Below are 72,089 nucleotides of genomic sequence, written 5' to 3'. Positions count from 1 at the left end.
GGTTTTTTCTCATATGTTTGATGCATGTATTTAAAGAGAGCTAGCTTCTTCTACAGGAAAATTATTGGCATAATGCTTTTAACTTACGATTTTAACATAATAGGAAGCAAGAAATGTAGACCCTTAATTATCTTACGCAAACTGTAAAAGGTCACTCAGAAACGACGCGGAATGGCACGAAATGATATTTACATTCGTTTTTTTATATATTTTTTGTATAGGGGCTGGATGTATTTTTGATAATTCTGTTATTCAACAACTACTTGCACCCAATACAATTTAGACTTTTCAGTTGGGGCGGGATGGAATTTTGGAAATAAGGCAGCAATCAAGATGAGAAGTTTTATTGTATGATTTATGGAATTATTACAATTTTATACATTTATTACTGTTGTTTGTCTAAGAAAGGGAAATAAATACATCTAAACTGAACTGATGCTAAAGGTGATGTTTGATACTCACCACTCCACAAAACAAGTGGTTCTCATCCAAGATCACTAATACATACAGTGGCGTAATGAGCACAAACGTTTTTTTTTTTTTTGGGGGGGGGGGGGGGCTGACAAACAAAAATCCGAATCACCCCACTCTAACATGCAGTCCCCGCTGAACTTTCTCAAAGTGGGGTCTAGGGGCAAAGCCCCGGCGGGGGTCAAGGGGCGGAGCCCCCAAAGCTCAAGGGGTATGGGCATTAGTGGCGGATCCAGGAATATCTTACCGGGGGGGGGGCGGCACAAAATGGCATGGGGGTGAAAATATATGTAAAACGATGAAGCGACATGAACTAGGCTTTAAAGGCAGGGGCTGGGTCTGGGAGGGGGTTCTGGCCCCCTCCCAGAGTAAGAAGCATTTGCAATTTTAGGACCAAATTAGACGCATTTTCAGGCACTTCCTGGAGTAATATGACGTAAAATTGCTTTCTCCTACCCCTTCCAAGATTAGGGATCTTTTGCGATTTGAGAATCACTTCCTGGAAAAAAAGAGGCCTTCTTGAATTCAGACAAGATTAAGAGTAGAGAACAGTACAACGAATCGTCTTCTTTCTCTAATAATTTAATGAAACGGCAAAGCTTCCGCGCTTCGCGCGGGAGGGGATTCGTTAGAAGTTAGAGAAAAGTGATCTGTCACGTCGTGAGACGTTGTATAAATTATGCTTTGATGCCGCACAATGCACAAAGACGGTGGTCCGGTACTTCACCGTAGTACTTGCAAAAATTATCTCGAGTGTATAAAGTGTCGTTATCGGGGGCGCGGCTAGATCTTTTTCAGTGGGGAGGGGGGACGGGGGTGTAGAGGCCACCGATTACTTTAAAAAAAAAAATCAATTAAGTTTATTCATTTCCATAAAAATCACATTACAAAAAACACATTCATATTATAACATGCACAATCTTTCACTAAAATATACATAAGTACATTAAAATATTAAACAATAATGGAAAAAGGGGAGTTATAAAAACCCAAATAAATGAGTTTGCCGAGATATCTCCCCCAAAATAATTAAACAAATTGTGATGAACATAATAAAGATTTAAATTACATAAACTTATTGTGCCCTAAAGAAAACTCGTATAACAACAAAACAAACAACAAAAAACAAAAAAACATACAATCCCTACAAAAACACACATATATATTTATACATATAAAGTGGAAAAGCATTCTACCCAAAATCATATGTTATTAGATGCTGCTTTTATTTACACTCCTTTTAAATCCATTGTAATTCATTATAGATGTTATGTTATTTGGCAAAGTATTCTATATTGTTGGTGCTTTTTGTCTGAAAGAAAATATAAATAAGATTTATCAACAACCCATAGATGGTATTTATTTCTATTCCTTGTATTATAAGTATGAATTGCATTATTGAGTGAAAGCATATTGTTAAGTTACCGACAAAACGAGCCACCAATTACCAACAAATATAAAAATGCCAATGTCCAAATGCCTACAATTTTATCCCTATAAACCCGGGGCCCGGATCAAATTTATTTGTTCAGTTTCCCCCGCCCCCCCCCCCCCTCCCGCGCGAAGATCGGAAGTTTTGACACTTCATTAAATTATTAGAGAAAGAAGACGATCCGTTGTGCCGTTCTCGACTCTTAATTTTGTTTCGCCCCTCCGCGCAAAGCGCGGAAGCTATGACGTTTCATTTAATTATTAAAGAAAGAAGACGATCCATTGTACCGGTCTCGACTCTTAATCCTTGTCTGAAATCATTCCCCCCTCCCACGCGAAGCGCAGAAGCTTTGACGTTTCAATAAATTATTACTCTTAATCCTTGTCTGAATTCACTTTCGCCCATCCCGCGCGAAGCGCTAAAGCTTTCACGTTTTATTAAATTATTAGAGAAAGAAAACGATTCGTTGTATCGTGTTCTTGTCTGAATTCAGTTTCCCATCCCCCCCCCCCTCCCGCGCGAAGCGCGGAAGCCTTTGCACTTCATAAAATTATTAGAAAAAGAAGACGATCCGTTGTACCGTTCTCGATTCTTATTCTTGTTTCGCTTTTCCCGCGCGAAGCGTGGAAGCTATGACGTTTCATTTAATTACTAGAGAAAGAAGACGATCCATTGTACCGGTCTCGACTCTTAATCCTTGTCTGAAATCAGTCCCCCCCCCCCTCCCCTCCCGCGCGAAGCGCACAAGATTTGACGTTTCAAAAAATTATTACTCTTAATCCTTGTCTGAATTCACTTTCGCCCATCCCGCGCGAAGCGCTGAAGCTTTCACGTTTCATTAAATTATTAGAGAAAGAAAACGATTCGTTGTATCGTGTTCTTGTCTGAATTCAGTTTACCCCCCTCCCGCGCGAAGCGCGGAAGCCTTGGTACTTCATAAAATTATTAGAGAAAGAAGACGATCCGTTGTACCGTTCTCGATTCTTAATTCTTGTTTCGCTTTTCCCGCGCGAAGCGTGAAAGCTTTCACGTTTCATTAAATTATTAGAGAAAGAAAACGATTCGTTGTATCGTGTTCTTGTCTGAATTCAGTTCCCCCCCCCCCTCCCGCACTTCATAAAATTATTAGAGAAAGAAGACGATCCGTTGTACCGTTCTCGATTCTTAATTCTTGTTTCGCTTTTCCCGCGCGAAGCGTGAAAGCTATGACGTTTCATTTAATTATTAGAGAAAGAAGACGATCCATTGTACCGGTCTCGACTCTTAATTCTTGTCTGAAATCAGTCCCCCCCCCCCCCCCCCCCCCCCCCGCGCGAAATGCGGAAACTTTGACGTTTCAATAAATTATTACTCTTAACCCTTGTCTGAAATCATTTTCGCCCATCCTGCGCGAAGCGCGGAAGCTTTCACATTTCATTAAATTTATAGAGAAAGAAGACGAATCATTTCATCGTGTCTTTGTCTGAATTCAGTTTTCCCCCTCCCACGCAAAGCGCGGAAGCTTTGTCGTTTCATTTAATAATTATTACTCTTAATCCTTGTCTGAAATCATTTTCGCGTTACATCAAATCATTAGAGAAAGAAGACGGTTCGTTGTACCGTTCTCGACTCTTAATCCTAGTCTGAATTCAATTCCCCCCCCCCCTCCCGCGCGAAGCGCGGAAGCTTTGCCGTTTTATTAAATTATTAGAGAAAGAAGACGATTCGTTGTACCGTTCTCTACTCTTAATCTGGTCTGAATTTAATTTCCCCCACTATGTGCAGTTTTACATGATGTAAGTATGGAACGCTCGTTCGCAAATCTGTGCATGCTCAGCTCGAGTGGTGGGTAGCATTTATCTCCCGGCAGTGCTTTGCACAGTAGCTTCTGGAATTTTTTTTTTTTTACTAGTGTTACTGTTAATGGCCACAATAAGGCCCTTAGTGACTATAAAAAACATATGCTCTTCCTGGCTATTTGGAAATGGGCCAGTTTATTAATGGAGAAACTAGCATTTTGTTGAAAATCATGTGATATCACGAACATTTATACATCACTTGTGAAAATAAGTCATGGTTAAATTTTATTTGGGGGGGGGGGGGGGCTGGCGCCCCCCCCCCCCCCAAGCCCCCCACCAGTACGCCAGTGAATACATACATAAACACAAGCCTACAAATGCTTACAAAATCTCGCTAACCCCATTCACACTAACGAGACCACCGACAGGCCGACAGCAGATCGATCAAACAATTACGTTACACCCATTGGCAACACAGTCAGTCGGTTTGGACTTGGTTTGGCGTTGTGACTGATGTGTCAAAGAGGCATGGTCTGATATAATACACAAGTTAAACGTTCATTTTATGTAGTATTTGAAGAAAAAGGATGAATAAGCGTTATTATCCTATACATTAAGCATCGAGTAATTGAATTATTCAACCGGTGTGTTGGCTTAGTCAGTAGAGCGTCCGCCTCACAACCGGGATGTCGTGGGTTCGAACCTCGGCCGCGTCATACCAAAATACGTTAAAAGACAAAAGACAGGAGTTGCTGCTACCTTGTTTGGCGTTCAACAATAAGGCAAAAAAAAATAATCATTTGGTTGTCCTCGACCGCCCGCTCGTCATTTTCGGGCCGCTCGTATTTTTTTTTTTTTTTTAAACATTTTTTTTTTTTTTTTAACATTTTTAATTTGTTTTTTATTCATTTTTTTAATTTTTTTATTCATTTTTTTTTTTTTTTAATTTTCAATGCCAAACATACCATTTTATGCATTTGCAAGGATCAAAATGCGTCACGTTGCCAGTTTGGTCTTTTCAGTACGCAATTAGGTATTTATTAAACTTGCCAATTTTATTTTTCTACGTCAAAATGCCGTTCATTCAAATCAGGGTCTGAGCATTCTTAAACTCAATTTAAAGCCCATCTGTACTAGTTTACAGGAGGGATTAGACCACCCTGCAAGGTCACTGCACAGGTGGTTATCTCATCAAATCAACTCTCAGTTAATATAAGATAAAGAGGATAATGAGGGACCAATGGTCACCGATAAGGCATTGTTTGCTACATAGAGGGCGCAAGTAGCTATAAGTAGTACAATGGAGATTTAAAGGGAGGCTTTACTACTGCAGCTAGAAGGGATTAGACCACCCAGAGAGCCATCGAGGTCACTGTGACAGGTGGCTATCTCATTAACTCAGCTCTCATTTAACATAAGAAAAAGAGGATCATGGGGGACCAACAGGCACCGATTTGGGAAGTTTTCTATATAGAGGGAGCAAGTAGCTACAAGTAGGACAATGTGCCTTTAAAAGGTGCTGTATTTCAAAGCCCAAAATACTTTCTGTGTTGGTCTTGATATTCATTCTACATTAAACTAGTCTTTTACCATATTAAAGTGTTTGATAGACTTTGTTTGTTTAAATGCTTGACAATCCCAATGATTTTATTTTTTTAATGGAAAAAAAATTATTAAAAAAAAAATTATTAAAAACAAATCAAAAAAAGACACACAAAAAATGAGGTTAAAAAAAAAAAAAAATCAAAAAAAAAAAAAATATTCCGCCCGCCCGCCCCTACTCCAGAATAGCAATCGAGGACAACCAAACAATTTTTTTTTTTTTGGCCTAAGGGATAGAGCAATATCGATCTGGCGCTGCTCAGTGGCTGCCGGGCTCACGATCAATTGGGCAAAAAGAATTTCCATTTTTGGTTTAACTTAATATAATTTGGAGTGGACTTTAAAATATTATTATTATCATTATTATAATTCGGTTTATTTTAGATTTCATTCATCAGCGCTAGACGGCGCTCTTCATATTTATGAGCATGTTGTGTTTCACGGGCTTTGCGGGCTAATAGTCTGTCTTACCCTATCCCCCTAAAATGTACTGTTATTAGGTGGTCTGTCAACGACAGATCAACTATTGATTTCGTTAGAATTTTCTTTCTTTCTTTATTCTTTCTTTATTCTTTATTAGGTGGTCTGTCAACGACAGATCACCTATTGATTTCGTTAGAATTTTCTTTCTTTCTTTATTCTTTCTTTATTCTTTATTTTTATTTCTTCCGTACACTTTTTTGTCCACACGTTTACTCGAAATCGACTTGGTCAATTTCCTTCAAATTTGTGTCAGTCATCAAGCCCTATGATTTCAAGTCTAATTAAATTTTTCAAGTTCATGGGGTCATCGTGACGTCATCCAGGCGCCATTTTGTAAAAATCAGGTCATTATCATATCTCGATAACGAGTCATCAAAAATAAACCATATTTAGTATACATTAACTTCAGGTCAAAGGTCAACTTAAAAAGTCAACAAATTCCGCGCGCGCATTGAAATTTTAAAATGCTCAAATTCGTTCCAAATTAATTTTACATACGTTTCAGGCCATTTTAAGCACTTTGCAAAAAAACGCGCGCACATGCATGCGCGCGCGTTTTCGCGCGTACTTGCATTTTGCAACGTAGAATCGCCAATTTTTTTCTGTCATCATATTTGGCACATTTTTTCAAGCATTTTGATACCATGTTCACCTTTTTCTGACCATTGATAACGGAATGGACGTCCGTTAAGATACGCATCCGTGCGTGCGAGCTCTTGTAATACATAACATACATGTGCAAAAACATGCCTATACAAAATTCATTGTAACTCTTCAGAATGGATAGATACCCCCCAATTTCTTTCATATTTCAATACATTATGAGTTGGAGATATGATTTCATGTCTCATTTGACCCTCAATTAACTCATGACGTCATCATAATGGCCTCCGAACTCAAAATTTCAATTTGCATATTATGACGTCAGAAGATTTTTGGAAAATTGATTGTATCTCTGTAAATATTGATCAATTTTCTTTCAAATTTTGAGATTTTCTACCTGAGAATATTCTCTACAAATGCAGTAACCACGATATTTCATTTTGACAATGGTATCATGGCGTATTTTTGCGATTAAAGGAGGCATGTCAATTTTTCACATTTTGCGTGTATTCTCTATGGGACATGACTTTTTCTCAAAACTGGATTCTACATTCTCGTCTTTCGCGAGCAATATCTCCGTCGTTTTAACTTTGTTTACGCTGAGCTTTGAGTATGTTGTAGCGGAGACAATAAGCTATCACAAGTGTGACATTTATTTTTCGATCAGATGCCGGGATAATGCTTATATTTCACTTACAAAGTGGGATTTGAGAATTCCATTTTCCGTTTACGCGCACGTTTGTGTTCGTAATGGTCGTACAAGCAACCTAGAACCTCCTTTTTCTTGTCTATCATAGTATTGCCCATTTTATTCCGAACAATTTGATACCATGTTTATCTCTTTATGACCATTAATAACGAAATGAGCGTCCGTTCAAGGTAAATTCCGTTCGAACACTCAATTAACTCATGACGTATTTATGATGGCCTCCGTTCAAGGTAAATGTCCGTGCGTGCGAGCTCTTGTAATACATAGCATATATGGGCAAAAACATGCCTATACAAAATTCATTGTAGCTCTTTAGGATGCAAGATGACCCCCAATTTGTGTTCATATCTTGATAAAGTATGAGTCGGAAATATGATTTCATGTCTCATTTGACCCTCAATTAACTCATGACGTCATCATAATGGCCTCCGAACTCAAAATTTCAATTTGCATATCATGACGTCATCATATTTTTAGAAAATTGATTGTATCTCTGTAAATATTGATCAATTTTCATCCAGATTTTGATATGTTTTAGCTGAGACAATTCTCTACAGATGCAGCTACGATGAATTTCATTTTGACGAAAGCATCATGGCGTATTTTTGCGATTAGAGGAGGCATGTCAATTGTTTACATTTTGCGTGTATTCTCTATGGGACATGACTTTTTCTGAAAACTGGATTCTACATTCCCGTCTTTCACGAGCAATATCTCCGTCGTCTTAGCTTTGTTTTCGCTGAGCATCGAGTATGTTGTAGCTGAGACAATAAGCTATCACTAGTGGGACATTTATTTGTCGATCAGATGCCGGGATCATGCTCATATTTCACTCGCAAAGTGAGATTTGAGAATGTTATTTTCCGTTTACGTGTAATCGCTATGGGACATGTTTTGGTATATCGGTAACACACTTGACTTCCAACCTCGAGGTCCCTGGTTCGAGTCCGGGCGTCTCCAACAATATTTTTTTTCTTTTTGACCTTTCACTGTACCATCTCCTTTGACTACTAAAACACGTAGAATCGCAAATCGCGTAATAAACAGCCATATTTACTTTATTATTAACCTATTTTCACTTGATCCATTACTTTTTGCGTGTAATTCCTAAGGGAGATGACTTTTTCTCAAATCTGGAATCTACATTCCTATCTTCTGCGAGCAATATCGACATTATTTCTGCTTGGATTATGTTGATTTTTTAGTATGTTGTATAGCTGAGACTATATGCTATCTAAATGTTCCCCCATTTTTTTCAATCAAATGTCATCATGGTCTGTTGATGATGATCATCAACATCATCATGATCATGATGATGATCATCATCGTCATCACCATTACTATCAAGATCATCATCATCATGATCATCATCATGATCATCATCATGATCATCATTGTTTACATGGCTATATAACTTGAAGGCAGACCACCTTATTCGTCTTCGTGACGATTTAAAATCTAGTTGTATTTTTTTCTTTCTTATTTATCTTTATAATTATTTCCCTCTCTCTCATAAACACAACACAACACACACTCGCATAATCTATACCTCATCCGCTAACACAACACATACACAATTTGTTTTTCTCCCCCCTTCCCTCAATCAATCTTCTCTATCACCAACTCACTATAACTAAATCTCTTTCTCGTATACACACATATGAAGAGCTTGCAACCAAACGGCGCTAAATCCATTACGGTTAATTTCGAGAAAATCAGTGTTTTCTAATTACAAACATTTGTCTCTGTTTATTCATCAAATCTAAACTATGTGCTTTGCTATGCTCTTTGTGTCCTGCTTTCTGATTGGTCAAATGTGCACAAGCTGGCACGATTGGGTCAATCGGACAGAATAAAAAGGTGGATTTAGCGCCTTTTGGTTGAAAGTACACATTTCATATCAGTATTTTCATATTTTCCTAAAGCAATTATGATGGAAAATTTAGTAATTAGATACACATGACAGAGGTCTATTCAAATCGTGTAAAACATGCAATTAGTTTCAAAAAGTGGATTTAGTTCTTTTTGGTTGCAAGCTCTTGATATACACTCACACTCATCCCATCTTTCTCTTACACAAACTCAATTTTTCTGTCTGTCTCTCTCTCTCCCTCTCTTTCTCTCTCTTTCTCTGTTTCTCTCTATCACTCTTTGGACTTATGGACCTACACATGATATAGCCTTAGCCATATCCATGCAGTGCCAGAAGTCAAGGACCAGGCCCCCAGAAGCTCTTCAATTTTAGCCGGCAATGAAGAGTTTCAAGATTTTCGTTTTTCCAGAAATTTTCCTACCTCAGGATACTAGTAATCATATTAATTAACCTAACTTCATTCATCCACAATCTTGGTTCCTTGAAACGTTCCTATTACCGAAAACAAACGGAGTTGGACTGTACCATAAGCCTAGTTACTGCCCAGAGAGGGGTTGGGAGGGGGCACTTTAAAATTGTGTTTTGTTTGGGGGATATGGGGTTTGAACACTTTCGATCGGACGTGGAAGGATTTCGCGTCATGTATACAAAGAGGTAATGCGATCCGAATATGAACCAAACATTTACTATCTTTTTTGTTAGGGGTGGTGGTGGTGGGTAAGGAGGTCTGGTAAGGTCTAGTACACAAAAATTGAAATTAAAAATGCCGTCAGAAATTTTGTTTTTGATTTCATTTTGGGGTGGGATAGCTAACCCTCGTAGCAATTCATAATACGGAATTATTATAATTATTTCGTTAATTTATTTATTCCGATAACAGTGATCCATATAAGATTGTTACAAATGTGATATTTGAGATGTCAGTCATATAGCAATATCATTGCTCGATTCTTCCGAATGATGGGTGATATAAAGGACCTAAATGAAAGTGAAAATCGTTTGCGCAAAGTATCCGAATTCGGATATGACTACAATCATACCGTTTCCGCATGCTTTTTAATTAATAAGGGAGATGATTATTTTTGAAAAACCAAAACCTATAGCTAGCCTATGTTATTCCTCGCGTACAAGATTGCGGCACGCCCTTTTTCTTTATTTGTTCAGTGTTGTTAAATAATTTGTTAAATGTTTGTTTTCAATAAATGTTTTCAAAAAATATTCGGGGACATGTGTCGCCCCCCCCCCTCAATGCTATGCCACAGCCGTGTGGGTGTTTACTTTTTGTTTGTAATGAACAATGACCCTTATTTCGTGTTGTGAATAGCAAACCTCTCCTCGTATTATTTATAGCGACCCTCATTCCGCATTATGAATAGCGACCGTTTTCTCGTATTATGAATAGCAACCCTCTTCGCGTATAATGAATAGCGGCCTGATGAGAAGTGACCTCCAACATGAATTATGAATAGCGCTTCTTCCCCATGTGTATGAATAGCAACCCCGATTTCGTATTATAAAAAGCGGTCCTTATGCGTAATGACCCCCAATGTGAATTATGAATAGTGACTCTCATCTCACATTTTGAATAGCGGTCCTTATGACTAACGGTCTATATGCCTTTATGAATAGTGAACCCCTTTCCGTGTTATGAATAGCGGTCCTCCAGGGATAGGAAGTTCCACGTTATGAATAGCGGTCCTTATGAATAGCGAGATTACCTCCATGCAGCCCGAATGTATCAATTTGCATGAATTATAATACTAAAACGGAATTTAATTCATTCAAAACTTTTAGAAAATGTCCTGGTCCCGGGATATTGGCCCCCGGGAGAATACCCCACCATTCTTATCCTTCGGTCTATTCATATCAGAACAGTTTGGGTCACTGAACAGTGCTTGTTTACTGTTCCAAGAGGTAGGCATATCTTGTGAGGGTAATTCTTACTAATGCCCTCACATCATGCTGTGTATTTATTTGTATTTATAGATCTACCACAAACTGTATAAATGAGGAAAGCCTCCTACAAAAACTAATTTTCTTTTGGTAATCCTCAGGCATTAATTGATGATTTTTTTCTTCCTGTCATTGTATTTATTATTGTATTTCGTTTTCTTGTATTGTTTGCTATTGTTATTCTCCTTTATGTGATTCACGTATGGAAGGTGATGATATGATATCTTAACGAATGACTTAATATGACTTTAATCAAGTTCGATTTTAATCAAACGGTCAGCTAAAGTTATTACAAGATTACCGTTTGTTTGATGTTGTTAAAATACATGTATATTATTGTCTTTCTTTCACGTCTATAGATTCAATTTCCTACAAATTCATTCCCACCCCCTCTCTCTCTGTCTTCCATCGAATCACACACCCTTGTAAATATCTCTCTCCATCCGCCCCGTCCATCATGTTGTGCATGGCGCCGGCGTACACCTCGCCGCCCCCGCCCCCCCCCCTCCCCCAATGCTTGAAGTTGCAGCGGAAATGATCTACGACAATTGTAGTCACGGTAGTAGTTGGTCGGATCTCAGCTGCCTAGAAATGATACGTTCATCACACACACATACACACCCCCCCCCCCCTTTACATACATAACGCTGCTTTCTGTTGGGATGGAGTTGTTAAACGCCCCTAATAATTGGGCTCATGTTTTCCATATAGCACATAAACCCTATTTTGTCCGAAATATAGTTACCCGTATCAGGACAATTACCCCCTGGGCAATCACCCCCCGGAAAATTACCCCCCGGAAAACTACCCCCCACGGACAATTACCCCCTGGAAATTTACCCCCCGGAGAATTACCCCCCAAGGACAATTACCCCCCATGGACAATTACCCCCCGGAAAATTACCCCCCGGAGAATTACCCCCCCGAGGACAATTACCCCCCAAGGACAATTACCCCCCGGAAAATTACCCCCCGGAGAATTACCCCCCGAGGACAATTACCCCCCGAGGACAATTACCCCCCGGGGACAACTACCCCCCGAGGACAATTACCCCCGAGGACAATTACCCCCCGAGGACAACTACCCCCGAGGACAATTACCCCCCGGAAAATTACCCCCCGGAGAATTACCCCCCGAGGACAACTACCCCCCGAGGACAACTACCCCCCGAGGACAATTACCCCCGAGGATTTTAATTTATTTATGACAGAATAGATTTGTTTCATAGAGGGGTTGTGTATAAACATATTTGCAATAGTCATATTTAATTATATTTTATGTGAATGTATGATAAAAATATTGTTAAGGAAGAGTTTTCTAGTACTACAGTGCAAATAGGCGGGGAGCTCACAAGACACGTCACGGAGTTGCATATTTGTGTTTGCACCTTCAACAAATCATAATTTTCTAATTTTTAATTGGTGAAACTTCTTCAAACTCTAGGCCATATGAAAGCTAGAAACATCCACTACCTCCATTCCATCCTTGTGAAGTTTGACTTATTATGCCACATGTATTGAATCAAAGTCAATTGCCAGAAGACGCATGTATCAAATCAAAGTACGGAATTTACATTTCTTAGAAATTTAACAATACATTGCGCGCAGATGAGTACGCGTTACAGCCAGTCTCCCCCAAAATGGCACAACAAAGAAATTAGGATGTAAGATTTCATTATTTATGCATCCTCTGTAACTTTTCTAATCAGCTGATCGTATATTTGTCTTTGTATGTATAATGGGCCCTCATCCATGATCTATTCCAAAATTAAGGTTTTCTTCATGTTTATAGATGTAATGTAATGTATAAATATATATATATATATATATATATATATATATATATTTTCTGTTGTCATGGTAAACTAAAACATGTTTTCTTGTACTGTAATTTTTTTTGAAATAAAAATTGCAGTCAAGTTAAATATATGGTATGCACGGTGCCATATTAAAAGAAAATAAGTATCCGCTCTCTGGTACATTCATCTCAATGATTTTGTAATTCCAGAGCAGCGTTTTTCAACTAGGGTGCCGCAAGAGAATGTTAGTTACATAACAACATTTTTTTGGAAAACGTTGATTTTGTGAGGAAAAAAATATCAGAAACGGTAAGAGTATTTATTTAAGAGAACAAAAATGTAACAAAAATAATAAAATGTCTTTCTTCCTTGCTCGCTGACAATATTTTGCGAATATATATCTTTTATTTCGAAATTAAATTGTTACCAAACTCTCATTATATTTATAAACATGATAAATCAAGGCAACGAGAGGCCCGAATATCCTCATATTCGTGTATCAAGGTCATGACCGAATATATCACTTTATATTCGTGTACATTCGGCGGCGAGGTGCCCGTGTGACCGCGTAGAATGTAACCCGCACCGATCGTCCGCCTATTAGAGATCGATCGAGAGCGGACGATCGGTGCGGATTTTATCCGCGTAGAATGTCCGTGTCGGACATTCCGTGCGCGCCTCAAATGTCTGACGGACAATCTGTGCGGAAGAGGTCTCGCACCAATAGTCCGCCTGCCGCACCGAATGTCCGTACTCTAGTCCACACGTATACATATTCAATACAAGTATAATTATACTTAATGAATGAAACGACTGGATAACCCATATTCAGCTTTGCCAGCTAGCTGGGGATGACACTACAGGTCTTCCCGGCGCGGATCCAGGGGGGAGGGGGGGGGGGCGAGAGGGCCTTGACCCCAACCGCCAACAAAAAGAGAGAGAGAGAGAGAGAAGGTAAAGCGGAGAGTAAGGGAAAGGGAAAGATGAGACAAAGGAAAGGAAGAAGACAAAAGAGGAAAGAAGGAGATCGGGGGGGGGGGCCGAAAGGGCTTTGCCTCCCAGGCTGTTGCCCCCCCCCCCCCCCAGCAAAAAGAAAGAGAGAAGGAAGAGAAGGGAAAGAAAAAAGGGAAAAGAGGAGATAAAGGGAAGGAAAGAAAAGAAGGGGGGATATCAGTTGCAGTTTTCCCGCCAACTTAGCCTATGTACAGGTCAATGAAGACTACTTTTTGAAACTTAAAGGGATTGGGTAACTTTGTCTCAGGTTCTGAAACAAAATCCTGGAATGATAGTTAGGGCTAGTTCTGATCGGAAAACGACCCAAATATCGGAGTATGGCTAGCTGCCCCAGGGCCTTGTTCTATATACGGATCAGGCGAAAAAATACTTAAACAATTTCGGGGGCTACTTTTATGACTTTCGGGGGCTCTTTTTAGCATTTCGGGTAATTCACCCCGAGCCCCCGTGTATTTTTTCCCCTGATACGGATAAGTGAGCGCCCTGATGGGTCCACTTCTAACTCGTGTTTTTAGCCCTTCTTTCTTTACTTTTTTCCTTTCCTTTCTTTTTCTTTCCTTTCCTTTCTTTTTTTTTCAAAGAGGGGGGGGGGGGGTCTGTCGCCCCCGTATATCCGCGCTTGAGTGACACCCACATAAACTAACCTTATTTATTACCGAACAAAAAAATAAAGAAAGAGCTCCTCGACACCATAGGTGTAAGTATTCAGTCAGTTGCTACCCCCCCCCCCCCTCACCAAAATAAACTTTAAAAGTGATTTTTTTCTTTTCTAATTTGATACCAGTGATTTACAGATGTTGCTGAAATGGCCTAATTTTCCGGGATTTTTCCTCACTTTTTAGTAAATTATACTTTTTATGCGTTTGTTGGAGAATGACAAATATCAAAATTTACAGTCAGGCAAGAAATGTGCTTATTTACTATTTAGAGGCCTACATGTCAGGTCCCGCGGAACAGCGGGCTTGGGGGCTCAAGCCCCCCCCCCCCACACAATTTTGAAAAACAATATATAAGAAAATTAAATAGAAAGAAACAGAAAAGAAAGTATGCTCATGTGACCGTAATTAAATGCCCATACCCCTGAGCTTCCGGGGGCTCTGCCCCCTGGACCCCACCTTAGGACCTAAGGCTGGCCCCTGGATGGTAATCTGACCTTAATTTGAATGCCTAAAACCCCTGCGCTTCCGGGGACTCCGCCCCTTGGACCATACGCCAATTAGTGACCTGCCAGTTTCATGAATAAGGTATTAGAATATGCTCATCTGACGGTAATTAAATGCCCCTACCCCCTGAGCATCCGCCAATTTGTGCTACGCTCTACCTTATCTTAAATACTCTAGCCTCCCCCACTCAATTTCAACCCCATTTTTAATCATTTTTATTTCCCATTTAACTCCTACATTAACCCTCGAAACGCCCCCAAATACTTGGGGCGGGGCTTGATGTTGTTTTTGTTGCGATTAATGGCGTTTCCATCGTCATTCGATGATTTATACATTCTTCGTAGAAAACAGCAACTACCAGGTGTTGAATACATTATAGTTAAAGGAAAATGGGGGGTTATTGTCCTCGGGGGTAGTTTTCCGGGGGGTAATTGTCCTTGGGGGGTAATTGTCCTCGGGGGTAGTTGTCCTCAGGGGGTAATTTTCCGGGGGGTAGTTTTCCGGGGGGTAATTGTCCTTGGGGGGTAATTGTCCTTGGGGGGTAATTCTCCGGGGGGTAATTTTCCGGGGGGTAATTGTCCTTAGGGGGTTATTGTCCTCGGGGGGTAATTCTCCGGGGGGTAATTTTCCGGGGGGTAATTGTCCTTGGGGGGTAGTTTTCCGGGGGGTAATTTTCCGGGGGGTGATTGCCCAGGGGGTAATTGTCCTAGAACCATAGTTACCTACCTAGAAAATATCTGGCTGTAAAGAAAATGCATTTGTTTCGTTTATCTGTAATGACTTCATATTGATGGATTCACATTCGGGGAAATTATCGTTTGTACATGCTACATCGTCCCGGAACATTAACTTATTAATGACCTTATAAAAGGGGCACAGCGACTTATATTGTGTCAAGAACAGTTAATATACCTGAAAGTTCTAATCGACCAAAAATATATAGTATTATTACTAAAATCAATGTTTATAAAGTTTTAATTCAACAAAAAAGAGCTAGAAACCCTTACTATATGAATAATGGCTCCTATAATAATGTGATTTTTGTTTTTGTTCTATTTACACAAGATTTCTCTTTTTTACCATTTGGCTTTACTCCTATCCTTGCTCTCTCAGGTAATGCATTATGTAATTATTGATAAGTTTATTATTATCTATGTACAATGCACAGGAGCGGCGGAACGTCTTTAAAAGTGGGGAGAGAGCACCAACAAAAAGGGTCACCTTGGGGAAAATAGGCACATACCTAGGGTAATCTCGAAGTGGAAAATATGAAATGGGACATTGATATTATATTTTAAACATTTATATCTATTCCTAGTTAGCGTAACGAGGTAACTTTAGGAAAAGTCTAGAAAAATGCCCTCAGTTACTTTGAAGTAAAAGGACGTACGTAGGTTATGATAAATATTTTTGTTTTCGTGAGAGGAGCATAGCAAAACAACTTGGCTTGGAACGAATTGTGTTTTTGTCTCCTTTTAAGCGATTTACATATCCCGCGAAGTTGCCTTGATTTGTAAAAGCACTCACTGATTACACCTTTACGTTCTTAAACAAAGTGGAAAACGATTACCTTGCCATTCTTTTAGTTTAAAAAGGGTATAAGAATTAAAGGACGATAATTCATAGGTTGGAAGACGTTTAAAGGGGCTTACGTTTGAGCGTTAAAAGAGCATATATATATTGGTGACCCGACACATGCTCCAGCGATATTTGCTCCGCGACATTTGCTCCGACGTCAAATGCTCCGCCGACATTTGCTGCGCCGATATTTTCTCCTCCGACAATTGCTCCGCCAATATTTGCTCCTCCGACATTTTCTCCTCCGACAATTGCTCCTCCGACATTTGCTCCTACGACAATAATCGTTTCTCCCCAAAAGTACACCGTTGAATTAATGCTCTGCTGACGTCTCAGACTATCAGGAATGCCCCGTAAAAGACGAATGCTTCCTTTTGGAGCGAAAACAAAAGAGAAAAGAAAAGGGTAAAGTCAAGGGAAAAAACAAAACAAAATAGACTATAGGAAGATTTATTTTCCATATTTTTGCATTGGCCTATATTAAACTTTGTGTCAAAAACGTTATCGGTATAATAAATGTCGGTAAATTGTGCCGGCGTCGCGACACGTCGGGGAAAGTGAGAAATAAAAGGAGAAATAAAATGGAGTATGAAATGTAAGCCTAAATGCTCATGCAATAATCATTGATTAAGAAAAGGGGTGGTAGGCAGGCAGATAGTTGTTCAGTTATTATATGAAAAGGATGAAAATTCGCTTGCTCGCTACACTAGCTTATGTTCGTAATGTTCGTAATACGTTTTGTACATCCGTGATTAATAAGTGATGCTAGGCACGCAGATGATTTTCAATATGAAATGGCAAGCCAAAGAATTTCGACCATTCGCTAGGCTCGCTCGCCAACAAGGAATAAACAATAACCCTGAAATAATACTTGCCCATTTAACTAAAAAGGGGCGTAATGTAGGAAGATTCCATTCAATATTATAACCTTTGATTTTTACCTTCCTTGTTAGTCAAAAAACAAACAAACAGTGTCCCCTTAAATGTGTTTGTGCCCTCCCTTTCACGGGGCAAGAGGACATAGTTACTTAATGGGGAAAAAATACCTATACTCATTTATTAAAAGAGAAGTGTTAACAAATCGCTCACTTGCTACGCTCACTCGCGATTATAAATTTAAACATTTTCATTTGACGAAGAAGGGCGGAAGGCAGGTAAATGCTATATACAATATAAAATAATCTTACAACCGCTCGTTGAAATGAAGATGACATCGCCTTAAAGTTAAAGACCAGTTATGGTCATGCGATTGCATTGCGAAAGAAACGTTGTGAAATCGATCAGAAAAGGTTGATCATCTAGCATAGATGTACTGCAAGGTTCTGGAATCATCAACATGATAAGAAATTTGGCCCAGTCTTCATAAAGTTACAAGCACTGTACACATAAATATGTATATGGGACTACGCACACGTGCGCGACACGTGCGTTTTTATCTCTCACATCCCAATAGATAATCTAATTTACCAAATATATCAATTAGTAGGCGATTTCCCGGCAAAATTGTTATCATCATGTATTATTCAAAACATATTCTTTCACATGATTGGTAATAAGAGCTTCCATTCCATTTTTTGAAATTTGGGCGTTTCCAATACTGGTCTTTACCTTTAACTATGTATGTACCCGACCCGTCCCGCAGCAAGAAAAATCTGTTTGATACTCATTATTGTTGAAAATAATTATTTCGTTTAAATCGCTCGCTCCCCAGATTATGGTATAAACATTTAATTAAGGAGGGAAATTAAGCAGGAAGATGCTATTCAATGTTAATATTAAGTCTACATTTGAGCTCTCTCTATCTCTATCTCGCTATAAACCATCGCTTACCAAAACGGAATAAATATTACCTTAAATATAATTGTGCCCAAGAAAGAAAACAAAAAATGTGTTAAAAGAAGGTCGACTCAAGGTTGAGAAAATTTTATCGATTAATCCCTAAAAGCTTCTGCACCTTCTCCCCCCCCCCCCCCCCAAAAAAAGAAGGATTGCGTCTTTCGCAAACGTTTATCACTTTTTTCCATCTGTGTCTCCTTATTGGGGAATTAAAACGCATCCCCTTTCTCACAATGCTGGCTACGGCCCTGAATAACAACAACAAAAGAAGTCAAATAAAAAAATAAATAAAAAATAACCCATGAAAGAAATATTGTCACCGAAGCATTCGTCGTAGGAACATTTGTTATCCACGGGGCAATTTTCTTTTTTTGAGGACCTATTGACGGCAGAGCAAATGTCGGAGGAGCAATTGTCGGCGGAGCAAATGTCGGAGGAGCAATTGTCGTAGGAGCAAATGTCGGCGGAGAAATTGTCGGAGGAGCAATTGTCAGAGGAGCAAATGTCGGAGCAAATGCCACGGAGCAATAGTGCCGAGTAACTGTCGGGGGAGCAATCGTCGGCGGAGCATGTGTCATGGATTCTACGTATTAAGTTACAGTGACTTATCAATAGAAGGGGAACTTTATATCAATGGAAACAAGCACGATCATTTTGTTAAATGAGGATCAATTCATTCATGCTCATAATAAGTTTCTTAATCTTTACTTTTGTTTATTTTCCCCATAGGTATGGCGGTTCATGGAGGTATTTCCGATGATCTTCTCTTCAAGTTGGCTGAAGACATCGAGACGGGTGAGCAGATGGAGGCCTTAGGACGAACACTCGGATTCAAGGTCGCAGAAATAAATAGATACACAGAGACCAACAGGATAGAAGGACTAGTGACTTGCAAGGGAACACGTGCGATGCTGTTTGACTGGAGACAGACCGTGAAGCCTTGCGACCAGCATCATATACTGGAACAAGCTCTCATTGACGCTAAGCTAGTAATGCTTGCTGATACACATCTCAGGGTGACACCAAATAAGGGGATATTAGGTGATCCAGGTAAAATTTATGACAACATCAATTTGTCCTTTGGGAAGCGAGGGTCCGGGAACTGACGAGACACTGGTACCAAATTTGAAGATGGTATATGAAAGGATAGCATTATTTCATATTCCTTCACCCCGTTTATCTCTGCCCTTTAATTTTTGTTTGAAAAAGATCTTTAAAAAAAAAAGGAGAAAATAAATCCATTATTTTCAATACCGATTTGGAGAAAGTTTTCCTGACTGATCTATACAGTCGAATCAAAGATAACAGCAGCGTTACGTGCGTTTCTAGGCCTTTGCTTCATGGAAAAGAGGCAAATCGTAGTTTCAACGAGAATCTAAAAAAAAGAAATTGCGAAGGGGTTTATAGATCATGGGAGTATAATAATATTCGGTTTTATATATGATTGTATCATTCCAGATATCTACAGTAAGAAGATCTCGGCATCATTGACTGTTCAGCGATGTCGCGAAAAGTTGGAGAATAAGTACAGAAATCAATTGTGCAAAATTCAAATGAAACCGTGGGATCAAACTGATTATGCTGAGTTCAAAGATATGCATACTGTTGTCACGATGGTGCAGAAGGACGCTCGTGGACAAGACACGAAAAAGAAGGAAATACTCCAGGGTTCTGTTGCTGAAATATTTTCAACGAAAGTAAACGGAGAACTGCCAGCTCGAATCCTCATTTCGGCCCCCGCTGGAAGAGGAAAGACCACGGCTGTCGCTAAGATGGCTTACGACTGGGTTCACAGGGAAAAGGGGACAGCATTAGAACTACTGCCACTTCTGTTTGTTGTGAAATTCCGAAACACAAGTCAGCTTACATCGATCGGAGAAGCTATCAAATCCCAGCTTTTGAGTGATGTTAATGATCTCACACCAGAAGGTCTGGAGAGTTTCATTAGAGAGAATCAGGGAATCTGTCACATCATACTAGACGGGCTAGATGAGTATGCCGGTATTTCTTCTTCAAACCGGAGCTTAGGGAGCAACATTGTCAGTGTAATCAGCTGGGAGGAATTTCCAGAGTGCCGGGTCCTTGTAACAACGCGCCCTCACCTAGAGAATTTCTTCAATCAAGCGGAACTTCCAAGGGTATACACAAAGATGTGGATCGAAGGATTCTCGCAAGAGAGCTCACGAGAGTACATCGACAAGTTCTTTGCTTCGACTTCGAATCCTTGTGGTGGACATGGACATGGTCTGAAGGTTTACCTTGATGACCAACCACTGATTAATGAACTTGTTAAAACACCTTTATTTTGTCTCATGGTGTGTCACCTATGGAGCGAGGGGAGTTTGAACACTGAAATTGCAACTCAAACAGAATTATTAGATAGCGTGAATGATTTTCTGATGCACCATGCCAATGCCCGAGCAACATCAACATACAACATAACAGAAGAAGAACTAATCGAAATAATTTGTAAGCTGGGTAAGGTTGCTTTAGCTGGTCTACTCGATGACTCTAAAAAAATTGTTTTTACGCACCATGAATTCCGAAGAGTTCCCGCTATCCTTGAGAGGGCATGTGAGCTTGGGATATTATCCAAGACGACGATTCCAAAGACAAGGCTCCCACGATCCCACAAGGCCACATCCACGACCATTGAGTTTTATCATAAACTCGTTCAGGAACACTCTGCTGGGAAATACCTTGCTGCTAAAACGAAGAAATATATGTTACGACTGAAGATTTCTAAGTTGGACAGACTGCTACGAAACATCAAAGCAAACATCGGTGACTATGAGAATCTCATCCGATTTGCTGCTGGCACAGATAACAGCCTTTGCATACGAATAATGGAGGCGCTCCTTTCCAACTGCTTTTTGGATGAGAGCGAGCGATATCGCATTCTCCTTGACTGCTCATCAGAGACCAAGGGTACTCAACAAAATGTGTCTTCGTTGGTTCAAAGATGTGTGAATGCAGAGAGTATTGTTCTAAAGTCACCGACTGTCTACACCGTCGTTGGGATGCAAAATCTTCCAAAGCAACTTAAACGTCAGGTATGCACATTTTCATTTGACAAAATGTGTTTACAATAATAATTTCATAAAGATTGATTAAGTTTCCATCCCTCCGCTATAACTATAAGTCAAAGGGGTAAGATTGTTTTAATAGATTATTGATTGATTGACGGCATCTTCATAAATAATAATGCATGATAAAATGATCAAGACGTATGATTCATTATCATAATTATTCTATCTTTGCCCAATTACGGCCTTGATCAAGGTACTGCATTCAAGAAACGAGAAAAATAATGCAAACAAATACTACTAGGTCCTGGGCCTATTCCTATAGGGAAAATGATGAGACTCAGTCATTAAAAGCAAGTAGCTTATGTAAAACAAAGGAACTCTATATTTAACATGGAAGAGAATACATCTTTAACTTATGAATGTAAAGGAGTAGGGAAGGGAGCTTTCATTACTTTAGCGAATAATATTTTCAGATAGGGTCAGGCTGCAATCTCGTTTGCTTTAATGATTACCACCAAAACAAGACATTAGATAGTTCAGAATCTATGACGTGATCTCTGGACTTCTACCCCAGGCTAAAAGGCATGGTGTACTAGTTCGTTGATAACGCCATCTTGGGCGGCTCGAAGTAAGTGCAGAGAATATTATAGAGATGAAATATAAGAACAGGCCAGATTATGGACTAGAGATGAAATAGATATTTTCATCAACTGTTCTGACTATTTGTCTCTATCTCTCTTTCTCTTCACCGCCCCCCGCCTCTCTCCCATTATCTCTCTCTCTCTCTCTCTCTCTGTCTGAACACCAGGTTAGAACAGTAAAGTTCGAGGGGTCTACTCTAACTACCGACGTGACGAGTGGACTATGGTCCTGCCTCAAAGACTTTTTGATGTTTGATACTCTCGTCATCTCAGACTCGTCTCTCAGTTTCCCTCCATCTCCTCCGGAGCTTCTAACCGTCACACATCTATCAGCCGAGAGAGTGACGTCACAATGCTACGAAGGAGTGCTTCCATCGATACCGGGAGTGAGAGATATCGATGTCTATATCGATGTTGCAGAGACGAGCAACACTTTTGAGATCACCACCGCATCCAGGCCTATGAATCAGACTAGGGCTATGGATGAACAGTTCTTTGTTCATATCAGACTACACACCTTGACAGCACGCACCACAGAAAGGAAAATTGAACCAGGAGAGACAATTGGAGGGATTAGTCTTCTATTTGAAAACCAAACCAAAAACCAACAACGGCTGCATGTGTCCGGTGTGAGGGGCAGAGACGAAGAAGCCTTGGTGGACCTGTTTGTCAACACTAAACAACTAACGTACTTAAACTCGGGGTAGGTACTACTAGTACTAGGCCTAGACCTACTACTAGTACTAGACCTAGTACTACTACTGGGCCTAGGCCAGGGCCTATTATTAGATCTAGCTCTACATCATCTAGGTCTAGATCTTTATTGATGTATGGTGGTGTGACCATAGTTCGGTAAGATTTCGAAAGTCTAATATCACTAATGGAAAGAGAAACCTAAAATTACCGAGAGACGAAATTGTGTAGGCCTATGGTAGTATGGAATTGAAGGTGAAATTAGTAAAATATTGACAAAAGATCGGCAAATTTTGTAGTCTTTTGCGTCCGTTCCGAAAAAAAACATGAACTTGCCGACAAGGGTTTGTAAATCTTTATTTTGAGAGCAAATGTCATCAAAATTTTAAATAAAAAGTGGTACCAACCAGGGGCGGCGGGTTTTTTTTCATGACCGAGGCGACAAAGTGCGAGGGAGCATAGGCCCTAGACTATATCTAGAATCTAGTGAACGCAGGATTTTTTAAAGGGGGGGGGGGGGTTTAACATTTATAAATCAGGCCGAAAATTTCGCAACGGCTCAGCCGACCGCTGAATAAGGGGGGGGGGGGGATAAGAGACACCTTCTTTTTTTTTTTTTTTGGTCTCGAAATTTGAAAATTTGACATTTTGCTCCGTTGGGGGGGGGGGGAAGGTCACCTATTTTAGGTTAGCCATGGGAGTCATTTTTTTTTTTTAATTATAAAAAAAAGGAGGGGGTTATAGGAGGGTTTTGGGGGATTTACACACATAAAAATACCAAGGGGGGGGGGTTAACCCCCCAACCCAACCCCCCCCCCCCCTGCGTACGCGCCTGAGTGTACGAGAGGGATGAAGGTGACGGAAGTGACTAGAAGTCTAGATCTATCCCCTTACACTTTCACATGTTTTTGAAGTTTTGTTGTATTAAAACATTACAGTATTATAGTATACAAACAAGCAATATGCTTTTTTTCACAATTCACTTTTACATTGCCGGTAATTAGTGTGCAGTCTGAGGCGAAGGGTTTCTAGATCTAGATCTAGGTACCTTTTAGTAAACTTTAATTAGACTCTAGTCTGTCAAGATCTAGGTCTAGATCTAGTCATGTAATGAAGGACCTTGAGTTTGACTTAATAATACTATTTTTTAGAAAGATGTACACCATTTCCCTTTAAAAAGTCAGGCGACAATATTTGGAAAACCAGGTTGGAAGGGACTCCTAAAAAATAAAACTTAATAAAATGAGCGAGCGGAATATTAATTTTGTTAGCACTGATCTATTTCTAAATTCTAGGTCTAGACCCCTATAACTCTTAATCTTGTAAACTTACAGTGTGAACTGTGAACTGTGCTTACGTGATACCAACGAAATACAAATTTTCCGCAATATTTACTTCTAAATTTTGAAGGACATATGCGAGGGATTGTAGCTAGTGACCGAGCGAGAAGATTTTTGCATTGTTATTAGAATCTAGACCTAGATTTCTAGGCCTAGTCCAAACACTGCACTCCGTCTTAGCCCTCCAGAGCCTAACAAAGAAAAAGTTTTGCCGTCTGTAGCCTAGTCAGCATTTGCCAAACATTTTTGTGTGTGCACTTTTTCAAATTTTCCAGGGGGGGGGGGGGGACGATCCCTTCCCCCTAAACATTGCCGCCCCTGGTAGTAACTGATTGTATGATATTTTTCCTTGCAAAATATCCAATTATCTTACATTTTAACGATTGAATTTTTAGATAAATCAGATGTAAACCTCCGTGCACAAAGTATTAAGGTCTCGTTGTTTGTATGACCATTTCGCGAGTTGCAGCGGGCACGCCAATCCGACATCGAATTTTAGATCGCGATATCTCCGGAATCCTTTGACGACTTTTTGTTTGTAGTAGCACCAATTAGTAGTTAAAAACTTTGCCGCCCATTTGCTAATAATTGAAATAAATAAATTTGTGTAAAATATGGGAAATCATGGATCAAATATCAAATGTTCTAATATTTTCAAAAAACTCTGCGAACTTGTGTCACTGCAGATCTTTGTGTTCATGTCGCTTTTTTATTTTAAGACGGCATGAACACCAACTAATGTATTGAAATGGTATGTTATGGATTTTCTTATTAGTATTGATATCATTATCATGATTATATTTGTTACTATTATTACTATTATTATATATTATATTACTATATATATTACCATATAATATGATTATTATCATTATTGTTATTGTTAGTATTGTTGCTTTCATTTACCTCTGTAAAGAGGGGATGCATAATTCACTTGCATTCTTTATTAATGTAATATCATTTCACAAGATTTGCTTTCAAGAATCACATTATTTCCCTCATTCCTTTTCAAATATTCTTTGTAGGAGTGGAGGTGGTACACTATTAAAAAAGAACAACGTCCAGGTGAGTGACTTTTGCTATACGGGTGCATGCATTTCACTTTGAAATATTCAACAAAGGGATATCATCTGAATTTTGTTATTAAGGGAATTGCAAAACAGTTGCATTTTTGTTGTTGAAATAACTCAATTAATTCTCGGAATACGAATGTAATACTTGTAATTTCAGCTTCACTGACGTGGGATTCGGTATGTGCACATGCTTATTCTCAATATTTAAATCGATGTAAATAAAAGTGACAAGTTTGTATGTTTATATTTATTGCAGAAAACTAGGCTTGAGATAGAGCAATGCCAGCTGTCTACTGAGATGACCACAAAGTTGTGGTCCTGTCTCGGATCCTTCACCTCACTGAACCATCTCACCATCTCAGACTCCTCTCTCAGTTTCCCTTCATCTCCTCCTGAGCTTACATACGTCACAGAGCTATTAGCTGAGAGTGTGACGTCACAAAGCTATGCAGGTCTGCTCTCATCGCTTCCTGGCTTGAGAGATATCGATATCACTATCGATGATGCAGAGAGAGACATACCTCAGATCACGGCTTGTCTTCGTCGAACCGGAGGACAGCAGCTCCCACAAATCACCATTAGAGCACCGGACCCACTCCCATCAGAGAAGAGGAGTGTATCAAGAGAGACGCTGAGAGGATTGGGTCTTTTGATCAGAGAACAAACCAAGAACCTACAGTGGCTTTGTCTATCCAGAGTAAAGGGCACTGACGAGGAAGACTTGGTTGAACTTGTGGAGTGTTGCATACATGTTAAGACGATGAATCATCTAATGTGAGTTTATTGTACAAATCTTTAGTCAGTCAATAATATTATATTAAATTATAATAATCATAATGTTGGTAGCCCCAGAAATAATAATGATAATTGATAACAATACATATAAAATTAACAATAATAGTTATAATACCTGCAATAACCATTGATGATAACCTAACTTTAATGCTAACAGTATCAAACATCTTGAACTTCAGATGGTGTTTTTGCTTTAGTTTACAATTGGCAATTGACACATAGCCTCTAACTAAAGGCGCTTAATTTGTACTTTTGTTGTGAATTTATTTTAAATATACCTGTTTTATTGGATGTTTACTATCGGATTTAATAACTTCGTTCATGGTTTCAAGAATAGAAAGTAGCAAATTCGCCAACCTCTTCATGACATCGTATACATGACGATTACATGAATTTCTGAAATCTAGCAAGGGGGCTGAATGCTATCATGTTTAGTACAAACATGTATGTGTATCATTTTCACGAACAAAATTGGCTGGAAATATACCGAACAAAATTCTTAACGATCATCTTGCATGTCTTGCATCTTGCGTCTTGCATGTGTTCAGCTGGTTTGTTTTGTTTCTGTTCATCACATAATGCCCTATACTCTTTGTTCTGATCTATTTAAATGACCTACTAAATTCCTCCATAAATTTATTGTGTGCAGCTGAATTGACCACTCTTTTCCACTTGAAAAATCTTGTCTTGATTTAGTAGAAATAACTGAGAATATCACATTTAATCACTGGTATGATGCCAATAATATAATTGTCAACATTAAGAAAAAATAAATTTATTAGTATGAAGCCAAATGTATGTTAATGTCGAAGGTCAGTCTATATGAACGAATATATTTTTGAAAGAAGTGCATGTTTCCTCGTGCGTTGGGAAGAAGTATTCATATGCATTTCACTTCGGTCAATCATGTCAACTCTGCGTGTATTGTACCCCGCGTAGAAGTAGTTCTTCTTAGAACGGAAAGAGCACTTGTTAGAAAGGAAAAGGGAAATGTGCCATAGTAACAGGGGCACTTATCGCACTTGAAAAGTGGCATTTATTACTGAAGAAAATGGGCATTTCGTAAAAGCAAAAGGGTCACCTATCAGATTAGAATAGGAATACTTATCAGAGGGATAAGAGCATTTATGAGAAGAGGAAAGGGGCACTTTTGAAGTACTCGAAGAAAAGGGGCACCATGGCCCCTCCCCTCCTTTCCGGCTGGAGTGCCGCCTCTGTTTACTGTTGCAATACAATTTTAAGAAGCATATTAATTATAAGAGTGACACCTCGTGGTCAAGGGTGTCGATTTGTATCCGTGGTTGGGGGGGATGATAGGTGCCAAAATATTTTCGGTAATGGATCAAAGCAACCAAGAGGTAGAAGCGTGTGGCAGGTTGCACTCCCTCCCTTCCAAGTTATTAACTTGTTCAAATCACCCTCAATAAAGATAACATTTCAGAGAATATGGGAACCATTTGGATCCCACATGGGCTTACTACCTGGGTTATTATCCTCTCAAGCGCTTAGCCAGGATTCTATTTTAGGGGGGGGGGGGTAGTGAAGCGTGCGAAGCGCGCTCCCTAGGGGGTTGGTGCAGGGAGGGGAAAACCCCCCCCCCCCCCACCCCCTCCCGCGCGAAGCGCGGCAACTTTGACTTTGACTTTGACTTTTCATTAAAATATTAGAGAAAGAAGACGATTCGCGTACCGTTCTCGACTCTTAATCCTTGTTTGAATCAAGTTCCCCTTCCTCCGCTCGTAGCGCGGAAGCTCTGACCTTTCATTAAATTATTAAAGAAAGAAGACGATTCGTTGTACCATTCTCGAATCTTAATCCTTGTCTGAATTCAGTTCCACCCCCCCCCCCTCCCTTCCCGTGCGAAGCGCGGAAGCTTTGACGTTTCATTAAATTATGAAAGAAGACGATTCGTTGTACCGTTCTCCACTCTTAATCCCTTTTCTTCCTACGTCCTCTTCCTTTCTTCTTTCTCTCTCCCTCTCTTTTTTTTTGGGGGGGGGGGGCGACCGTCCCCACAGCCCCCTGGCTACGCGCCTGTATCCTCTCTGTCTCTCATTATCTCTCTCTCCCACTCGATCTCTACTTCTTTTTTTTGCACTTTTGCACTTTTGCGCTTAACATTTAGTTCGTTGCTTTTTAACGCTGCGGCTTTACATTTGGCGCACTGCATTTCTACATGTATGATGCTGTTGATTGAATAAATTGGATAAATTGATCAATTCCTGATGAAGCCGTATGAGCGAGAATTCCATTTACTCTTGTCTCATATACGGTTGTCTCATTTACTTCGTTTTCTATGTATATGTATGCATTATGAAAATGAGATAGCAAAATGTGTATATTGATGGTCATCTTGCGAGTAATAACCATTAACTACTCTCATCGGGCTCTCATCTTTAATTTTTCTCTTCATTTTTTTGTTTGGATGGTGAATTATTGGGGGGGATGATTGTACAGGCCATCCCCCACCTGAAATATTGGGGGATATCCCCCCCCCCCCCATCCCCCCGGGATCGACACCCATGCTCGTGGTAGACTTTCGACGCACCCGTTTGTGCACCCGGGCGCGCATGGAACCGAAGACCGAATTCGGTTCCGTGCGCGCCCTATTTACGTTGTCATTTATTTCTTCATACTTCATACCGTTAACCCAAACAATGCCAGGTCAATTATTTTCGGGTCGATTTTATTCATTCTAGCGGTACACAAATAATATTCAGGTAATCAGTACACTTTCCGTACATGCACTCAACTACAAATGGGTGCAATTAACATCTTCTTTTCATTTCTCTTTTTTTACGCAATTTACACTTCATTTATATGTTGCAGGCTTCTTGGCTGTGGTACAAACACAGGCGGTAGACTAAGCCTTCACATCACTGGTCTTAACAAGTCAGAAAAGTCACTTAGGGTGATTGCCTTGCATGTAAGTTAAATACCAACTAAGTATATCGATTGCTACATGAATGCAAGTATATCATTTGACAGTGTATCATGTGTATACCGTGCATGTTTGTAAAAATAACGTGGCATCCTTTTTGTTGTTATATTATATTGAATGTAGGTGCTGCATGTACATGTTAATTTAAAGATTATAAGATTGTGCCTCCGATGACCCTACATTTTCTAAATATTGAAAATAAAATTAAAATTAATATTAAAACAAACCGCAAATGACCGGTATGTTCGGGGGGGGGGGGGGTGGGGGGGGGGGGGGGGTAGTGAGCACATTTTTTTTTTTGGTCCTCGAAAATTTGAGCGCCAGGGGGGGGGGGGGCCCAACCCCCCAAAAAGGTAAAAATCACGTGATTTTACACGATTTTTTTCTCAAGGGGATCCGCCACTGTAAACGTTGGCCCCGCAATTGGACGCGCATTTGGTGCGTTTACAGTGCGAAAAAGCCGGGCCAGGCCGCGGCTGGCCCTGCGTGCGTTTACAGTGAGAAAAGGCCGGGCCAGGCCGCGGCCGAGACTACTTCCAAACCAGGGCCAAATGCGCGGCCAACTTGGCCTCGCATTCGGCCTTATGCGCGTTTACAGTGCCTGGCCCGGCCTTTTGCTCACTGTAACAGGGGTCTAGGACGGCAGCCATGTAGACAGGGGTTCCACCGCCGACCGATTGATAACATAAGAAAGACATAATATTATAATTACAAAATTGGAAAGTGTCACTAATTTTTTTAGCATATAGTATGATCAAAACATACAGTCGGTAAATTATTAAATTGTCCAGTTACTGATTACAGCCGTTGAAAGCAAAATGAGGTAATACACAGGAGAATGTTAAATGGGGATAGATTAAGGGAGAGCAAAGAAAGCTGGTAAAGATAGAGCAAGAAAGGAGAGAGAAACAGAGGAAGAAGGAGGGGGGGGATAACAATGGAGAACGTTGGTATTACAGGAAACGTGAGTCAGCAAACATTGTTACCCGTAGAAAAAGTGTACATGTACGCTACAGAATATGCGGGAAAATGGGAGAGAGGTAGAAAAGAGAGAGGAGGAGAAGGAGGAGGGAAGTGAGAGAGAGAGAGAGAGAGAGAAAGCGAGAGAAAGGCAGAGAGACAGAGAAAACCCTTTATCCCTGTACATGAGTTTATATAGTAATCCTTTACGCGGCAATGTCTCCAGATAATTAATTGGGGGCCGCCACTTAATTCCTCTTAAATGTTAATTCACATTGTGGCAATAATGGATTTCCGTACGTAACAATGGAATCACTTAAATGCCGAGCACAGATTACTCCCATCACTCAAATGTTTTAAAGCAACTTTTGTATGGTTTTAGGACAAATTACCCCCGAGGACGACCACCCCTAGGACAATTACCCCCCCGGAATATTACCCCCGATGAAAATAACCCCCCCCCCCTGAAAATTTCCCCCGCGGACAAACACATCCCCCCCCCCCCCCCGAGGTCATTTACCCTCCGAAAAAAAAATCTGCTTTTTATTAAAACCAACTTGTTATCAGGGTGGACTCCCCTTTAATTGTTTTGTCTTGTTTTGTCCTGTCATGTCTTGTTTATCTTGTCCTGTTATTAATTGTTTTGTCATGTCCTGTATTATCTTATTATGTCAGTTTCAAGTCTTTTGTGTCCCTTTTTGTAATTCTGTTCTTTTGTATATTTCGATTGTTTGGACACTTTAAAAGGGTTTATGAAAATAATGTTCATGTTATATTACAATTATATCGACTGCTACGAGAGGACTAGCTGTTTTTATACGCTCAAGGGATTCAACTTTTCCGCGAGCCAGTATAGAAACAGCTAGTCCTCGAGTATTAAAGCAGTCGATATGACGTTTATATGCCGAATTAAAACAAAAATCTACCATGAATTCTTACCTTAGCATTTTATTAAGTACAAATTTGTTAAAACATCACAGAAAATCTGAAACACTGTCTGTTAATCTTCGCTGGAAAAATGACTGAAAGTTTCAATCATTTGGGAATCGCAGAGAAAAAGCACTGTATGGCGTCCGCGCTCGCACAAAGACAATTTTAACACGTAAACCAATTTCGACCAATCAGATGGCTAGATTTCTAAAGTGAGGTATATAATTATTCTTGGGAACCTACAAAAACAAGCTATGCTTCCCAGGAGGTTCTTGTTTCATTTCATAATTTTGTACTTTAACTTTGTCAACTATGTTATTTATTGTGCAAACAATTGATATGAAATAGAATAAATTTGAATCAATCAATCAATCAATCAATCAATTAACAGGGGGAATTTTCGGGGGGGGGGGGGTTGTCCTAGGGGTTAAGTTTCAAGGGTGGGGGGGGGGTGAATATCCTAGGTTTTTTTTTTTTTGTTGGTGGGGGGGGGGTAATTATCCTCGTGGGGTGGTTGTCTTTGGGGGTAATTTTACGGGGGGGGGGTAATTTTTTGTCCTGGTGGCCGCCAATTAGTTCCTCTTTAATTTTAATTCACTTGGTGGCACTAATGGGATTCCGTAGTTGTGATCCTAAATACTGAAAAGTTCGTTTAATGTTTATCCTGTATAAAGTGGATCTGAATTTATTTTTAATTTGTTTAAGTTTTCTATAACCCTGGAGCTACTTGTTATAGAATAACTGACAGGGCTCTCAATAAGAATAGATATTTTGTTACAGAAAGATACATTCAGGGAGAAATGGTTTTGTGAAGTAGAGAGTATGCGTATGGTGGAGGAAGGGACGAAGAGGTAGAGAGAGAGAGAGGGGGGTGTTACACCCACGAATGTAATAACTCCCACAAATGTAATAACGCCCACAAATGTAATAACACTTTACCCACAAATGTAACAACTCCCACAAATGTAATAACACTTTACCCACAAATGTAATAATTTCACCCACAAATGTAATAACCACTTTACCCACACATGTAATAAATTTGGAGTGATATTTTGAATCACCCACAAATGTAATAATGACTTTACCCACAAATGTAATAAATTTGAAGGGATATTTTGTCGAATTTAAAACTAAAACCCTGTAATAAAGCATGGGTATAGCGCGCAGTCTTTGCTCCAGACCCGGTTATTTAAAAAAAAATAAAAAAATCTTCAAAACTAAGACCCCACCATCTTCCAAACTAAGACCCGCTAATAGAGCATGGGTTTAGAGCGTAGTTTTTCTTCCAGACCCGGTTATTTCAAAACTTTTTAAAAATCTTCAAAACTAAGACCCCATCATCTTATTCCTGTGGAAGAACATAAGTATTAAGCGTAGTCTTTCCTCCAGATCCGGTTTTTCAAAAGTTAAAAAAAAAAAAAAAAAAAAAAAAACATAACAAAACAAAACAACAACAAAACCTTTTAAACTAAGACCCCTCCATCTTCCAAATTAAGACCCGGTAATAAAGCATGGGATGGGAACGTAGTCTTTACTTCAGACTCGGTTATTTAAAAAAAAAAAACCTTCAAACTAAGACCTCACCATCTCATTCCTGTGGAATAACATGGGTATAGAGCGTAGTCTTTCCTCCAGACCCGGTTATTTCAAAGGAAATAGAAATTTAAACAAATCTTCGAAACTAAGACCCACCATCTTATTCCTCTTTTTTTCATTTAAAAATAAATTACATTATTACATATGTGGATACAACACGTCACAAATAAATGATTGGACGGCGGTCACACGAACTGACGAATCAGTCACAATGGTCCAGGGACCGATTCGATGGTTCGTTGACCGTCGACGATTTCTTAATCATGTAAATATTCTAACGCCCACAAATATCCTGAAATTCAATGTTCGTAGAAAAAAAAGTAATTGAATAAGTGACCTTAAATGTATTTAAATATTGACGCTGATTGTTTTATGCATGTGATTATGAAATATGTTCACGATATGTAACATATATTTATATATATATATATATATATATGTACGCTATTAGTGACATTAAAACGTAGGATTGCGATGTTATATTTTCATGAGTGCGTGAATGAATTACCTTTCTTCATGTGATGAACATATCAATTACTTATACTGAAGACTACCAATTGGTACGCGGTACACGGTGTGAATTCATGAGAACGAAATTTATTCAAAGGCAAATACAAACAAAACACATTTATGTTACAGTTTTCCCTACTTCTGAAACACTCAAGCAGCTATATAAACAAGAACAAGTCTGAAATGATAATCGGTTAACAAGCAAATAACAACGCATACTTTCATATAACAAATCATAAATAGCTGTATAACGAAATCGCGCGAAACATATTTGCATGTTTTGAATGAACGATTGCAGAACCCTTTGACTGATCAAATATCTATATACTCTCTCAATCAATGTGAGTAAATTGCAGAGGTTATGGTTTTATAGTATTAAATGCAATGATGGATACATAGATTTTGTAAGATAGAAAGTATTTTATTCCAAACGAATGAAGAGGTTGTTTCATTAATATACAGACGGTAACAGAACCAAAATAATTGTTACGTATAAACAGGTGGAGTAACTCACATGTCTTTTACAAGCAAACAAGGTTATAATTTGGGCAATATTGAACCTGATAACATCAACTGAACTTGATATAAAATGCAAACAACCTAACACGTGACAATTCTTCTAAGCTAGGAAAAACAAGAGAACAAGATGCCGAAATACTAAAATACCTGGCTTTCTGTAACTTAGTATTCGTCCATATAAAACTACTTAACATGTACAACTCCAAAAGTTGTTCAGTAATACTTTTCAGATGCTTTAAGAGTAGACGGAGTTGAAATGAAGTATGACTGATCAAAAGGAAATAATTATTTTAATTATACAATGAGATACAGAATATTAACAACCTTTACCTGATCTCTGTTGAAGAGTTTGGCGTTTGCCACTTTTGAGCCATTTTTCAACCTTAAACAGAAATCTGATTAAAGACATAAATGCAAAACAAACCATACACTTGTATAAGGATTATAAATACATGAATATGTATAGTGATTTTAATAAGCAATAGAGGCATGTAGTTTCCAGATATTTGCTTTAACACTGAGATAACATATTTTATGATATATAGTTCACTCATATGACACATACATTTTCTTTACAACGGTTTATACACTTATAGTGTAGACAAAAAATCACACATGATTGGTATGTAATATACTACGTGAGGATTAACCCGTTTAATGCATAATTGTTAGTTTGTTTTTGGTTGTGCGATCTTTTTCTAAGAAGATCTTCTAAACACAGCAAAAACTAAAGTTTATCCTAATCAAAATAACTTTGTTGTAACTTTAGTGTTCTGACACTGCTCATTACCATGGAGCTACAACCACGAGAGAGAGGACTCCCCCGAAAGAAATGTCAGACATAATCTCTAATCGAGAATCTGGGACACCTACCCCCCCCCCTGCCAACTACCCCCAACTAACTACCCCCTAGAATGATAACCCCCCCCCCAGCTAACTACCCCTGGACATCTACCCCGGACAATACCCCCCCGGACATCTACCCCAAGTCAAGTACCCCCCGGACATCTATCCCCGGGCAACTACCCCCAGACATCTACCCCCCCGTCAAATACCCCCGGACATTTCCCCCCCCCCAATCCAACTATCCCCTTCCAACTACCCCCAGCCAACTACCCCCACCCTGAAAACTACACCCGGACATCTACCCCCATCCAACTACCCCGGGCAACTACCCGCAACTACCTTAATTTGCTTGGGGGTAGATGTCCGGGGGGGGGGTAGTTGGAGGGGGAGTTAGTTGTCCAGGGGGAGGGGTAGTTGGATGGGGTAAGATGTCCGGGAGTAGATGTCCGGGGAGGGGGTAGTTGACTGGGGGTAGATGTCCGGGGGTAGTTAGCTAGGTGGTAGTTAGCTATACCCATGCTTTATTTAATACAGGGTTTTAGTTTTGAACCAATTCGACAAAATATCACTTCAAATTAATTACATTTGTGGGTAAAGTCATTATTACATTTGTGGGTGATTCAAAATATCACTTCAAATTTATTACATTTGTGGGTAAAGTCATTATTACATTTGTGGGTGATTCAAAATTATTACATTTGTGGGTGATTCAAAATTATTACATTTGTGGGTAAAGTGGTTATTACATTTGTGGGTGAAATTATTACATTTGTGGGTAAAGTGTTATTACATTTGTGGGTGTTGTTACATTTGTGGGTAAAGTGTTATTACATTTGTGGGTAAAGTGTTATTACATTTGTGGGCGTTATTACATTTGTGGGAGTTATTACATTTGTGGGTGTAACAGGGGGGGGGGGGTGATTAATTATTAATATGTGTGCACTTTGTTCTACTGACGAGTTGTACCATCATCTTCAGTATATTTTTCTACACATTCGAGGATATTTTCAAGGGGATGGGTCACAAAACACAAAAACTAAGGCACTTTTGAGTGTTCGCCCGGCGGTCTATAATGTAAAGAGTCCATGCACTTATTGTGCGCCCTGTTCAGCGCGTGTGAGAACGCTCGGTTTGTATGGTCGATGTCGCTTTACTTATTATGTGACTATTAAACTTGTGTATACATAGATTTCTTCAGACTGTAAATTTATCAATCGCAATGATTAAACTAGCGGGCAAGCGTTAACTAAAAATATTCTACGGTGTAGAAGTGTGTTTAATGTGTTTAGTATGTACGTCAGGATCGAGATCTGACATAAGGATTCAAAGGGGTGAATGAATAAGGACTAAATTGAAGAAATTATGAACAAAATACGATCCGTTTTTTGAAGGAGGTGGGTGGGGGGTAGGTGGGCAGTGTTTTTTTTTTTTTTAAGGTACATCCATATTTTAAGAGAATATAAATAAGAAGATTTTTTTTTTTTGCTTCTGAATTATAATGTCAAATTTATATAGCAAGGTGCCTTTCCTTAAATTCTACCCATTTCCAATATTGTTGTTTATTATAATTATGGCTAACATATTAATTTTCTTTCTTAATTCAGGATGATGGTCAACTCCTCGTAGAGAAATGCCAGCTATCTACTGAGATGACCGAAAAGTTGTGGTCCTGCCTCAAATCTTTCACCTCACTGAACCATCTCACCATCTCAGACTCCTCTCTCAGTTTCACGTCATCTCCTCCTGAGCTTTCATCCGTCACAAAGCTATCAGCCGAGAGAGTGACGTCACAAAGCTATGGAGGTCTGCTCTCATCGCTTCCTGGTTTGAGAGATATCGATATCACTATCGATGATGCAGAGAGAGACATACCTCAGATCACGGCTGGTCTTCGTCGGACCGGAGGACAGCAGCTCACACACATCAAGCTTACAGCACCGTCATCACTCCCATTACAGAAGAAGAGTGTATCGAGAGAGACGATCAGTGGACTGGGTCTTCTGATCAGAGAACAAACCAAGAACCTGCAGTGGCTTTGTCTATCCAGAGTGAAGGGCACGGACGAGGGAGACTTGGTTGAACTCGTCGAGTGTTGCAAACATGTGAAGACGATGAATCATCTAATGTGAGTTTATTGTACACATTTTTAGTCAGTGGATAATATTAATAATAACAATAATAATAATGTTGCTAGCCCTCCAAAAAATGATTATTGATAACAATGATGATATAATTAACATTAATAGTTTTAATACCTATTAAACCATTGATGAAAATGTCATTTTAATGCTAAAAGTATCAAACATCTTGAACTTCAGATGGTGTTTTTCGCTTTAGTTTACAATGGGCAATTGACACATAGCCTCTAACTAAAGGCGCTTAATTCGTATTTTGTTGTGAATTCATTTTAAATATACCTCTTTTATTGCATGTTTACTATTGATTTAATAACTTCGTTCATGGTTCAAAGAATAGATTGAGAGTCTGTCAGCTGGAAAGTAGCAAATTCACCAACCAGGTGACGTGAATTTCTCGAAGCTAGCAAGGGGTGTGAATGCCATTATGTTCAGTACAAAACATATATGTGTATCATTATCCGGAACAAATAGGTTAGAAATATACCGAAACAAATTATTAACGATCATCTTGCTGTCTTGCATGTAACTGTTCAGCGGTTTTATTTTGTTTCTGTTATCACATAAGGCCCTACTCTTTGTTATGATGTATTTAAATGACCTATACATGTACTAAATTCCTCAATTAAAGATTGTTTGCAGCTGAATTGACCACTTTTTTCCACCTGGAAAATCTTGTTTTGATTTAGTAGTAATAACTGAGAATATCACATTTTATCAGTGGTGTGATGCCAATAATATAATTGTCAACCTTAAGACAAAATAAATTGATTAGTATGAAGCAAAAACGCGTGTCTTTAATGTCGAAGGTCAGTCTATATGAACGATCATATTTTTGAAAGAAGTGTATGTTTCCTCGTGCGTTGGGATTCGTATTCATAATATGCATTTCACTTCGGTCGATCATGTCAACTCTTCGTGTATTGTACTCCGCATAGAAGTAGGAAAAATGTACAGAGTGCGATATTTTGTTCTGATCAGGCTACTTATGTTACTACATCATTCATTTATTAAAACATACATGTCTAAAACCACATGGTCTTTGAGTGTATGAATGAACATTTTGTTACAAGCATAAATCATGTGTTATGCAAACACACAACGAATTAGAAAGGAAAATAGGCATCTGTCAAAGTAAAATGATCACTTATCAGATCTCAAAATGGGTATTTCTCATACCTAGAAATCGGCACTCATTACGGATGATAAGGGGCACTTTATAGAAAGGAAAGGGACACGTGCCATAGTATATAACAGGGACACTTTATATCGCACTAGAAAGTGGCATTTATTACTAAGGAAAATGGGTATTTCGTCAAAGCAAAAGGGTCAACTATCAGATTAGAATAGGGATACTTATCACATGTGATAAGAGCATTTATGCGAACGGGAACGGGGCACTTATTGGAAAGAAAACTGGGGAATTGTCTGTATAAAAAGTGCAAAAGAAAGGGCACTTACACAAAATAAGGGGGGCTCTTTTAAGGTACTCGAAGAAAAGGGACACCGGCTGGAGTGCCGCCTCTGTTGCCTGTTTAAAAAAACAATTTAAACAACCAATGCAAAGCGTTGCATCCCCTCGCCAGGTACAATGGCCTATATACGTCAGAGCAAGTTACCTCCATTATACAATACTATATTTACTGCAGCTTTTTCTCATGTACATAATTATCCCTTTTTGCATATTTAATGAGCTGTGACATTTGGCCTTTGACGTACATATGTAAACAAATCTTTCAATGAACGATTGTTACTTACCACTAGTAGAACTGGAGGTTACTTGTAGATGCCAAAAAGCAGGAGTAGTCTACTAGTGGAAACATTGTAGGTTGACTGGACAAATAAAACTCGACACTTCTACTAAAGTAGGGTAGCTCAGCTAAAGTGTTCGAAAATGCAGTAATGTCCCCCTGCAATTATGTACACAAATGCTATCAGAAATCCTAATTAACTAGATGACTTGAACTAACGAAAGGAGAATAACTTACACGTAAGTTGCTCGTAAGTATCCGTGACAACTCGTGACAAATCGTGGAACTTTGCCTTAATACATCGCGATAACTCGTAACAACTCTTAAATCGATCGTAATGTAGACCTACATAGTGGCCAAATCTCAAGGATCCGTGAAAGATCCGTGAATTTGTGCGACCCGTAATTATTCGTAAGAAACATCCGTGTATGTGAAGGGGATGTAAGTTATATCTCGTGGTTGCAGAAGAATAGGGCACGCATGGAACTGAAGACCGAATTCGGTCTCGTGCGCGGCCTATTTATGTTGCCACCTATTTCTTCATAATTCATACCGTTAACCCAAATAATGCCAGGTCATTTATTTTCGTGTTGATTTTATACATTCTAGCTGCACACAAATAATATTCAGATGATCGGTACACTTCAACCGTACATGCACTCATCTACAAATGGGTGCAATTAACATCTTCTTTCCATTCCTCTTTTTATACGCAATTTACACTTCATTTATATGTTGCAGGTTTCTTGGCTGTGGGACAAACCCAGACGGTAGACTAAGACATCACATCACTGGTCTTAACAAGTCAGAAAAGTCACTCAGGGTGATTGCCTTGCATGTAAGTTACCTACTAAGTTTATCGATTGCTACATGAATGCAAGGGTTCTAGGACAATTACCACCTGGACAATCACCCACCTCCTCCCCTGGCCAATTACCAACGGGACAATTACCCCACCCTGAAAATTACCCCCTTGAACAATCACACCTCTCCCACTCAGAGGACAATTCCCACCTGAAAATTACCCTTTTGGACAATCACCCCCCCCCCCCCCGAAACGAAATAAAAACCGAATTATTATCAGGATGAACTTCCCATTTAATGAACAGGGGGTAATTTTCCGGGGGGGGGGGAATTGTCCCCAGGGGTGGTTATCCTTTGTTGTCCTCGGGGGGGGGGGGATAATTGTCCTAGAGGGTAATTTTCGGGGGTAATTGTCCTCGGGGGTGGTTGTCCTTGGAGGGTAATTTTCCGGGGGTGGTTGTCCTTGGGGGTAATTGTCCTGTTAAGGAATTCAAGTATATCATTAGACAGTGTAACATAAATTTATTTAAATGTATATCATGCGTATAGCGTGTTTGTAAAAATATAGTGGCATCCTGTTTATTGTTATATTATATTGGATGTAGGTGCTGCATGTACATGTGAACTACAAGATTATAAGATTATGCTTCCGATGACCCTACATTTACAAAAGCTTGAAAATAAAATTGAAATTAACATTAACACAAACCGTGAATGACTGGTATGTTTGGAGCCATTCACCAACCCACCGGTCCGTCATATCATGCAATGACAGGTTGACTGTCTAAATGAAAATCAGCCATTCGTAGATCAGATTCACATCTATGCAAAACAAAGTGATTGATTTATTGGCCATATATATATATATATATATTCTGTACCGTTTTATTTAAAGCAGGCTTACCTCTTCAGTTAACAAACTGCTATCACTGAGCGCCCTGCATACTAAAAACAACGTATATACAATATGGATTTGATAAGTACATAATTATTGAACTCACCGCGGCACTAATGTCCTTTGGCAAGACATTGATCTACATTTGCCACTCTCCACCCAGGTGTTAAATGGATACCCGGTAGGATGCGAAAGCTAATGTGCTTAGATTAGCAAGTGTGCGCTTGTAAAAATGACGCCTGGCTGGAATGCTCCCCAGGGAGTGGAAAATGTGCATACATTGTGTGCGGGTAAGCCTGAATCCGATGACCGGGGTAATAATATATTATATATCTGTAAAGCGCTTTGAGAGGGCCTTCGGTCCTGAAAAGCGCTGTATAAGAACTAGCTATTATTATTATTATTATTATTATTATTATTATTATTATTATTATTATTATTATTGCATAACAAACAAAGATATGTAAAACAAAGGTTAATAACATTAGAGAGACACAATATAAATATAAAATTGTAAAGTGTTACTAATTTTCAGCATATATAGTATGATCAAAACATACAGTTGATAAATTATCTAATTGTCCAAATACTAATTACAGCCGTTGAAAGCAAAATGAGGTAATATACTGGATAATGTTAAATGGAGATAGATTTAGTGAGAGCAAATACAGCTAGTAAAGTATAGGGCAATAGAGGAGGAGAAAAAAAGAGGAAGAGGGGGAGGGAGAACAATGGAGTTCCAGGGTATTACATGAGACATGAGTCGGCTGAAATTGTTCCGCTTAGAAAAGTGTACAAAAAAAGTCATGTAAGCTACAGAATACAGGGCAAAAATGGGAGAGAGGTAGAAAAGGAAGAGAATGAGAAGAGAGGATGAAAGTGAGAAGGAGAGAGAGAGAGAGAGAGAGAGAGAGGCAGAGGCAGGCAGACAGAAAAAGACAGAGAGAGAGAGAGAGAGAGAGAAATCGTATATTACTGGACATGTATTGATAAAGTAATCATTTACGTTGCAATGTCTCCAGATAATTATGTGGGAGCCGCCACTTAATTCCTCTTAAATTTGAATTCACATTGTGGTACTAATGGATTTCCGTACGTAACAATGGAATCACTTAAATGCCGAGCACAGATTACTCCAATCACTCAAATGTTTTAAACAACTGTTGTATGGGTGTAGGACAAATTACGCCCGAGAACAACCACCCCCTGAAAATTACCCTCTGTGTTTAGTATGTATGTAAGGATCGAGATCTGGCATTAGGATTCAAAGGGGTGAATGGATTAGGAAAACATTGAAGAAATTACAAAAAGACGACCCGTTTCTTGAAAAGAAAGAAAGAGAGAAAGGGGGGGGGGGGGGCAGTGATATTGTTTCTTGACAGGTACAGCAATATTTTAAGAGAATATAAATAATACAAATGTTTCTGTTTTTGCTTCTAAATTATAATGTCAACTTCATAAAGCACGGTGCCTTCCCTTAAATTCTACCCATTTCCAATATTTGTTGTTTATTATATGGCTAACATATCAAATTACTTTCTAATTCCAGGATAATGGTCAACTCCTCGTAAAGAAATGCCAGCTATCTACCGAGATGACTGCCAGATTGTGGTCCTGTCTCAGATCCTTCACCTCATTGAACCATCTCACCATCTCAGACTCCTCTCTCGGTTTCCCTTCATCTCCTCCTGAGCTTCCATCCGTCACAGAGCTATTAATCGTGAGCGTGACGTCACAAAGCTATGAAGGTCTGCTCTCATCGCTTCCTGGCTTGAGAGTGATCGATATCACTATCGATGATGCAGAGAGAGACATAGCTCAGATCACGGCTGGTCTTCGTCGGACCGGAGGACAGCAGCTCATAAACATCAAGCTTAGAACACTGTACACACTCCCATCAGAGAAGAAGAGTGTATCGAGAGAGACGATCAGAGGAATGGGTCTTCTGATCAGAGAACAAACCAAGAACCTGCAGCGGCTTTGGCTGTATGGAGTCGAGTGCACAGACGAGAAAGACTTGGTTTACCTCCTCGAGTGCTGCAGACATGTGAAGACGATGTCAGAGCTGTGGTAGGTTCTTGTTTAAATCTTGTATAAAATAGATTACAATCCTACTAGACGATCCTGTTTAGTTAGTCTGCCGTGAGAAAGCATAATGATACGAATGCGTGAAGGGATGCAAATGTTAAAACGTGGGTGTTACCTCCACGTTAGGATGGGTTTTGTTTTATTATTGCTCTCAATTGTTATTTAAGAATTTCCAATGTACAGTCGCAATGAATAGAATTTGAATACCTGTATTGAAAAAAAATTGGTATACAGTTGCATGTATTATTATGAATCGTCGGAAGGTAAAAATATGTAAGTCCTTTTTTACTTAAAAAAAATCATATCCTGATAAAATTAGTTATCATTATCATAAATGTTCGTTATTATTATTATTTATTATTATTATTGTTATTTTGCCACTACTATCATCATTATCATCATTTATTATTAGTGCGTTTACTACTGTTAATATCATCATCATGTTATTATTGTCACTATCTTATTAATTATCATCGGTATCAATATTTCGGGTTACAAGTAGACCTACGTGTTTTATTTTTAAGCAGAATGGCGAATCACTGAATACCGGCAGCGAATCCAAAAGTGTTGCGCTCTAGCTGCAATGAACCGTTAAATTAACCTTTTGAAAATTATTCTACATTGTTTTTCGGATGCATCGTCTAAAGAACATCAATTTCCATGAGTTGGCATGGCATGTACACTGCAGCCCCCCCCCCCCTCCCCTGGCCATCGTCAGCTCTACTCTTCGACTCAGAATTTGTGAATTTTCGAAGCTTAAGCAATGTCAAGCTAGGGGAATGACTAATTTCCCCTTTTCTCCCCCTGGAGGATGTTTCATCAAATAAAATTAATTTCGATTTTAAAACATCTTTTTTTTTAAGGCCGATTCACTTTTGACTTTAAACTGATGCTCGTGAGCTGTTTCATCGAATCAAATTTAAGCTAGAATTGATTTTGATAAATTTTTGGTTAAATTATGTAAAAGGGCTTTGTAATCAAGGCTAGTCGATTTTGGGTCAATCAACCACAAAATTGCGTCTCTAAACTACTGCAAGTATCGAAGTGAGGTCCTCGAAAAGTAAGTAAATTCCGTTCTGTTGATACACAAATTGTTATTTTGGTAGAAGGAAAGTATTCCTCTCATTTTTAACCGAACGATATTTGAAATAAATATCAACTAAAAGCATTCCCCAACTGAGCTAAACTTATTAAGTTAACTCTTCGAATTGCACCGGTTCATGCATTTCCGTCCCATTCATATAGCATACATTCATGCAATGTTTAAGTTACTGTACTTGTCTGACGATGTTAAATATTTGGTTTAGGACATGTAAGAAATATAGTTTATTCTTGCATTTGATAACAAAATAAGTCTAGGCCTACCACGGCTTTAGGAATCATCGCGTTTTATGGTTTTGCCGATAAGTACTCTAGAGAAAAGGTCTAGAGGTCTAGGCTAGATCTAGTGCTTATAATTGTACATTTGTAGATTTAGATCTAGGCTTAGGCCTAGATTCTGAATCTACATGTAGGCCTAGATCTAGGCCTAGGCCCTACTTTGTTTTTTGCCGGAACGCAGTGCGGTAGCCCTTGTTTCGTGTTAATAATAACAATCAACGAGATCATTGCTTTAACGTTAACATTTTATGCAAGACAATTGGACTCCACAGTGTCAGACCCACGACCAAGTTAGATCTTGATAAAGATCTTGATGTATCATGTAGATTTAGTCTAGCCTACATAGATCTAGGGTAGATTTAGACTACACTGCATCCTTTGTGCAGGACTAGCTTGTATAAGTTGGAAGTTACAGTTAGTCCCTGGCCTTAGTCCTAGATCTTGACTAGATTCTACTTTTATTGTTGTGACATCTGAATTAACATGAGTTAGATCTAGTCTAGAGAGGTCTACATCTCACAGTACAAATTTAGATTTTAGACTAGATGTAGAATGTTATGTACGTCTAGTAGGCTCATATATTATCTGGCCTTATATTTTGTTTTTCTTTCAGAGTCAGAGATGGAGTGGACCTGGACATTTGAGTCATATCCAAGAAATAGACCTCTAGTCTAAGACTTCTCTCTCACCGTATCTTCAACGTCTTGGTCTAACTTCTCATCCTACCTCGGGGAAAGGGTTTGGATCTGCATATTGTAATCCAGTTCAAGGTGTACTGCAGGTCCTACCGTGCTAAGTGGCCTTTTGATGTGATTTTCTTAGCAAAGTTTGAAAACCGACATTAAAATAAGGGTGAGTTTTTTTGTTCTTCTTCTTCTAGACCTAGGCTACATAGAAATGGATTAATAACATGTTGTTAAGTTTATAGTCTTGATGTTCATTTATGATAAACGGTTAAGATACCGGATATGGGATTTTACAATAACAAAACTGACAATTCTGTATTCTTAATTTAAGAGGAAGCCAACCATGACAGGTCAAAAACATAGATAAACTACTGGATCAGTCAGATTTTGATCAACATTGTACATAGCATATATATGGCAGCAAAAGTATACAGATGTGGTTGAACAAGCTCTAATAAGCATATGCATGATGTAAGCTTCAACCTGTTTGTTATATACCAGTTTAAAAAGGTATCTCTTTCCCTTCTATTCACCAGAGGGTTACTTTTATCAAATCTTTGTACAATAGGGTTTTGTTCAAGATCAGATTATCCAAGATTGGGATTACAGTGCTGTAGAGTCAGATTACAAATGAAAGCCCAAGTTCAAGATCAACACATTCAAGATCAACATTTTAAAGAAATGTTTGGGATCAAGATCAAAATCAAGATGAGTTCAAAATATGTATTATAAAAAAGAGGTTCCACGTTCCATAGTCCAATTGATACAGTTATCACACTTTCTAAAACTTTCAATGTTGTTTAATAGTGACATAGTGGTTTGACCCAAATACATTTAAATTACAAATAGAATCACTGATGAAATTGTACTTTTGTCCAGTTGAACACATTAGATTAGGTAAATTGACAACTATTTTTGAAATATATTTGCTCTCTTTATGGTATATGTATATCTCTGTTTAATACTTACCAAATGGTTATGAAAAGATTTTTTTTTTCCCAAAGCCTAAAAATTAATTATGTATTTTTTTTTCTAACTAAAACTGATTTCGTATCGATATTTTTTGAGAATATTTTGTATCCTTCTACTTTATTTATTTTACAATCAAAGAAATTGACATGACCAGAAATACAAAAATTGAAAAATTACACTAGTATTAATTAGTTTTTTTATTACATAACTTCCAATTCCAAATTCAAGACTGCAGAGCCTGAATCCCCTGCAATATTATGCTTCATATGGAACATCAGCCAGCCTACAGATACAAGCTTCCTTTTCCAGCTCTAAGCAAGAGGGACGACAATGCTAAACAGATCGTGGACTCGTCGCTTTCTCATTTAACTACGACTTCCAGTGAAACAGATTTTCAAATATACTCATCTGAAGATTTTGAAAGTGCTCCAGTCTGTGTACTAAAATTTGCCATCGAGTATGAGATTATTGGTTTAATAAGATTCCATCAAGTAATGTTTTAAAGGAAGTAAACAAATTAATGATACTTCCAAGAATTCTATTCTTTTAAATAGAATTGTAGAATCTTGGAGAAGGAAAAAGAAAACAACTAATTACAGTTGAAAGATAAAACTAAAGTAATAATCCATATTAAGTTTAATAGCTCTGCAATTTAAGCCTGCACTTTCGAGAGATATCTTGCTAAGTGTTGTTGCTAATTTAAAAATCTATGATTCTGTCATGGAGGCTGTTGTTTCTAAACTTACATGCCATAGATGAATCTGTTCTTGTAGATAAATCTTAAAATATCAAATTGGAAATTTTAAAGTAGCAATTCATCTGAGCAGCAGTCGACCAATTTGAGGCCCCATTTGGAACTCGTGGTAGAGTTTCTGTTGGCATGGATATGTGTCGATAATTAAGAGTTGATACCTGAATTGGATATTCTTAGCAATTGCACAAGAACAAATACAAAAGAAATAACCGAACATTGTAATTGCAGTGAAAACAGATTTGTCCGGCAGGAAATAATATATCAACTCGGATTCATGTTGTCCTTAAACAAAAATCAAAGCTGACAGAAAAAAAAAAGATAATCAAGTTCGTATAGACAAACTGTAGTATCAAGAAAAACACATTTTCATCAACTGCATGACCTTACATGACAAAGTGTATTACCCGTAGATTAACAACCATATTAGTTACAGCAATCCCTACTACAAACGTTACTCTTTTAATCTCTACCAATGTACCTCGACTACACAGTGGCAGATATTTGCTGCAATAGTTTTAACAACCGGTTGTCACTTTAAAAGCAGTACTTTCATTTGTGTCATTGAAAATGTTATTATTGTATCCCTTGAAATAAATTGCTATTGCTCATCATTTATATAATGTAGATTTTCATGCATTAAAGCATAAGAATAGCTATAAGAATTTAAAGCTTGACAAATTTATGTTAATGTTATTTTGTATTTGAGCAATGTATTGTTTGTCATTTAATAAGAACAAAATGGGTTATGCAAAAATTGAATGGATGAGATTGTGCGCTAACACATAAATAGTAATAATGAAATGATGATAAAGGGCAATGATATGTGATTCAATGATGGTGTGTCTGTTTGAGTGATCAGATAACCTAGCAATGCTTTTGTTACAAGCCAGTGGTTATCATTTGTATTGTTTAACTTAATGTATGTATTTATTATTATTATTATAATTATTATTATAACTGTTTTGTTGTTGGAGGGGGGGGGGGGTGTGAAAGAACAAAACAATCACTTTGAAAGGGACAGAAAGCAAAGAGTTGCGATAGCAGTGTGGTTGTGTGTTAATGAGAGAGAGAGAGAGAGAGAGAGTATGCGAATGGAATAAGGGCACAAATTGATAAACAAATAGATAATTAATGGCCCAAAATTTGCCTTTCATTTTGTACAAAATTCTCCATTCTCCAATACATAACAAAATTGTTAGTCTTCATTTTCGCCTTTTAAGCAAATCAATGCTTGAAGATATCGGATTAATAATGGGATGATTTTTGTTTTAATTCGTTTTAATTAAAGAGGGTTACTCTCTCAGTATTCTCAGTTTCCTTGGAAACCCTATACAAATACACTGAGAGGAAATTGCACACAGTTTAAATACATATCAAATATCATATCATGGATTCTTCTTTTTTGTTTTTGTTTTTAAATTGTATACACCAGATATTTGACCAGTTTATAAAATGAAATATACTTCCCTACTAATCGAAAATTAAAGCAGGAAAGCTGAAATACTCGTTTGGTTTCTTTATTACCGAAATAAACAGTCTCTGGGAAAAAAAAAAAAAAAAAGAAGAAGATAAAATTGATCTTAAAATTTATATGGATCACTTTTTAAGTTAAAATTATTGATAATTTTTTGTTGGGGGGGGGGGGGGGGATGAAACGGCCTAAAATCGAAATCAATTTTAGGCCCTTAAAGTTTATCTGATCATTTTAAATATTAACTGTAATGCTAGATGAAACACCCCCTTATCATCCCCCTTCCCGGCACTTGTAACTTTTGTCGCTAAGCAAATTAAATAAGGCCTACAAAATCAAATCGTTCATGGGAGAAAACAAATCTGATATAAAGATCTAAATCCGAACATGAAAATACTAAGAGTATCATATTTTACGCATTCTCTGTCTGTTTCTCTTTCTTAACTTCTCTGTTCTTTGTATGTCTCTCTATTATATATTCCTCTCTCTTTCTATATAATTATATTCTCTCTTTTCGTTATATCCCCCCCCCCCTCTTATCGTGATCTCTCTCTCTCCCTCTACCTGTACTTCTTTCTCTTTACTCTAACATGCAACGCACCTTACCTCCATCACTCTGTTTTCTGAACATAGGTTACACTGGTGTGGAACTGGAGAGGGCGGCAGACTGGAATCTCATCTCAAAGGTCTTCAAGCATCATCAAGCGGCAACCTCTCCGTGATGCTTCGTCATGTAAGTAACGCTCCACGTTATGTGCACCGTACACTTTCACTATTTCTCATATTCATCTGTATAATGACCGCTATGATGATAATATTGTTTTGTATATTGTTTTTAATATTCAATTTCTAAATTTTCTTTCCATTTTTGGCCCATTTTCTTTGTTAACGTTTCCTGAGTGTTATTTTTTTTCTTGTAAAATAATCCCCTTCTGCTTCGTAAGTTTTTCAAACTGTTTTATATTTAGAGTTTTCGTATCATACTATTTTGTCTCTGTCCCGGGTCCTGGCTTTATTGCTGTTGATAATTGTTATCCCATTTCTTAGTTACCAAATGCTCAACAGAATATCGAAACTTAGCTAAATGAAATGTTTGTATATTTATTATATCCCATGTGTTCCTATTACGTTTTAACACGTACTTCACTTTGTTCCTCTGTCTGGATTTGCACTTCAACATTCTATCAAATATGTCATCAAATATTATCTTTGTTTTCGGAGTTGTTTCGATGGTACGGGGGGGGGGGGGGGGGGGGGGGGGGGGGGGGGGGGGGGGGGGGGTAAGCATACATTTTTTTTTTTTTTTGGTCTTGAAATTTGAAAATTGACATTTTTCTTCGTTGGGGGGGGGGTAAGGTCACCTTTTTTAGGTTAGCCGTGGGCATATTTTATTTTATTTTATTTTTTATTTTTTATAATAAAAAAAAAAAAAAAAAAAAAAAAAAAAAAAAACCAAAGGGGGGGGGGGGGGGGGGGGGGGGGGGGTTTAGGTTTTTTTAGGGGGGTTTACACACATAAAAATACCCCCCCCCCCCCCCTGCGTACGCCCCTGGGTTGAGATTATTCCATGATCTTAATCATACAAGTAAATTGACATGAATAACAATAACAATCATGCACTTGTTTAAAACAAAATATATGCAAATTGTCAAAAAGATATATATAGACCATGTCAATTTTTCAATATTAATGAGAAAGAGAAGAAGCGACATGCAGAGGAGAGAAGAGATTAGTAGAAGAGTAGAGAACAAAGCTAAACAGACCGACCGAGGAAGAAAAAAGGTATGAGAGCCAGAGAGGTAGGAGAGGGTTGATAGGAGAGGGTAGACACACCGTACGTTAATACATTGACCATAGCTCTTATAAATCACACATCTTTCTTTATTTACACGGAATATATTAAAAAGGTATGTTACAGGTGCAACTCTTCTTGAACACTAAATAGGAAAGAAATTTACATAATAGGGTAAAGGAAGAACAGGAATGATAGAAGCGGAAAGAGGGAAACTGGCAAAGGAAGAGAATAAGACCAAGAAGAAAGCGACGAGGGAGATAAATCTAAAGAGAGAGAGAGAGAGAGAATTTGTAGGTAAGAATTAATGGTATAGGAATAAATAGTTCGCTATGTTATTATTCATTCATAATTTTGTTACATACAAAGAATAATAAAAAAAATATATATTAATTTGTTGACGTAATGTAACATTGAATTATATTTAAATTAATAGATGGGTAGGAGAGGAGAGAAACAAAGAAAGTGGAGAGAGGAGGAAAAAACTAGCAAAGGAATATGAAGAGATTTAGAAGGATACAGAGGGAGAGTGAGAAGTATAGAAAGGAGAGGGAAAGAGAGGTGGAAGAGGAAAGTTAAAAGTAAGAAAGATTGGGGACATGATGGATCTCTACGATGCGATTCGACTGCAACTAATTATTTCCTTTTACAGACAATATTGAGCAACTGTTGCAATTTTTTTTTTTTAATCCTCTGCAACGACTGTGCAACTGTCTGGAAATCACTAAAAACCCGTAAATGAATTAAAATCGGATGAGTATTTTTCTAAACATTATCTTCAGCTATATATTTTGCGACCATGACAGTACATAGGATCATCGAAGTTCACGAATCTTCCATGCGGAGAGAGAGAGAGGGGGGGAGAAAGATAAATAGAGAGAGAGAGAGGAGGGGTGTAGTAGTCTTGTTTTCACGGCAACAGACTTTGGATCGGTTCGAGTCCCGCTGCCGCAGTAATCTACATTTGTCACTCTCCACCGAGGTGTTAAATGGGTACACGGTCATGTACGTATAAAGCGAATGTGAATGTGGTTGTAGCTTGTGTGAGCTTGTAAAAAGGCGCCTGAGCTGGAATTATCCCCATGGAGCGGAGCGTGTGCACTTTCATGTGCGGATTAGCAATTGAATACAATAGCGGGCTAATAATAAGTACAGTGTAAATTATAAATGTTTTATAAATGCGATTATAAATGTTATATTATGCGCTACAAGTGTGACTTTTATTATCATTATCATAAATATTATTATTATTATTATTTTCATTATCCTTGTTATTAAAAACACAGAGGGTGAGATATAGATAGATGGTAATTTAAGAATATGTATCAAATACAATCGTATCCATTTTTATCGAAATTAAATGAGATTTGTTTCGCAGGGTATATGTAAATGCTGCTAACAATAATTGTTACATCAATTACGATATATCGATCTCATCAAATACGGTAGGACACTACTGCTGAATCTTTCCTTTCTACACTTAAGACTCTCTTAGCCTATTGTTGTGTCGGAGCAGGCGCGAATGCAGGGGATGGGTCGAGCGGGCCTTGGACCCAAAGACGGGCCCCTACCCCTGGCAAAAACAAAAATAAAAGAAAAAGATGGTTACCACAAATTTACCTTTCGTTTGATGCTCAAGGGGGGGGGGGGGGGGTGTTGAGTTTTTAAAAAGTATTCACTACCCCTCCCCCCCCCCCCTAGCGAAATATAGGACGGCGCGATTTTCAAATCTCCGGGGGCAAAAAAAAAAAAAAGGAACACAAATTAGTGCTCACTATTCAATTTTTTCTTCCCATGATCATTCGTTATGTTAAGTTATTGGGGCCACTAGGGCACGAACGTACCACCATCGCATGGTGAACAATTAGAAAGAGAGAGAGAGAGAGAGAGAAAGAAAGAAAGAGATACATGTATAAGGCGATATAAAGAAATAAGAGTGAACAGGAGGAGAAAGAGGATAAAGACGAAGATAAAGATGATGATGATGATGAAAAAGAAGAACATTCCCTTTCCTGCCCTTTACAAAATTGTCTTTGTTAATTTGCATTTTATCCACCTAGTGAGAGTGGTGTCAGCCCTCCCCCCCCCCATAATGCCACTATCAGTACCTAGACCCATGCTACGTCATTGGAGTGAGGCCCTATGTTTTCATATAATACTAACTAATACTAAACATATTATAGATCTGTCTTTTTTAACAATTATCATTATGAAATAAGGGACTTGAAATAGTAAATTTGCTATTTTGTTGATGTAATGATGTCTGGGAATTGATTTCTTTCTTTTCAGAATGATTTTACTAAGGTTTATTAGTTAAGCTTCACGTTGTATGCTGATAAGAAAATTAGGGTTCCACATAGCTAATAAGTCATTTTCTGCTTTCTGTTACAGGACTCCTACTATCGGCCCATTATGACTCAGGTCCAGCAAATGAAAATGTCATGATAACCTGGAAAGGAGGTTACTCATTACACTCTTTTCCGTTTCATCTTTATTCAACAGTCCCCAGCTAGTGGATAATTGAATTCGATGATGCATTTGGGGAAGATTTTACAATAATATACATCTTTACCTAGACACGAATAGGAAACAGAATCAGGAATTCTTTAATAACACTATCATGTATCAGGGCGGTCAGTGGAAGAACCATCAGTATAAAGACACTTAAACTGTTGGTATTATCATAACCCTTAGGTAAAAAGAATATTTCATAATTGATATGTAAAATCCAATGAATATGTAAACATTGCACTTCTACGTCGTTGAATATTATTCCTCTTATCGTAATTTCATTATGTTTTCTCGTTCAGGACAATTCCTATAAGCGTCATAAGTACCGCATTACCCACACTGATTGAGCCACAGTGCAGCTGCAGCTGACAGAGTGCATTGCCTTGTACCTGACATCATCATTGTTCTCACATTTGATGAGTTCCAGTGATGACTACACACTACCCGGTCAAGTTGACATGCTGCATTGTCTCATACCTGATATATACCTGATCTACTTCCTGGTATTCGTTAACCCATTTCCTACTGGAACCGGGTTATTTTTGTATTAAAGCTATGGGGAATATGTTACATCAGTAGTCAACATGTTAACTTCCAGGAGAAATGAAGTTCAATTTATTTCATCTTCATGTTTAGATAATGTAGGCCCCTGCTTACCAGCTTTATGCATTGTCATTGGTAATTATGTTATTGAATGTAACTCATGCCTCATTTCCATCATCGAACTTGGAATAATTTCACTCCTTATTACAGTTTTTTTCAAATTATCTAAGCAGCAGGTTGTTTTTACATTTAGATATAGAAACACTTATGTACAAATGTGTTGTTTGCACTTTTTATGAATCAAATAATCGACGATGTAGATTCATAAAAAACCCAGCTGTTTGGGAATTTTTTGGAAACATACGAATTAGGGATTATTCATCATCTTTAACAAAATGTGTTTTTCCTATTCCTATTTGTTAATGGCCTTGTATTACGTTTGGCATTATTCATTATATTTTCGGAGCATTTATATCAAAAGAATGCAATTTATGTCAGTACTTGACATCACCATTTAAATGTGAGACATATACCCAATGAGTCCCATGGGATGCATGAAGCTAATTAATGTTCTTGTTGTAAAATTGTGCATATCTTTATTATGAACCAACTTTTGTATTATATGTACTTTATATGTATTATATGCATATACGTACACACATTTTATCATTCATTATTTCGACAACTACACCTTGGATTGCTACTAGAATATCACTGTTTATTGTATTGCAAATAGGTTTGTGTGACGAAAGAATTCACGAAGTTTACATAGTTTATCTTTAATAGAGGTGGTTTAAAGGAAATTTGTTATGAATACAAATGTGTATGTGTTCGAAAAAGGGAAATCGAAAACAAAAATAGCAAAGACATAAAATACAATGCATATAGTAATCATTGGTTTTATTACAACTCTACGACAGTTAAATATGATATCTGTTCAAGAAGATGTATATAAACATTGAGTTATCAGGTTGTGGCAAGTGATCTATCTGGATCTTGATTCCTGAAATTATGGTAAAAGCAAACATAAATGTTATCACAGATGTCCAAACAATTGAAGACTTTTTCATTATGAAGGGATGCGTTGTTCTAGCGCCACCTTGTGACTGCTTTAGTAATAAACCACATGAAAAACTGTGCAGTCAATACCCAGGAGACAACGTGTAACTGGTGCATTTCTTATCGTCCCTAAGGTATCACAGCTATACAATTTTGAAAGTTGTAATCACTACACTTAAGGGAAATTCAAATTGGCAACACCGGTAATGTCACTGTGATGTAGTGGTGAACTATTTTCCCATTTGTTCCAAAACTAAAAAAATACGACCATTTCATTTATTTTTTAAATGGATGACTCGGAGGAATCTTGAACTTTCAGAGGACTTGTAATAATAGGCTACCTACGATGCATGTTTAGTAGTGCCCCAAGGGAGAGGGAATATGCGAGAAAGATAGGCAAATAATATATTTTGTACACGACAAACGGGACAGTTGTCCTTAACTACGTCACAATCCACTGACAAAAGTGCTGACGTAAGAATTGCATATATCATATTTCAAACCTGCATAACTCTTTCATTATGGATTAGATTTATTTCAAACTTTCGCCATTTATATTGGTTTATTTTTCTACTGTCATACAAATGAGGATTGGATTCCCCCCCCCCCCTTGACCATATTGGAGGGATGATGTAATAAATACAGTTTATCCAGTGTGATGGGGGACATGTCTAGTCCGTAGATACTATCTGCGCATGGATATAAAAATGTTTTTAGTACCAAACGCAATGAGATGACAACTGATATGTGGGCATGAAAGTTATGTAATCATTATTCATAGAGGTCAGGAGTGGATCTAGAAGAATAGATATATTGGGATGGGATGGGGGGGGGGGATTGAAGAAACTGATTATTCGGAAGTGCACAAAGGGGGACTCCTCAATGCTTAAAAGATCATTTGAAAGGATCAAAACCATCTTTACACAGAGTTTGGCCAACTTGGTTTTAGTAGGTCACGACATGGCGTATATTCTTTTATTTTGTGCTAGCCCGGCCAGTAAAACAGTATTCGTCATTATTCGGCCCAACTCAATCCGGGTCGGCTAAACTGTCCTACAGTCAAGGGCACTAACAAGGGATCTTTGTCGAGCGCCCTCTTACTATGTTTCTCGCTATAGCAAGATTAGGCTCCGATTAGGTTTTCAACAAGAAAAGACATGTGACCAGGCTCTACACAACCACAAAAATGACACATGGTGATATTTGAAGCTAGAAATCATTTAAGATATGTGTTGTTAGCGTGGTCAAGTTTCAGTTCTTAGCTCTTCCTGAAGAATTATACTTTCTTCAATATTATTTCAAAATTTTGAAGCTGCATACACCTACAAAATGGTACCCTTACAGTGTTCTGTATAGGCTATGTTTGTTTGATCTTGGATTTGTTATACTAGTTTTAATTTCTTTATGACCCTGTCAAAGAGAGAAAAAAAAGAGGGAGAGAGAGAGTGGGAGAGTGAGAGCGAGGGGAGAGGGAGAGAGCGGGTACGGAACGGAGAGAGGGTAGGGAAGAGAAAGAGAGGAGAGAGAAGAGAGACGAGATAGAGAGAGAGGAGAGAGAAAAGAGAGAGTGAGTGAGTGAGAGAAGGGAGCAGAGAGAGAGAGAGAGAGAGAGAAGAGTTAGAGACTAGAAAGTGAGAGAGAGTGACGGGAAGGGTATAGAGCAGAGACACAGGGGGGAGGGGGGGGGGGTTTAGGTCAGCAATTGTTGTATTATTTTTGTTTGTCTCCGAAACCAAAAATTGAAGAAAAGAATTAACCACCACCCCCCCCCCCCTGGGCGCCAGGGGAGGGGGCCCATCTTCTTTTCCTTCTTATTTTACAAAAAAGGGTGTTTTTACCTGTGTGTTTTTTCTATAAAAGGGGACCCGGGCCCCCGGCCGCCCACCCCCACCCCCCCCCCCCCCCTGGATCCGCCACTGCACCCCCCCTCCCCCCTTAGATCATATTCGCGGCATTGGAAAAAAAAAATCAACAAATTGTAAGTCGACTACACTTCATCGATATGGGATAGGCCTACTTCCTTCCAACATTACTATATGCATCATAAACTCAGCATAATATTTGCATGTACGGATCATAATTATATTCGCCTCAACTCCAGCTGTTGATGGGGTTATATAAGGTTAGGATATACAGTGGAGGTTCTCTATATAATATATACAGTGGCTTATAGTTGAATGAGGGGGGGGGGGGGGGTCCTGCAGGTCTTACTCGGAAAATGAATTGATATTTACAAGGCTACTGATTACGTTTGTAGGACAGAATATAGCTATAGTGGGTCACATGGCGGGCGGGGGGCTAGGCGGCCCTCTCAATTTGCAATCCTTAACAAACAAAGAAAAACAAAAGAAGATGACATTTGCCCGAGTATGATTTACGTGTTTTTCAAAAATCCTTCTAAAAATGTACGCTTGTTTCATTACATTAACTTTCACTTCTCTTTGTAACCCCCCCCCCCCACCCCCTCTTCCTATACCCCCATACAAATGAACGGTTGTTTCAATACATTAACTTTCACTTTTCTTTGTAACCCCCCCCCCCCCCCCCCCCCCCCCCCTCCCCCCTCTTTCTACCTCCCCCATACAAATGTATAGAGATGAAATGGAAGGTAGTATGAAGGTAATCTGGAGGCTGAGTGGTCAACAGAGCTCTTCTGGTCGGTTGCAAATTACCGTACCTTACAGCAGAGCTGCAACGGTATGAACGTGTTACAAGTGTCCGACCTTTCTTTAAAGCTTATCTGCCGTAGTTTACAGGAGGGATTAGACTGCCCTGCAAGTTCACTGGACAGGTGGTTATCTCATTAACTCTGCTCTCAGTTAACATAAGAAAAAGAGGATTATGGGGGACCAATGGTCACCGATTAGGCATTGTTTGTTATATAGAGGGCGCAAGTAGCTACAAGTAGTGAAGTGGGCCTTTAAGTTACTTGAATAATATTATTCATCCAGTAACGTGAACATCAATAACCCTTTTATAAATCAACTACTGAAAGTACTTTATATACTATTAGTCCGTGGGCCAGAGGGGGCTACCGTGCACCCCCCCCCCCCCTATGATCCTACTTTTTGGGTGTCATTTTGTTCATTGGGATCCATAATATCAGAAAAAAGACGTTCCCAAGAAAAAAACTCATTTGGACACTGTTTCTTTGCTCCTTATTTGAAGATATGTAAAAATGTCAGTTTTTCGTGTTTTGCACACTTTCTTAGGGTTTGTGCATTATGTGCTTACATTTTACCCTGTTTCTCAGCAGATATAACTCTAATCTCCACCAAATGTATAAACAATCTTCGTAACCTATACAACAATAGGTAGACACAATTATTTTATTTTATTTTATTGTCTTCAATTATTAATGACGTCATAAATTTGCATATATTTTGACATGCAAATTTCTGTCTCAAAACCTGTCAAAATCACCTGAAAGTTGTATTTTGTCTGCTATTATTATGAAATAAGTTTTTAAACCCCCTAATTTCGTGTAAAATTATTCATTGATATGTCATCTGATGTTTCCTGCAAAAAAAATTCAGTCAACTCATGTAGACATTGTTTTTTCCCCATTAGTTTGTATGTAAACATATCAGTTTTCCGTGTATTGTACATTTTCTTAGGGTTTGTGAATTATGTGCTTACACTTTACCCTGTTTCTCAGCAGATATAAGTCTAACCTCCATCAAATTAATAAACAATCTTTGTAAATTATACAACAACAGGTAGACAAAATTATTTTAACTTATTTATTGTCTTCAATTATTAATGACGTCATAAATTTGCATATATTTAATATGCAAATTTCTGTCTCAAAACCTGTCAAAATCACCTGAAAGTTGTATTTTGTCTGCTATTATCATGAAATAAGTTTTCTAGCCCCCTAATTTGGTGTAATATTATTCATTGATATGTTATCTGGTTATCTGATGTTTCCCGCAAATTTTGTTCCCCCCCCCCCCACATATTACGATTAATACAGTCTGTATATATAATGTATATTCAATTAAAGTTCCTGTTTAAAAAAACAAAAGCTCAACAAGCAGTATTTCAATTACTATTGGGGCTAGCCTGTTAACATCAAACTAAATCAAATACAGTATATTATCACATAAAACATTGTTTCCTTTTATAGTACAGCCTGAAGACGGGGGATCAGACAAAGCCAACTTATTCAGCAGTTGGTCATTAATCCCATTATATGCTATAATATAGTTTTGTTGTTTATACAAATGAATGATCAAACGTATACGGGGTACAATTTCACGAATTTCAACTAACTTGACACAATTAGCATTGGAAGAAGTATGCATCGTCATTCTTAAAGACATTTCAGATGTGCACGGTTATCATCGGGAGTGCTACCAACTTTTTACCAAGAATCTCAATCGACTGTCAGAGATCTTATCTGATGCCACAGAACCTTCAACATCCCGTCCACCCAGATCGTCAATTGATGAAGTCATCTTCAATCCTGATTGTTTCTCTTGTAAAAAGGAAGGCCCAAAATCAATCAAAGTGAAAAGCTCTTGGACAACAGAAAGTCACCAATGTTAGATTTTGGTGGGTGGCAACGTGTTGTATATGTTGCGAAGAGAGTTGGTGATGAAGACCTACTTTTGAGAATCATGGAAGTTGATCTGTTTGCTGCAGAAGCAAAATATCACAAGAACTGTCTGAAGAAATATGTGGCGAACTAAGAACCAGATTAATGGAGAAGTGACAAGTACGATGAAGTATACTAGCTAAACAGAGAACAATGGAAGTAGCCCACAAGAAAGCATTTGCCAGCATATGTAGATTAAATTGTAGATGATGAAATACCTTGCCCTCAACCGCAGAAGCCATTGCCTGTATAGATGACCAGATTCCCACTGAGCTAGAGAAGTTTCTGAACCATTTGTTGAGTGGAAATCCATCTCGACCATCACAAAGAGTGACTAGATTTGTCATATCTCTTGGGCAAGATATAATTATGTAGGGCAGCCACAAATGGAAAGTGGAAAATGTCCAAGCATATTCTGATATGGATGACTCTTGAGACATCTCTTACGCAGTGCTCAATTGATTACATTCATGAATCGCCTTGTTCTTTCAGAAAGTTATTCATTTTCACTTGAGCTTGAATCTGCCATAGCACAAGCGCTACAGTAGACTTTCGGTATTCTATCTAGACAGGTAGTCCGCCATCCCGTGGAGCCATCAGTCTTCCATTCAGACGTTGACGATTTCGACCAATACATTTCAATCTTAAGTGGTTCTGGCTCTGTCCACACAGCCCATGGGATTATGCTGCAGGAGATTTCTAACAATGAGACAGTTGAATCTTCAAATAGCACAGTACCCTCAGAAGCACGTACATGAACCAAAGAACGTTCCTTGACTATTGAACATGAAGGTCCTCTTCCATCTTGCTATGTCAACCGATATAAAGCATTCAAACAATGTGCCAGAAATGATATTGCGTGGATGCTTGTCCGAAAAAGTAGTGGAGAGACAGGTCAAGAGCTTCCAGTTTGGGCTGGATTTGTCTCAGTAACATGGGAGGTGCTTTTAAATGTGACGACCATAGATTACTATCCTGTTATAAAATATCCCATAACAGAATTCGATACAATCCAAGAGTGCCCGAGAGCTGCAGAAGAAGCAAGCCGCGAGGTTGGCCAAGACTATGTCATAACAGCATTTGACTTGGGCGTGTGCATGAAGGCATATCCTCTCATTTGGAGTCATTCATAAAATTACAAGAAACACATTTTGTTGATTGGCACTTTCCATTTGATTTGTGCATACTCCAAGATGCTTGGAAAGAAAATGGAAGGATCCGGGCTTGAAGATATCCTCTTCTTCTTCTTCTTCCAGTATAGTACAGTCTGCCGTTGGCGTATTATCGTACCTTGTGCTTGTCAAGTGCCGAGTGTACAGTGCAAGTAAAAAGGCTCTACAAGAATTCTATGTGCAGCTAAAAAACAGTTTGAAGCTCAACGGAGCTTGATGTGTTGCACCTTCTGCTTGAAAAGTTCCAAAGAGGTGCAAAGCTGGAAGCTGGTCTCATGTCTTCTGCGTCTATGAAAGACGTCATAACAGGAAAGAACTGTGACAGGAGTCTTCATTGTCACAAGACAATGGTGGAGTGCTTAGAAAGGCTCCTTTTTTATGAGTTCCTGTCAATGACTGGAAAAAATGATGCACTTGTTGGTATAGCTGAGGAATCAAAGAATATCTTCAAAGAGCTAATTCGATCACCAACAAAAGAGAGGCTTGCTGAGGTTGTGGCTAATGCAGATCTGATGGCGTTGATAGAGTCATATGAGAGCTTCAAAGCTTTTCCTTATGCCTGATCTGGACACAATTACTCCCGATATCTGACCTACCTTGATGTATTCTTGGTAAACATTGAAGATTCACATCCTGGTGCCATGACATTGCTCGAAAGAGGTGCAATAAGTGTTGCCAGGTCGCTCAATTCAGGGAACCGATGTGCTGTCGACAAGACAATTGAGGAGATAATCCTGAAGCATGGCAAATCTCGCGGTGGGGGTGGTAGTGGTGTCGGTGTCTCTGGCATAATTGAGAACTACAGTGTATATCAGAGGTGGGCCCGAACATATGCAGATATGACATTTGATGCTCACCGTGGAAATAAACACAGAGATCAACAACCAACTCAGATGAGGAAAAGTGAGGGATGTGTAATAATAAAAAAGGCCATAGATGATGTAAAAAGTTTGCTCAATCATGTTGATGTTGAAGACAAGAATGGATTGTATGTTTTTTCTTCCGGTGCCCGCGTTCCAGCTGAGGTTGAGAAAGATGTCATGCATGCAATTACCACGGGAAAGACCAGAAAGAGATGTTCCTCAAAGAGCGATTAGAGAAAAAGACATCGTTCTCTGACCCCATCAAGAAACTGAAGCTCAAACCATGGCAGAGACAAAAAAGAAATTCAAGCTTAAAACATCCCAACGAACAGTAAAAGAGTACAAGCAACAAGGGGACATTGCTATCCAGCTGATGGTAAAGGCACAAAGTTCAGGCAGCCAACTTGATCTACGGGAATTCTTTGATCCCTGTTCTCTACTCAATTGGAACATTGGAACAACTTCTTTGCTAAGACAGATACAGTTAAGGGCCTACATTATCTCCGGAAGGATGTAGAGAACTCACAACCTCCAACCACTGGCAATTCCTTGGTAGTGGAAGATGTTAATGCTGTTTTCTACTACCTAAAAGAGATGCCTGCATACTTCCACGATATTTGCATCAAAATTCACAATGGAGTGTTGTCCAAATGCGATGTCATCTTCAGCACAGACATGTACAAGCCAGACTCTGGGAAGTCAAGTGAACGGACACGGCGTGGATGTGCAGAGAAGATGATGATTAAAGGAGGCAAGGCCAAAAGATCATCTGACTGGAAGCAGTTCCTAACGAATGATGAGAATAAGAAACAACTTATTCAAGTTCTTCTGGATGTCTGGAGTATATATGAGCACGACACGGCTAAGAACCGGGCTAAGAGGCTGTATGGGAACAGATGATATTCATCAAAGAAGGAGAAGCCCAACTGCTCACTTCTCAGAATGGGAGAGAGACACTGAGTTCTGAGATTCCATCTCTCAACTCAACCCAAGAAGAAACAGATTCACGCGTGATCCTTTACTGCCAATACGGTAAAGGAGAAAGGTTGTGATCATGTGCAGACCAAAAGCCCAAACAGCGATATATTTTGTTATATTGCTTCATTACGCTCATCTCACTTCAGACATTTACTCTTCCATACAGGGAGAGGCAACAAGCAGCGGCTCAAAGATGTCACTAATTTTGCCCAGCACTCCTTGGACTACATGCTTTCTCAGGCTGTGACTCCACAAGCGCCTTTAAAGGAACCGGCAAAGTCAAGCCAATCAAACTGTTGCAGCAACGCAACAAATTTGTCAAACCTCTGGCAGGACTTGGTGATTCGTGGACTGTACCAGAGGAGTTGCTATCCAACCTGGATTAAATGTACATTATATATACAGAATGTACTAGTTGTAATAAGCGGGGGGGGGGGGGGGGGGGATGCGCATACGAGTTGACTGATACTGAATTTTTGGCGGAAAACATCAGATAACATATCAATGAATAATATTACACCAAATTAGGGGGCTAGAAAACTTATTTCATGATAATAGCAGACAAAATACTACTTTCAGGTGATTTTGACAGGTTTTGATACAGAAATTTGCATATTAAATATATGCAAATTGATGACGTCATTAATAATTGAAGACAATAAAATAAATTAGAATAATTTTGTCTACCTATTTTTGTATGATTTACAAAGATCGTTTATTAATTTGATGGAGGTTAGACTTACATCTAATGAGAAACAGGGTAAAGTGTAAGCACATAATTCACAAACCCTAAGAAAATGTACAATACACGGAAAACTGATATGTTTACATACAAAATAATGGGGAAAAAACAATGTCTACATAAGTTGACTGAATTTTGTTTGCAGGAAACATCAGATAACATATCAATGAATAATTTTACACCAAATAAGGGGGGTTTGAAAACTTATTTCATGATAATAGCAGACAGAATACAACTTTCAGGTGATTTTGACAGGTTTTGAGACAGAAATTTGCATGTCAAAATATATGCAAATTTATGACGTCATTAATAATTGAAGACAATAAAATAAAATAAAATAATTTTGTCTACCTATTGTTGTATAGTTTAGAAAGATTGTTGATACATTTGGTGGAGATTAGAGTTTTATCTGCTGAGAAACAGGGTAAAATGTAAGCACATAATTCACAAACCCTAAGAAAGTGTGCAAAACACGAAAAACTGACATTTTTACATATCTTCAAATAAGGAGCAAAAAAACAGTGTCCAAATGAGTTTTTTTTCTTGGGAACGTCTTTTTTCTGATATTATGGATCCCAATGAACAAAATGACACCCAAAAAGTAGGATCATAGGGGGGGGGGGGGTGCACGGTAGCCCCCTCTGGCCCACGGACTATATATTTCCGCAATGATTCGTCAGTTTTTGCAAAATAAATAAAATCATAATTGCTTGCATTAGATTTTGACTATTCTTATAAGCCCTCATCTCGTCTGAAAAATCTTCTTTAATGAAATATCATGTTAGTAATTGTTTTAAACGTAATGCAGCGTGGTTTATTTGTATTTTTTGTCAGTACGTTGTCAAAGATGATAGTCATACAAATTACATCATTTCAAGATTCAAGTGTAAAGTTTATTTTTTAGCCCTTTGAAAATGCCCAATTGTACATTTGCTAAGACGCAGATGATATAAAGTGGATTCATTAAAAAGAATAAAGAACATGACAGCATTCGATACAGATTTGGATATTTAGATCAGCAAAGGGCTTATCATCCACGTGTCATTAGCCTATTTAGGCTGATCTTCTTCATACTGCCCTCTACGATACAATCCTTCCTACTCTGTCACTCAGTATTCATATGAAACACATTTTCTCCCTCCTATTCTCGTTTTGATCCACAGTTTGAGTTCCAAGGTATAGTTGGCAATGGGAACCGAAGTGATATTGGATTAGATGATCTGAACCCTGTATCAGGAACATGTGATGGTACGAATGCCCTGTTCATACGAATATGTGATGGCAAGAATGCCCTGTTCATACGAACATGTGATGGTAAGAATGCCCTGTTCATACATGAAGCGACAAAGAAACTAAAAACAATACCGCGGCAGAATAAATGACTTTTAAAGCATCGTGTAATTTTGTTTTATCATTTATAAATCGATCTTTAATTAGATTTTGGGTGGGTTTTATAGTAATATGTGAATAAACCTTTATGAGCCTCGGGCTAGGCTCAATTTTTGTGTAAGTGATTGGTTTACGTTCTGTTGATAAAAACGAAATAAACTGGTTAACTAATATATTCAAATTCATGAATACTTCTAAATTAAAAGGCTTTTCTTGAAAGCTTGCCCGAGGCTTGCCAAACACAGTAACAAGTAATGAATTGAGATTAAATACCAATTATTGTAAATCATTTATAAATAAAAAGTCAATGAAATAACTCGTAACTAGGTCCCCAAGAAAGAAGCATCCATACATTTTAATTAACATGCCTACCAAACGTTTACTGGAACAAAATTGTTTGAATATTGTCATACACTTCCATGTATGATTTAAAACTGTGCCAAGATTTGTTATATTTTGTTCCATGGTTGTTGGTAAATATGAGTCTATAACTCTTACAATCACTCAATTTTGCCTATAAACCCATGCAAACCTCCTGTCGACCCAGCTCCAAATTAGGAGAAAGATTAATATACCTGACAATCATTATGATATTACTTTGCAGTTACCCCACCTACGGCAAGGGTTGAACTACCCAGCACATCACCCACAATGCCCCGTACAACTATGACGTCATTCTGATATTACTTTGCAGTTACTCCACCTACGGCAAGGGTTGAACTCCCCAGCACATCACCCTTAATGCCCCGTACAACTATGACGTCATTCTGATGTTACTTTGCAGTTACTCCACCTACGGCAAGGGTTGAACTCCCCAGCACATCACCCTTAATGCCCCGTACAACTATGACGTCAGTAACAGGCTCTGGGACTGGAACTCCAAAGGCAACAGAGGGCGCACCTCGTCCAACGCTTACCACATCGGGTCAGACTGAGCAGCCCAAGACAGAGACAACTGTGAACAATGGTTAGTAACTCTTATGTTGCCAGCAAAGGTTGAATTCAGCCGATTCTAAAAGCAATATATGATATTGTAAGTTAATCCCTGCATAATAATAAGTTGGTCTTATACTATAGCAGTATACCATAGCAGAATTCATACTGCCCTGATATCATTATTACCCCATCATTTACAGGTACCAATTTTACACCTAGGTGGAGAGTGGCAAATGTGTGTCTTTCCCGTGGCCCTACTCGGGGCCAATGGGGTATAATACGTACTACGGACGACGCGACCGCAGCAATCACGTGCGTGTAACATACGCGAAACCGAAGCGTGAGGAGAACTTTTAGGATTCGAACCCTGAGCCCATTGGTTGAGAGTCAAGTGAATGACGCTATAGAGTACCGAAGCTGTGACGTCATAAAAATCTATTTTGAGAATTTCTCATTTTTGTCTTCATTTTCCGAAAGAGCATAACAAAAAATGTCCAAATGTCGAAAACCGGTTGAATATGTTGAGTATTGGCTGAGATATGACCATCTGAATAAATATATTTTCTATAGGAACTCAGTGTTAATCGCTCTGGCTCCTAATCATTAGGAGCCAGAGCAATCGTTGCCGACGTCACCACAAATCTCATCCTCATTGGATGATGACCCACCCATTACTACCCAGGCCCTGGATTACCATGCCGCATCACTAACATTCATCCTCATTGGATGATGACCCACCCATTACTACCCAGGCCCTGGATTACCATGCCGCATCACTAACATTCATCCTCATTAGATGATGACCCACCCATTACTACCCAGGCCCTGGATTACCATGCCGCATCACTAACATGCATCCTCATTGGATGATGACCCACCCATTACTACCCAGGCCCTGGATTACCATGCCGCATCACTTACATTCATCCTAGAAATGCACTTTAAACGGTCTTCTGTGAACAAAGCAGCTCCTGTATAAGCTGTCATTAGCACATCTTGTGATCTTCTACATGTATGTACCCCTATTATATTATCTGCCTACTCTCTATTGACTCACTCTACGAAGGATACAACCCAGCAGTTCTCCCAACCTGGCTGAAATCAAGAATAATAATAAGAAGAATCCTCTTAAGTTTTGTCCAAGTGCATCTCATATACCAACCATCGAGCATGTTAATCCCAACTTGAATCAGAAAAATCGTAAATTAGTGATGTTTATAGTGTATGGGTAAATTATGCCTACCTATTGTTATCAGTACAAATATAAATATATTTTTATCTTTTAAATCTGTTGCGTTTAGATCATACTTTTTATAATTGTCATACTGTTTCTGGTTGTTGTTGTTGTTGGTATAGTTTACATTCTAAATCTATTATATCCCCTTATATTTTAGTGATGCGAACTGGGGGCCAAAAGGGAGCTGGTATGTTTGAGTACAACTTGATTTCATTCCTTGTAAGAAGACAAAATATCACTTGTTCATACAGGATAGGTTTGACCTTTCAAGTATATTATTCTGTATAAAAAATGCCCTGCTTGGCCGCTCTGCTTCGTTTAAAAAAGGGCGAAAGATGATCTTTAAATAAATCCATCATGTCAACCATTAGAAAACATATTTCCAGCTATAATGCCTAATCATGAAAGCTTCTTTATACTGTTTCGTTGGACTCTTTTGATCTAAGAGACATGTTACTTACATAGTTAAGCAAAAGGGATATTTAACTTTAATACTAATAATGAAAGTTATATTGATCATGTTAATGATGGGAGTGAAAGTAAGTCCGCTTTCGAGAATACCACCCATTCACACCGGGGTATCAAACCATGGACTAAAGTAAGTCCGCTTTCGAGAATACCACTCATTCACACCGGGGGATTAAACCATGAACTAAAGTTAGTCCTCTTTCGAGAATACCACCCATATAAATAATGTTCAGGTTACGTAATACGTCATTATCATGTTCGTGCATTCCAATAGTGACGTCATCAGCTATTGAAAACAGGTTGATTTTCACGAAACTATTTGCGATCGTGTTATAGGTTGAAGAATAGTGTTGCTATGGAGATGCCACGCCCCATTCTCCTCTATTACAGAATAAGAATGATTTTGAAAGGATAACAAAATATGCCTGATAATTATACCTGATGATCCTTGATGTATCCATCTCAAAAGATATTTCAGGTCTCCTTCATGTATTGTAATTTCTCACCAACATAAATAAACAGTATACTTCATTTGTATTTTAAACCATTGACATGCGCGCCTTCTTATGTTCGTTTAAAGATATTGAAAATAGTACGTCTGCATTCATTCTCTCATATTTAAAACAAAGTTGATATGAATCGAAACACTCAGTGGTGTGTAGTATTATATGATGTATAGTGTCCGCCTGTTTATTCCAAGGGTCGATCAAAGCCAGTAAACTGGAAATTCATTTTGACCTCTCTATAACAAATATTGAGAAACAGAGTATACACACGATGAGTAAGCGTTCTCAGAGACTAGGTCCATATAAGAGTGATGAATGGCATAGTTGTATGCTGTTACATCACCATATTCATTGTTATACTCCAAAATGTATCGGCCATCTGTTTTTTTAAATGTTCTTATAACTGGCTCTCGTAGTCCATACGGATGAGGCTTTGAGAATCCTACCTACGCAAGTATGACGTCACCAGATGACACCGACATATAAATGACGTTATTATAAATATGGTCCACTAGGGATCATATGATTTTCTTCTTCTTCTGTAACAATGTGACGTCATGTCCTTGCCTCTTACATGACCTCACTCGATGACACCAACATAAAGATGACGTCATTATAAACATGGTCCTCTAGGGATCATATGATTTTCTTCTTCTGTAAAAATGTGACGTCATATCCTTACCTCTTGCATGACGTCACCAAATGACACCAACATATACATGATGTCATTATAAACATGGTCCACTAGGGATCATATGATTTTCATCTTCTGTAACAATGTGACGTCATATCCTTGCCTCTTACATGACGTCATCAGATAACACCGACATATACATGACGTCACTATAAACATGGTCCACTAGGGATCATATGATTTTCTTCTTATGTAACAATGTGACGTCATATCCTTGCCTCTTACATGACGTCACTCGATGACACCAACATATATATGACGTCATTATAAACATGGTCCACTAGGGATCATATGATTTTCTTCTTCTGTAACAATGTGACGTCATATCCTTACCTCTTACATGACGTCACTCGATGACACCAACATGATGTCATTATAAACATGGTTCACTAGGGATCATATGATTTTCATCTTCTGTATTAATGTGACGTCATATCCTTGCCTCTTACATGACGTCATTATAAACATAGTCCACCAGGGATCATATGATTCTCATCTTCTGTAACAATGTGACGTCATATCCTTATCTCTTACATGTCTCATGAGAACAGGACATCATTAAAAGTATGAAATGAAAATAAAGCCTAATCGAGGGAAATTAATATATGGAGGACCAACTTAAGGCAATTCCCATGCCATACTTGAGTAATGGGTAAAGCACAATCAATCGCCTTTTCACTATACAACTGAGCAAAAATATTGGCAAAATTTGGTATAATTGCCTCAAAGTCGGTCGGACAACCAATTACACTCATTAAGAACATTTTTTTAAACGCATAACTTGTGCTTTTTGTTTATATTGCATAGGGGTCTCCTGTTTCGAAACTTAGAAAGACATTCCACCAAATAAACCTCAGTGGAGCTAAAGAAGCGATGCAGATAAAATGTTTTGTTTGAAGACATACCTGCTGTGCTGGGGCTCGAACCTACGATTTTTATTTCTCCACACAGGTGTAATAAACGACACTTCCTCTAGGTTTATACAGGTGCAATTACTTGCTTTTATTCGGCTAGGTTAATCTCCGTTTAGAAATCATTTGCCACTGTTGTTATCAAACTTATACTTAACCAATGCTAATTAACGTAACGATAATTATAAATAACACACGGAAGCTTTGTTTTAAAACATAACAAATATTATACATTGCAAATAGTGCAAAAATTGATAAGTTGTATTGATTCAAGTACTGATTAATCTTTGACTCGGCCTTAAATCTACGTTTTTCAATAAAAAGCCTATATTCAGAGTCAGTGTAAGTTTGATGGACCCGCCAAATAAGTATATTTTTAATAAAGTGATACAATTGTTCTTTATGTTTAAAATGTATTTTGTGTTGTTTTCCCGCTCTTTAATACTGGCTGTTATATATCAATTTTCTTCAGCTTTAATAATCAAATGCCGTTTACATTTACATTGCTGTCCACTTTTATACTTCATCTAGTATGATTGTCTATGTTGTTGTTGTTGTTGTTGTCGTTTTTTGTATTGGGGGGGGGGGTATATACTTGAAGTGAAGGGAAAATAAACAAAATTGATTGGAAATATACAGTGCGTCCCAGAAAAAACGAAACCGAGAAGTATCGATGTTTTATCATAACTTAATCACAACCATAATTAATGAATGATACATATTTGGAAAGCTTAGAGTCTCCTCTTTCAGTTGATGCTACTCAGGTGATGCATATTTCACGCATGAGTGATTAAAAGCAATTTGAAGGAAGGAAACCAAAAAGACATTTGGCGGGCGGTATCTGAATTTCGAAGAAAAATTCACATTTCTAGAAAGTTGAGTTTCTGCCCTTTCATATGACACCTCAATCAGGAAAAATGAGCGAGGAATGACAAAGTTCTGTTTGTTTAAAGTAGTGCTTGCATTTCCATAATTTTATTAAACGAATTCGTTTTCACTGGCTGCCTGCCGTATCAATAAACGAAATTAACAAAAGACTTAACTCCGTTTCGTTGACAATCAGCCGTAGACGAGAGTCCTCATGCATGGCTGATTGTCAACGAAACGGAGTTAAGTCTTTTGTCAAATCTGCTTTTTGATACGACAGGCACCCAGTGAAAACGAATTCGTTTGTTAAAATTATGAAAATGTAAGGGCTACTTTAAACAAACAGAACTTTGTTATTTCTCGCTCATTTTTCCTGATTGAGGTGTCATATGAAAGGGCAGAAACTCAACTTTCTAGAAATGTGAATTTTTCTTCGAAATTCAGATACCGCCCGCCAAATGTCTTTTTGGTTTCCTTCCTTCAAATTGCTTTTAATCACTCATGCGTGAAATATGCATCACCTGAGTAGCATCAACTGAAAGAGGAGACTCTAAGCTTTCCAAATATGTATCATTCATCAATTATGGTTGTGATTAAGTTATGATAAAACATCGATACTTCTCGGTTTCGTTTTTTCTGGGACGCACTGTATATACTTTTTATATACTAAAATGAATACAAAAATGGTTTTGGTTTATTCTGTTTTTCTTGTTACATTGCATTCATCAAGTGCATGTTATTGGTTGTCCGTAGCAACAGCTCGCAAAAAAAAACACTTATAAATGGTGGCAGGCAGATGGCAGCATTAACATGAGCGTATATAAGTTTGCATTGTTGTGTGCATTACTATGTTTGACACGAGAAAGCCGGAGTGTAAGAGAGAGAAAAAGAGAAAGAGAGAGTGTGGAGAGACAGAGAGAGAGAGAGAAAGAGAGAGAGAGAAAGAGAGAAAGAGAGAGTGTGGGAGAGACAGAGAGAGAGAGAGAAAGAGAGAGAGAGAAAAAGAGAAAGAGAGAGGGTGGGAGAGACAGAGAGAGAGAGAGATAAAGAGAGAGAGAGAGAAAAGAGAAAGAGAGAGTGTTGGAGAGACAGAGAGAGAGAGAAAGAGAGAGAGAGAGAAAGAGAGAGAGAGAGGGAGAGAGTCAATAACTAGAGAAAGAGTACGTACGGTGTTTCCGTTTGGAGCCAAAAGGGCGTTAACTCATTTATTTCAACACAGAGTTAACACCCTTCTGGCTCTCAACAGACTATAATGATAAATAAGAGAGGGTACAATGAAAGATAAGGTGGTTTTAAGAAAGAGAAAATGATCAGTTTCATTTACATTCAAAGGCACCGAGTATTACAAAATAACTCTTCATAAAGCCAAACAACAGCAGTAAACGATGACATATATAATTAATTTGTTCTGATTACGTAGACTATGTCACGCATAACACCCACCTCGTATTCGGCCTAGACCTACATTGTGAAAATATGGAGAAATTCACCAACCATGATCTTGCAAACAAACTAGTATCCTAATTTTATGCTTACAGTTTTCCCAATTGTATCAACTGGTATCAACTGATACCAGTTGAGACCAGTAGATACCAGTTTGAAATCCTTACTGTTTTTAACTGGTATCAACTGGAATTTCGACCTGGGAAGTACGCTTGGAGCAAAATGGGATATTTTGTAGCAAAGCAGATGTACAACATGTTTCGACATCCAGGTGCGTGTTGAAAGTATGCTTAATATCCTCTTTCAAGAAATATACAAGCAATTAGTATTTAAGACTACTGTAACAGTAAAGATTATATCCCCCAAACCGCAAGAAATATAATACCTTACACAACGGATGCTAGAGATATTAATCTTGGCGTTATTCTGTAAATTATCATATCAGGAAATAGAAGCTGTGCGTGCATTTCGCAATCCTTATGTTTATATAACACATTTACTTTCACTGAAGTTTAATGACTATTCGAAACAAGAAATCAGAGGATATATTCATCAATGCATTTCCCGACAGGCCGGGTGCGTATTGAAAGTATACTTGAGTTCCTCTTTCATGAAATATACCAAATTATCAGAAATTAGTATGTAAAGATAAATTAGATTTAAAGATAAAGTAGAGTTCTGGTCATGCGATTGAATTGTGGAAGAAACGGTGTGGACTCAATAAGAAAAGGTCGATCATATAGCAAATAAGTATTGTTGTGTACTGCAAGGTTCTGGATTCAGCAAAATGATACGAAATTTGGCCCAGTCTTGGTAAAGTTGCAATCACTGTACACAAAAAGATATGGGACTACATGAACAAGGTTCAAGATAACAGGAAATAACACCCACCTCGTATTCGGTCTAGGCCTACATTGTGAAAATATGGGGAAGTTCACTAACCATGATCTCGCAAACAAAGTGTACTATCTTTGCTGCAGGCATACTTGTATTAGGCATACTATGTCCTGTAAGTCGCTGTGAGTAACAGTGTCTGCACAGTGAGACTAGGCTGAGGGCATACTGCAAGGGCTCTTCTTAGCTGATTTAGACAATGCGTATGCGTTATGATCGATCTGAACTAAAGGTTTAGAACAAAGGTCAGAGTTGGGGGGGGGGGGGGGGTAAATAAACTTTAACAAGGTAAACTTGGGGGATAGAAACTGTCACCAGGATGGAAAATACATTAACAAATTTCAGTTCAGTATATGAAGGCAAAAATAGTGACCCCATTTCACCGTCTATCTTAATCTATTTTGACCTCTTGTTTTGTGTATGTTATATTTTTTCGTTTATCAATGGTTATTAATCAAATTGCAGAGATCATTTAGCCCACTTAACAAGTGGTATTTTCATAATGTTAGTGCTCAAATAATTAATCATTCTCGCCTCGTCTCCAATGATCTTTCATATTGTGCCCCTCTTCAATGAAATTTCAATGTTGCCTTGTTCTTTTCATGTTTGCATTTGACGCCACTGATTTTGTTAACATTTGCCTCCCCCGCCCTCCCACCAGACAGTAACATTTTTAATCCAGGACCCCCTTCAATTCAACATTTTCCATAGGCTCTATTACCATCCCTCCTTTGTTTTTGTTTGGTAATAAACTTGAATTGAAGGAAAAGTACAACAAGGATTATAAATAGATATACTCTTCATATACTAAAATGAAGATACACGTGGTTTTGGTTAGTTCTGTTTGTCTTGTTTTAAGAAAGTGGTGAGAATTTCATCTTACATTACATTCATCATGTACATGTTATTGGTTGTCCGTAGCAACAGCTCGCAAAATACAAGTTAAATCTAAGTTGTAAATGGTGGCAGGCAGATGGCAGCATTTACATGAGCGTATATAAGTGTGCATGGTTGTGTTCATTATTATGTTTGACACGAGAAAGCCGGAGTGTGAGAGAGAAAAAGAGAAAGAGAGAGTGTGTGAGAGACATGGAGAAAAAAGAGAGAGAAAGAGAGAGTGTGTGAGAGAGAGAAAGAAAGAGAGAGAGAAAAGGAGAAAAGAGAAAGAGAGAGTATGAGAGACAGGGAGAAAAAGAGAAAGAGAGTGTAAGAGAGAGAGTGTGTTTGTGAGAGAGAGAGAGAGAGAGAGAGAGAGGGAAAGAGAAAGAGAGAGTGTGGGAGAGACATAGAGAGAGAGAGCGAACAACAAAGGTAAATAACTAGAGAAAGAGTACGTCCGGTAATTCTGTTTGGAGCCAGAAGGGCGTTAACTCGTAAT

At 38.4% G+C, this 72,089-nt stretch overlaps 1 protein-coding gene and 2 long non-coding RNA genes across 3 annotated transcripts; all 3 read left to right on the top strand.

Annotated features, from left to right (window-relative positions):
* The first annotated feature begins 35,977 nt into the window (after positions 1–35,977).
* On the top strand, positions 35,978–53,080 carry LOC115927523. The gene is made up of 5 exons (XM_030993549.1): positions 35,978–36,295; positions 38,798–38,894; positions 41,305–41,825; positions 47,740–47,839; positions 51,709–53,080. Exons 1-5 carry the CDS (start codon positions 36,282–36,284, stop codon positions 51,754–51,756), a joined length of 780 nt encoding a protein of 259 aa, XP_030849409.1. The 5' UTR covers positions 35,978–36,281; the 3' UTR covers positions 51,757–53,080.
* On the top strand, positions 43,747–46,293 carry LOC115927524. Its single transcript, XR_004065700.1, has 2 exons — positions 43,747–44,075; positions 45,110–46,293. It is a non-coding gene; the product is annotated as an uncharacterized LOC115927524 (long non-coding RNA).
* A 2,601-nt stretch (positions 53,081–55,681) lies between the features above and the next one.
* Positions 55,682–63,710, top strand: LOC115927522. The gene is made up of 3 exons (XR_004065699.1): positions 55,682–55,708; positions 62,530–62,614; positions 63,450–63,710. It is a non-coding gene; the product is annotated as an uncharacterized LOC115927522 (long non-coding RNA).
* The last annotated feature ends 8,379 nt before the right edge of the window (positions 63,711–72,089 follow it).

Source organism: Strongylocentrotus purpuratus, unplaced genomic scaffold, assembly GCF_000002235.5.
Source record: "Strongylocentrotus purpuratus isolate Spur 01 unplaced genomic scaffold, Spur_5.0 spur5_scaffold_20, whole genome shotgun sequence".
Taxonomy (NCBI): Eukaryota; Metazoa; Echinodermata; class Echinoidea; order Camarodonta; family Strongylocentrotidae; genus Strongylocentrotus; species Strongylocentrotus purpuratus.
The sequence above is the reverse complement of the archived record's forward strand: the minus strand, read 5'-3'. Positions and strand labels throughout refer to the sequence as shown.

Excerpts from the sequence above, each read along its gene's own strand:
- LOC115927523 (XM_030993549.1), top strand. Across the intron at positions 38,895-41,304 it reads TCAGGGTGATTGCCTTGCAT|GATAATGGTCAACTCCTCGT; the intron begins GTAAGTTACCTA and ends TTCTAATTCCAG. Across the intron at positions 41,826-47,739 it reads AAGACGATGTCAGAGCTGTG|GTTACACTGGTGTGGAACTG; the intron begins GTAGGTTCTTGT and ends TTCTGAACATAG.